At 47.9% G+C, this 71,140-nt stretch overlaps 1 protein-coding gene across 4 annotated transcripts; it reads left to right on the top strand.

Moving 5' to 3' along the window:
• The first annotated feature begins 36,054 nt into the window (after positions 1-36,054).
• MSI1 (musashi RNA binding protein 1) lies at positions 36,055-70,635 on the top strand. Of its 4 annotated transcripts, none has more exons than XM_065417756.1 (14): positions 36,055-36,113; positions 36,609-36,649; positions 37,018-37,099; positions 37,223-37,307; positions 42,357-42,398; positions 44,409-44,501; positions 58,685-58,733; positions 62,052-62,134; positions 62,734-62,851; positions 64,718-64,798; positions 66,141-66,197; positions 69,227-69,295; positions 69,418-69,572; positions 70,594-70,635. In XM_065417756.1, exons 1-14 carry the CDS (start codon positions 36,055-36,057, stop codon positions 70,633-70,635), a joined length of 1,056 nt encoding a protein of 351 aa, XP_065273828.1. The 4 variants fall into 4 exon arrangements, with proteins under 4 accessions (XP_065273828.1, XP_065273825.1, XP_065273830.1 ...); XM_065417753.1 differs by having other exon boundaries at positions 69,227-69,299; positions 69,389-69,572; XM_065417758.1 differs by lacking the exon at positions 66,141-66,197.
• Positions 70,636-71,140: the final 505 nt, after the last annotated feature.

Genomic DNA, 71,140 nt, shown 5'->3' with positions numbered 1-71,140 from the left:
AGAAGTATTACGTGTTAAAAATGGGTATATATGGAGTAAAAAAACATAAGTAAAGGTGACTGCAATGAAGCTCTATAGGAAAGATTAAGGAATGTATAGATGTAGTTTTATATAATAGAAATGTAGGACTGGAAGGGACCTCAAAGTCATCAAGTCCAGCATCTTCCATAGGGTTGCCAACTTTCTACTCACACAAACCTGAACACCCTTGCCCTGCCCTCTCTCCCGCCCCTCCTCTGAGGCCCCACCCCCTGCTCACTCCATCCCTCCCCCCCCTGTTGGTCGCTTTCCTCACCCTCACTCCCTTGCTCATTTTTACCGGGCTGGCTCAGGGGGCTGGGTACGGGAGGGGGTGAGGTGCAGACTCGGGCTGGAGGTGCAGACTCGGGCTGGGGATGAGGGGTTTGGAGTGCAGGAGAGTGCTCCAGGCTGGGACTGAGGGGTTCGGAGGGTGGGAGGGGGATCAGGGGTTGGAGCTCGGGGGGATGAGGGCTCTGGCTGGGGGTGTGGACTCTGGGGTGGGGCTGGAGTTGAGGGATTTGGGGTGCAGGAGGGTGCTCTGGGCTGGGATCGAGGGGTTCAGAGGGCAGGTGGGGGATCAGGGCTGAGGGAGGGGGTCAGGGGTGCAGGCTCCAGGCGATGCTTACCTGAAGCAGCTCCTGGAAACAACAGCATGTCCCCCCTCTGGCTCCTATGCGGAGGCACGGCCAGGCAGCTCTGCAGGTACTGCCCCCGCAGCTCCAATTGGCCGCAGTTCCCAGCCAATGGGAGCTGTGGGGGGAGCGTTTGGAGCCCCCTAGCTGCCCCTACATGTAGGACCCAGAGGGGGGGACATGTCGGCTGCTTCCTGGGAGCCGCACGGCACAGAGGCTAGCAGGGAGCTTGCCAGCCCCGCTGTGTGGCAGTGCCAACCGGACAGTCAACGGCCCAGTCAGTGGTGCCGACTGGAACGCCAGGATCCAACACCCAGTCGAAAAATTGACACCTGGTCACCCTAGCCTTGTGCTGTGGCAGGACCAAATAAACCTAGACCATTCCTGACAAGTGTTTGTCTAATCTATTTTTAAAAATCTCCAATGATGGAGATTCCACAACCTTTCTTGGGAGCCGAATTCCAGAGCTGAACTACCCTTGTAGTTAATGTTTTTCTTAATATCTATTCTAAATCTCCCTTGCTGCAGATTAAGCCCATTACTTCTTGTCCTACTTTCAGTGGACATGGGGAACAATTCATCTCCGTCCTTTATAACAGCCCTTAATATATTTGAAGACTTATCAGGTCCCCTTTTCTCAAGACTAAACATGACCCTTTTTTTAGCCTTTCCTCATAGGTCAGGTTAACCTCTGGAGACTCTCCAGTTTGTCCAAATCTTTCCTAAAATGTGTTGTCCAGAACTGGATGTAGTATTCCGTCTGAGGCCTCACCAGTGTAAAGTATAGTGGGACAATTACCTCCCATATCTTACATATGACACTCCTATTAATGCATCCCAGAATATTAGCCTTTTTCACAATTGCAGCACAGTGCTGACTCATTCAATTTGTGAGCCACTGTAACTCCCAGATCCTCTAGCAGTATTACCACCTCACCAGTTATTCCCCATTTTGTAGTTGTGCATTTGATTTTTTTTCCTTCTTAAGAGAAGTACTTTGCACTTATCTTTATTGAATTTCATCTTGTTGAATTCAGACCAATTCTCTAATGTGTCAAGGTTGTTTTGAATTTTAATCCTGTCCTCCAAAGTGCTTGCAACCCCTCCTAGCTTTGTGTCATCTGCAGATTTTGTAAACATACTCTCCACTCCATTATCCAAGTCAATGAAAATATTGAATAGTACCAGACCCAGGATTGACTCCTGTGGGACTATACTAAATACATCCTCCCAGTTTGACAGTGAACCACTGATAACTGCTTTTAGAGTATGGTCTTTAAACTAGTTGTGCACCCACCTTATAAGAATTTAATCTAGACCACATTTCTCTAATGTGCTTATGAGAATGTCACGTAGGACTGTGTCAAAAGCCTTACTAAAATTGATATATTACGTCTACATCTATTAAAATATTAAAGTTCACGTTCATGGTCTTCTGGTTTCTTCCCTCTGCTCTGTACTGTTAGAACCGCTTTCATGAATGGGACAGTGAAGTCCAAATGCTATCATGTCAGAACCTGCTTAGCAAGCAGAGGATGGTTGCAGCCGTGGTGAAGATCACATTTTACAATTCTGCCACCTAGTGTAACTATGCATTGAGTCCCAAACACTAGCAGTCACCAGGGCCCTGACTTGTGTGGAAAATATTTAATACACTTGGTTATGTTGCACCATTCCTTTTTTGTAAGCCCAAAGAAAGGGAGAGATGCATTGGGGAGGAGAAATAGTATTCAAACTGGAATCCATGGCCTTGATCATCAAAGAAGTTTTTATTTTAATGTTCATATGTGTGAAGGATCATGGGAAAATGCTATTGTAGAAGGCATTGGTAAGACCTCATATGGAATATTGTGTACAATTCTGGTCAACCAAGTTCAAGTGAGATGAATTCATGTTGGAACAGATGCAGAGAAGGGCTACTAGGATCAGTGGGGAATGCTAGCCTATCCTCTAACAGGAGACTAACAGAGCTTGGCTTATTTAGACTTGCTCTCAGAAGGCTGAGGGGGGTGGTATGATTGCTCCCTGTAATACATCTGAAGGGGCAAACACCAGAAAGGGAGAAGAGCAATTGAAGTCAGAGGATAATGCCGGCACAAGAACAAATGGCTACAAACTGGCCATGAGTAAACTTAAGCTGGAAATGAGAAGGCTTCCAACCATTAGAGGAGTATGGTTCTGGATCAATTTTCCAAACAGAGGCAGGAAACTTAACTAGTTTTAAGATGGAGCTTGGTAAATTTATGGAAGGGATGATGTGATGTAGTAATCTGTGAGAGCAGAGAATTGGACTTAATGATCCAGGTGGTCTCTTCTGAAACTGTGTCAGATCTTGCAAACACATGTAGAGTATTTAGACTTGTATTGCATGGACTTCATGAATGTTATTTGTAAGTTTGTGGTACTACTCTCCTTTAGATATGGTTTATCAATCTTGCTGGGCTAAGATAATATTGTGAAACTTAGTGGAGAAGAGTTACTGGATCTCCTTAGCGAAACAAAAATAAAAAGGGGCAAGTAATTGGTACAATTCCTAGAACTCCAATTACATGTTAGCAACTTTTCTTTCTCCTTCAAATACTGATGGTAAAGTTCCCTCCCCCCAGAAAAACAAAACCCCAAACCCTTGAGAGGTTGACAAACAGTAACAACTCTCAGCAGAGTTGGGTTTGAGAAAGACTAATTAAACAGTAATTGCAGGGCTGCTCTCCTGAACTGACCATGAGACCTTGAGGTCAAATCAACAGAGTGATGCTTCATAAAGATATGGACATATTTCCACAATAGAAGCATTATGGAGACATGCCCTAGAGGCTGCCTGAAACTTAGTTGAATGTGTTCTGATACCATCAGAGAACGAAGTACCTGCTAGTTCAAAGCAAGTTTGAATGCAGGTTTTAATCCGCTTTGACAGTTGTTGAGCGGAAACAGCCTTTCCTCTGACCTTGTCATTATAAGCCACAAATAGTCATCAGGTTTGTCCTGTTAATGGAATAACTAACAGTCTCCTGGATTCCTAAAGTATGTAACTTGACCTTCCCTGGTTATCAGCGTGGTTTGCTGAAAAAAGAGGCAAACTGACTCCAGTGGAAATCAGTGACCACTGTAGGGTGAACTGGTGAGAGGATGTAGTACTACCTTATGCTTCAGGAAAAGGACAAAGACAACATCCTGGAATTCCCTGACTCTTTTGGCTGAAGAGTTATTGCTACTAGAAAAGCAGGCTTCAAGAATTTGTAACAAAAGGAACAGTCTCCTACGGGCCCAAAGAAAGAGTCCATCTATTTGGTTAATACTAAACTGAGATTCCACAAAGGCACTGCCTCATGTACAGGTGGAAAAACATTAGACAATCCCTTTAAAAACCTCTTGACTGTAGAATGTACAAATACAGAGGCTACTTGTGCTAGAACGAGATACTGAGCTGTGGCAGGCAGAAGAACTGTTATGGGAGTGTAATAGATGTCCTGATTTCTTGAGTAACAAAGTCATGCCGAATGTCTGAGGCATGTGCTGACATGGGCAGTGTGTTTCTCTGTGCTGTCAGGACAAAAAAATCTCCCATTTTGCTGCATAGGACTTTAGACTCTAACAGTATCTCTTGGACTTCCTGTGAAAAGATTTGTTCTCCCAAGATCCTTTTAGCTGTATGATCCATACTGTTAGCTGTAGAGGCTTTGGTTCTGGATGAAGGATTTGAACTTGCTATTGAAAGTCTGGAAAAGAAAGAAGCACTTGCAGTTCTGCTGCCAGGTCTAGGAACTCCGAGTTCCAAAACTGTCTAGTCTAATTTGGACCCAGCAATAGTATTTGTGCTCTGTCTCATCTGATTTTTCTGGTCAGCCTGGGGATTGTTGGTACTGGAGAAAATACATACAGAGATCACACAAACCAGGATGAAGTATGTAAGAGCTGGGGACAAAGTATTCTTGATTGAGGGGATCTAGATATGGAACAAACTTCCAGAGGAAATTAGGTGAGTCCAGAGTGTGACCCCCTTTACAAAATGCTCTTTGAAAAGGCCTTTTCACCATAAGAATAACGTAACACTGACACCCCTTCTGCTCAAAAAAACGCAACCAACTACTCCCCCCCGCAAAACAATAAAATCTTGAAACAAATCAACCAAAATTAAAATAAAAGTTAATCAAAACTCAAAACCAAACAATCCTACCCTAAACAGAGATTTTTACTTCAAAAAGGAAGAGAAGCGCCAGGGACTCCTTAAGTCCACTAGGGACTTCACTATTGCTATTAATTTTACTTGGAATATACTTAGGTACTAGGTGATGGGCAGCAATATTAACCCAAAATATAGATTGAGAGATCACATGAAGCAGGGCTGCAGGATTGTGTCCTTAGTGTGGCAAAGAAATCTAATTTCAGAACTCCCGGTCAGTGGAGAAGTAAGTTTGATCATCAAGTCTTTATTGACCATTTATGTTGATTAAGTGCTGCTTTTCTTACTCCATTTGTATGCAAGTGCATTGTCCTTGTCTGAAAGATGTGCTGCCAGAGGTGTGATGAGATGGTGAATGCATCATATCTAAAGAGGGTCTACCTTGTAGCATGGGAGGCTAGACCAAGCTCCACAGTGGCAATCTAAATCACAAACTTCCATGGTGTTGTGTGGTCACACTTGAAACATGCTCCATTGAATGCCTGACAAATTGTTTGCAGTTTTATGTAACCTCCTCTCTGAAGGGGTCCATAAACTGTGTGTTGTCATCTGGTCCAGATGTGCTCCCCACCCTGTCTTGGAAGCACGCATTACTAAGACCACCTGGGGGGGCTTAGGGATTCCAAAACATTCTTAAACACTATGAGGGTTGGTCCACCACAGGAGGTTGTCTCTGACATTTTGAGAAATAGCCACAATCATTTCCAGATTTTGTCTCAAAAGAACATAAAGCTCCCTCAAACAGGATGGAGAAGGTCTCATTCTCAATCTGCATATGTTATGGTTAGGACACATGAGGACATCAACCCTAGTACATCTCAGAAACATGAACTGGAATCTTTGGTTGAGGCTGCATCCACTGTATAAATGAGAATCTCTTGGGAGGCAAATTGAATCCTTGACGTCACTGAATCTGCAGTTGCTCCAATAAAAGAAATCCTTTTGACTTGGGGGGGTGGGGTGTGAAGGTGGATTTCTTCTGGCTTATTCGTAGAAGCAAGAAGTAGAAGATAGAGCAAGATTTTTTGAGAGCAGAATGCACTGCTTGCGATGTCTGCACTTTTATTACACAATGGCTAGGGATGGAAGACTCCTGGTCATTTTTTGTGAGCTGCCACCCCAGGCTAGACATTTGGTAAACATTCTGGGGACAGTCAAAAAGTTATGGTAGAATTTTAGGCTGGAAATGATCCTTTATGATGCAGCAATCAAGACACTTCATGAGCTGGTTTGATGGCTATTTGGAGGTGAGTGATCTAGTGGTTGAGAGCCATGGGGAGAGTAGAATCCCCTTCTCCAGTTCTTATTAATTTATTTTATTTATAGGCTTTCTATGATGCCCATTACTATAGAAAATGAGCATTTCACAACATTAATTAATGTAACCTCACAACACTACTGCGAGGCAGGGAACCATTATTATCCCTATTTTATGGATTGGGGAAATGATCCAGTCCCATTCTGATTTTGTAGGCTGCTGACCCCATGACTGTCCTATTCAGAAATGCTAGGTGGCAGATGGAAGTCAGCTTCCATGTGATGAAGTGGAACAAGGGATCCTCTATGATTATGAAGTAGGCCAAGAAGTAGGTGCCTGAAATCTCGAAGGAGCGGGTTGGATTTAGAGGGAACGGAAGATCTCTCAGAACCACATTTCAGTTTGTCTTGGGAATGGAATTTCAAAGAAGGGCCTGGAGTGGCCCTGAATCTTTGTTTGATGCTCTAAGATCCTCTTAGGTTATCTCTGTTACAATACCCAGTCCATCTCCCTACAGCTATAGGATTTCTCCCTCCAGTATATTTCCTGGTGGTTTTTTAGTCTGGTTTTAAATGCCCCAGGTGGCAATAAGTCACAGAGCTGTTTGGTGCTTCAGTTTTCCAATCTGTAAAATGGTGATATATAGCTATTATCTCAGAGGGGTGAGGCTTAACATTGTGAACCACTCTGAGATCTATGGAGGAAAAGTGCTACAGAAGTACCAAGTTTTCCAGTGAAATAATAACTAACACTTGGCACTTCCATAACTTTTCTCATGCAGAGATCTCAAAGTGGGGGTAAATATTATCCCCATTTTACACACTGGAAAAGAAAAGTACAGAGAGGGTGACCTATCCCAGGTCACACCATGATTCAGTGCCAGAGCTGGGAGTAGAAACAAGGCCTGCTGAGACTCACTGCTGTGACCTAAGCCATAGATATTGCTGCCTCCTATTAATTATCGTTTTATTTGAGTGTGGGAGTTGGGAAAACCTGCACTTTTGAAAGTCAGGCCACACGTTTAGGTGCCTAAATGTGGATATAAAAGCCTAAACTTTAGGCACCTGGTTTTGAAAATCTTGACCCGAAATTTTCCTTCTCATTGTTAAAACAGTCTTATAGCAATGATTAGAATCAAGTTTCAGTCTTTCACTGGGGTCTTACTCTGTCACTTGTTGCCAGGTCTTCCCTTTCTCAGTATTTAGGTCACAGTCTTGAGTCTAATTGTGACTCAAAGGGGCTATTGAGACTCCAGATCTTCTGCTGTTTACAATTAAGTGTCGCCTCCTTACTCAAGGTGCAGGTAAGGTTACTAATCCTCTTCCTGGATGCATGATGTCAAGATGCTGGCGTCTGGGCTGTTGCAGCAATGGCCATCTGGAGAGGAAGCGGCTGCTGAGATGGATGCCTGCATGTTGTCCAGCAGACTGAAAAGGCTGAGGGGTTCTGCTTCCTGATCCCCAGCAGCCAGAAGTTCTTTGTACATCCAAGTGGTATAGAAATCAACAGTTCTTTCTTTCCTTTTGAGAGATTTAATTCAAAACACCCACTCTTTTGATCCCTCTTTCTATGACCACATCTACACCAGGGAAATTCACCCCCAAAATCCTGGGTCATTCAACTGAAGCTGACTTACAACCAGGAAGAAACTTTTAGTAAATTTCTTGTGTAGACGTGGCCTGTTGCTATCAGCTCTTGCAGTGAGAAGAAAAATATCAAACTCCCACCACTGGTTACAAAACACTGCTGGAACCAGCTCCTAGTTATTACTGTGCAGCCTAACAAACAGAGCTCTTGCATTCCTCCAGAGAGAAACCCCTCCTGGGGAGCAGCTTCCAGAGGCTGCAGGGGGCAGCACATAAGAGTTGCTGTCCTATACACTGCAGCCTGTCCTAGGTTAAGTCCTGACTGGGATGAGTAATGGAACATTATACCCATGAGAAACTGTCCAGTCTCTTTAGGTAACAACTACCTTGTAATTCTCTGCTGAAGGCTGCCAATTTCCCATAGGGAGTTGCCCTCTGAAGGCTGTTAAAAGCATGTTTCTAACGGCTGCTGTTGCCACTTCCCTCCCTCCCCCCCCCCCACTGTGAGTTCCTTATTCTTGGAAGCAAGTGGCCTGGAATGTCATGGTTTGTATTTGCTTGTTAGACACTACCTGCCCCTGGGTTGTAGCCATGTTAGGAGAGGGAGTTGCTGTGGAGCATGATTGCCATGTTTAGTTTAGAAGTTGCCTCAGCATACCCTTGCTTTGTTTGTGCAGGGAATTGCACTCAGGGAAAAGCTGCCTTTCCAGGAAGGCAGAACACTTCGGGGTTCACAGGAGCACACTAAGTTGGAGGCTTTAGCACAGATGGGGCTTTTACATTTTTGGTGAGCTGGAAGGTGACAAGTGAAGAAAAAGGACACAGCATTTTATTTAATTAGAAAAACCAAACTCCCTAAAACTAGCCTCCCAAGGGCCTCCGTTGTTATCAGCTTCACAAAGAGCTGTGATAAATGAAAGGAACTGAGCAGAGAAAAGGCTGCTTTCTCTTTGTGTCTCTTTCCCAGCTTCTGTTTGCTCTGCTGTCTCACTCGCTCCCATTGATCAGGCATGTGGAAACATTCCGCCTCCTGCACTCCCATTGTCACCGCCTGGTTGCCAGGCTGCGGTTGGCTTGAATAACTTCACTAAGCCAGGCCTCTCCAAAACCATGCCATCCGGTGCTCTGGATACAGAGCCAGACAGTGCCCTCCCACCCATCCCCCCACTTTCAGGCAATGGAGGGGCACTGTGAAAAAATGTGTGAAAGAACAAGGGAGGTAATGCAGAGATCCAGCTGGAGGAATGAGGGAAAGAAGCAATTTATCCCTTAGGAAGAGGCAATAGAGGAAGAAAAGAGGCCATTTCTGGCCTGATTCTCTGTGTTAAAAGGAGTGGATAGTAAAGGATGGAGGGCTGGACTCCTAGCCTAAATTTCCAGTAGTTAGAAGGGAGAGAGGCAGCGCATTTCCAGGCTGGCATGCCTGTGAGAAACCAATAAAGTGGTGGGGTGAACTTCTAGCCTTGCTCCTCTGTGGAATGAGGAGACAGTGAACAAAACAGGAAAGAGTAAACATCCAGTTTGTAGTTGGGAGCAATTTATAGCCAGCCCTTTCTCACTAATGCCACAAACACACCACTTCAGCAAATTAACAGCCACCCCGGCCAAATTCACCAGGGTTAGCTGATACAACTCCATCCTCTTCAATAGAATTGCACCAGTTTAGGATAGTGACAAATTTGGCCCTGAGTCATAGGGGCCTCTCCAAACATTCTCATGGGCTGCATCTGACAATGGGAACAGCAGCAGGACTAGTAACCACTACAGTAAGAGTTCAGACATGCCACAGGATTCTCAGTCACTCTCACACGCAGTTAGCATAGGGAATGCCTATCAAAAGAAACTTCCTGGAAATGGTGAGGGCAGCAGTAGTTACCACCAGCCGTCAGGTAACAAGTGATGCTCATACTGAGAGCCAGCCTTTGTCTGACTTTTGCACAGATGCATAAAGGTGAGAGGATGCGGATAGCCCTCTCCCACCTTCCCCAGCCTTCCTTTCCCCCCACCTTGGACCCCTTGTGCAGTAGCAAGGCAAAATTGCAGACCTCTACTCTCTTGACTTGAGTGCAGAGATTTGCAAATTCCAACTAGGTGTTAGCAATCCCAAAGGGGCAGGTATGAGGTGCGTCCATGCCCTTCTCCGAACCAGCTAGCAGAGCTGGCTAATTGTGGAGCACAATGTACGCCTCTTCTGGGGAGTTCTGGAGGGCACATTGTGTGCCCCACTGCAGGGCAGTGAAACTCCACACCACCCCCAGTGTGGATTGGTGCCTAGTAGGTATAAATTGGGTCTGAGCTGGCTACTACATTGAGACAGATTCCTCCCTGGTATAACTCCACTGACTTCAGTAGAGTTAATCCAGAGACGAATCTAGCCTATTGCTTTTAACAACATTTCATGTAAACAAAATAGAAGTTAACAAGCAATTCTTTGCATAATGCATACTGACTCACCATGTGCCATCTATGGGCAAGATCCTCACCTGGTGTAAATTGGCATAGATCCATTAGCTATAGTGTCATTCTATAACCTTCTGCTGTTCTTTCCCTTCTGTTAACTGTTTCCCAGTACCTTGGATCAAAGGAACTGTATAAATAAATGTAATGTGTGGCCTGAGGGGTTAGAGCAGGAGGCTGACATTGAGATTTCCTGAGTTCTATTTCTGTTTGACCTTGGGCAACTTCTTCGTGCTGCAGTTTCCCCATCTGTAGAATGGGACATACTCATCTTCCAGAAGTAATGAGAAGCTAAATGTTTGTCAAGTACTTTGATATCTTCAGGAGAAAGGTGCTATAGAAGTGCAGAAAAGTTACATTTTGCTTTGCATCCCTATGGTATCCTCCGCCTGTAACTACCTGGGAGTTTGAAGGACACTGGAACTGCTGATCTCAGATGATTAGCATAACAATCCTTGTAGATCCGGCTTCATTCTGGGGCTAAAGCCTGGCTTGTTCAATCCAATTTCCAGTCTCTGCTCTTTCTTTAGCAGGCTAATTATACCACCAGGACAGTGAAAATGACCTTCTTAAAGAGACACTGCACCTTTCCTACTTGCCAGTCAAAACACATGGGAATAAAGGGTACACCATAAACAGAGTGACATCATTCAAACAAATCATAACATGCACCTAGACAAAATGACAGAGACAAACCAATGGCAAAGCACTTCTCTGAAGTTCACAGTGGTAATTGGTGTACTGTTTGTCAACAATGAAATTCATCTATAAAGATCTTCCAAGGCAAAGTCCAGTGACGAGTAATTGGGGGCCCTGCATCAGACCAAGTTTAGGGAAGAAATACACCAACAGATCTATAGAGAACTGCCTCACATAGAAACCCATAACTGAGTGCACTGGGCTGGAAAGCTTCTGCAGCATTGGTTTCTGTCATTAGTCATCCTAGCCTTATTCTGTCTATGTAGGATGAAGCCCCCTCCCTCTTCCAGTACTGCTAAGTTGTCCTCATCCGGATGGGGCACTGTAGCTCAGGAGTGGACCAAAATGCAACTCCTAGAGTTCCCTGGTGTCATAGTTTAAGAGACAAGTAGCTGCATGGATTTTGACAGAACACTGTATGCTGGAATCTGCCATTGTTGTGGCCTGCAACTCTGTGTTAAAAGATAAAGGAATCTGTAAACAGTTTAATTTTCTGCTAATTGCCTGTAGCCCAAGGGCTCCACGGAAGTTGCTGTTGTGGTCCTAAGAACAAGTATGATTGCTCCTGAAGATCTTGCAGGGCCTTTATTCACTCTAGCACAAATAAAATTATTTCCAGCAAGGTTGGTTTGATTGTATTACAGTAGAATCTCAGAGTTACGAACACTTCGGGAATGGAGGTTGTTCGTAACCCTGAAATGTTCCTAACTCTGAACAAAACGTTACGATAGTTCTTTCAAACGTTTACAACTGAACATTGCCTTAGTATAGCTTTGAAATTTTACTATGCAGAAGAAAAATGCTGCTTTAACCATCTTAATTTAAATGAAACAAGCACAGAGACAGTTTCCTTACCTTGTCAAATCTTTTTTTATTTGTTCCTTTATTTTTTAGGTAGTTTAGGTACTGTACTGTATTTGCTTTTTTCATTTTTATTTTGTCTCTGCTGCTGCCTGATTGCGAACTTCCAGTTCCAAATGAGGTGTGTAGTTGACCAGTCAGTTCGTAACTCTGGTGTTTTGTAACTCTGAGATTCTACTGTACACAATGGTGTTCTGATTGGCTTTGAAAAGAACTGCACAATAGTTTGAATTGTTAGAACTATGGCAGCAGACATCATACATCTTTTGCTCCATAGAAGAAAACACAATATAGTAAGATTTTGTTGCTGACCAGCAGTTTGGCCAAGGTCATCCCTGGTGTGTAACCAATTAATTCAGCAGAGTTATATTATTAAGGATGAATTTGACCTGAGGCAGCTTTTCCTTATGTGAGCGTCTATTCCTTAGTAGTGGCAAGGAAAGTGCAATTTTGTTGCTTCAGGAGGATCTGGTAGGTGAAACCAGTTTAATTTGTTGGATTGTGTATGCTCTCCAAATCTCCTAGATCCTGGATTGAGAGAAAATAGCTCCCTGGAGGGAAAAGCTCTCCATGCAGATGGGAAAGAAGTGTGGCCGTTATGAGCTGTAATTTAAAAAGAGGTGTGTGTGTGTGTGTGGGGGGGGAATACCTACTGAAAGAAAAAGGGAAAACTGTCAATAGCTGACCGGGTGCAGCTGAGCAGAGCCAGAGAGCAAAAAGGGATTCTGACAGTGGGTAAGTGTTGCTGGGGCACCGCTGAAGACATTGCTTTGTATTTTTTTTTAAATCACCATAATGGGAGCTACAAAGGGTCACTTTGGCCATTTTGGTTATAATGAGGCGCTGTTTCCTATCCTGAACATGGGGAATATTTAGTAGCCAAAATTGCCCTATCTAATACCAGTTTGTACCCTCTCTCCAAAGGGTGATGGACGGTAAAACTGCTGCCTATTATATACTCTGGTGCAACCAGGCAGACCAGGAACAAAACTAAATGCACAGGTTGTGCAGATGCATCTGTCACACTTTGCTCCAAAGCTATTAATGATAATTCCTGTTCTCTAAGACACCATGAAAGAGGAGAATCAGTTTCCCAATTCATGCTAGCTCTAAAGAGGCCTTTTGAACACTGGTGAATCTGATGCTGTGATAAACGATATTCTTTGTGACCGGCAGGTCTGTGGTCTATGTAGCCAGGCAGTTCAGAAGTGCCAGTGGTAGGAGCCTGATCTCACGTACCAGAAGGCTGTGGAAATGGTGCTTTCTATGGAAACTGCTGTAAGAGGATCCCGTGTGGTGAGTGCCTCTACAAAGGCCATAAGATAACAGTAACATTTTCAAGCATAAGAGGAAGATTTTCAGAGGTACAAGTGGCAGTTAGGTGCCCATCTCCCATTGGATTTTACCAGATGCGTCAGGGACGGTTATTCATAAGCAGTGTGTGGGGGCAAAGGTTGATATTCCAGCATTGTGCTAATAAAAAAGGACACACTGAACATGCCTGAAAGAGAAAAAAAATGACTGCAGGAAAGACTAGTACTGGTAAATGAGGGGTGTAGGGTGGAGGTAGCAAGAAAAAGGGCTTGCACTCCCTGCAACAGGACTAGGAAAATGATGGAAAATAACTTGGTAGAAAAATTGACTACTTATCCTCACTGTGTTAGAGCCTCTTCGTGGACTCTGAGGAGTCTATTTTTGGAAAGATAATCATTTTAGGATGGAAGCTGCAGTATCTCTTGTCTCAGGTGCAGTGTATTGTAACAAAGAGTCTGATTTTCCCTGCTGTCTACCAAAGTTGCTGTGGATATTCACAGAGAAACCAGTGACCACAATAAGGATTATGGACAAGCAGGATGAACTTCAGGGACAAGCTCCTAGGTTGCCCTGTTCATGGTGAATGTGTCTGTCCATTCCCGATGAACCAGTTTGGTTTGAAAAGACCCAGCTGAATTAGCCTGAAACTCACATGACAAAAGGTGAACTAGATTTTTCTACAGCGTGGCAGATACAAGCTCCTGTTTTAAAGGGAGAACTGAATAGCACGAAAGATGACATTGTAAGAAATCCTCTCCCTTGCCTAACCTTGGCCGCTCAAGCTTTACACCACCTAGGAGTCCTATGTCAGTATCTAACATCCCTCATTCGTTCCTCCAAAATGTGTTGAAATAATGGAAATCATTATAAAGATGAAGGCTTTCCTTCTGCATGTACCAAGTGTGTGGTTGCCCAGGGCCCAATGCTTTTGACTCTATCAACAACCCCATCCACCTACAGTCTCCCCAACTTGCTAGTCCATGTTCTGCACCTCCATATTACATGTTGAACTTAAACTTGGAGCCCAGCCTTTGCTGGCCACCCTCTTTCTCCCTTGCCACCACTGGCAAGCACTTTGATCTAACCTTTCCTCTTCCATTGACAAGTACCCAATCCCCTTCCCTGATGGTAGAACTTTTCCATTGAAAATGTGCTATGCAACTACTGAAATCTTCCTGAAAAACCCATGCGTTGTTTCATACAGGGCCTGGCCAAACCTGGATTCAGCTCTTACTAGGTTATTCAGAACAGGAATTCTGGATTACATTCTGTTCTCCTCTTCCCATCACCTCTCTGGCATTATCCATCTTCCACCCTTGTCCCAGCAATTTCTTCCTCACACTGCTGCAGTGATTCATTGTTTTGCTCTGGAGCACAGAATCATAGATTGTGAGGAAGAGGATCTAGAAGTAAGGACATTTTAAAGCAGGAGTGGGCAAATACGGCCCACGGGCCACATCAGGCCTGTCAGGCCTTTTAATCCAGCCCTCGAGCTTCCGCCAGGGAGTGGGGTCGGGGCTTGCCCCGCTCCGGTGCTCCAGCGGGAGAGTGGGGTCGAGGGCTTGCCGGAAGTAGCGGCATGTCCCCCATCCAGCTCCTACGCGTAGGGGCAGCCAGGGGGCTCTCCGCACGCTGCCCCCACCTGAAGCGCCAATCCCACAGCTCCCATTGGCTGTGAACTGCAACCAATGGGAGCCACAGGGGCGGTACCTGTGGACGAGGCAGCACGCAGAGCCATCTGGCTGTGCCTCCGTGTAGGAGCTGGAGGAGGGACATGCTGTTGCTTCCAGGAGCTGCTTGAGGTAAGCACTGCCTGGAGCCTGCACCCCTGAGCCCCATGCCCCTGACCCAGCCCCGATCCCCTTTCCACCCTACAAATCCCTCGATCCCAGCCCGAAGCACCCTCCTGCACCCCAAACCCCTCATCCCCAGTTCCACCCCAGAGCCTGCACCCCCAGTTGGAGCCCTTACACCCCCTGTACCCCAGCCCCCTGCCCCAGCCCTGATCCCCCTCCTGCCCTCCAAACCCCTTGGTCCCAGCCCGGAGCACCCTCTTGCATCCCAAACCCCTCATCCCCAGCCCCACCTCAGAGCCCACACCCCCATCCGAAACCCTCACTCCCCCCTCCTCAGCCTGGAGCCTCCTCCCACACCCTGAACTCCTCATTTCTGGCCCCACCGCAGAGCCCGTACCCCCAGCTGGAGCCCTCACCCCCTCCCGTACTCCAACCCCCAATTTTGTGAGCATTCATGGCCCACCATACAATTTTTATAGCCAGATGTGGCCCTCGGGCCAAAAAGTTTGCCCACCCCTCTCTTAAAGCATTCAATAAAGGAGGAAATGTGACCAACAGGATCCTTCTGTGTCACAGTGGCAAGGAAGGGAAGCACTGCCCCAAACAGCATCATTCTCCTTTTCCCCCAATCCCTTTCACATTCTTCTGTGTTCCCTCTGTGTGTGACCTCCCTTCATTCTCCCTGGTCTCTCCCTTCCTCTCTCTCTTTTTAATCTTTCTTCTGCCCCTCACCCTCCTAATACTGCGATCTCTCTCCTCTCTCTCCATTACTGATCCTCCCCCACTCCCCATTCTCAATTTTTCTGATCCTCTCATTTAACATAAAAAAAAATGAATTGGTCCAGACTCCTAAATCTTAGGGGTGAAGTTTTAATGATATTGTCTCTTTAAGGAATCCCTAATTCCTAACACCCATCTCCTCCCCCACCTGAGAACCAATTAAAACTCAATGAATTCAAGGAGAGGCTTTTGTGCATCACATGTGCTTGACTAACAAAGCCTTCTCCAGGCTGGAATAAAAGCTTCTATTCAGCAGCCAGTTTGTTCTAATTCAAATCACTTCCACTCCAGCATCCCCTCCTTCCTTGTTCCTCGCTGAGTTCCCAGGCCAAGACTGCCTGCCTGAATGTAGCCCAGCCCTGAGCTTTACTCTCCCCCTTTCACTATGCAAACTTGGTCCTGTGGCAACAATCTGAGGAGCAGAGGACAGGAAGACAACTCCATGTGTCTAAGCCCCAGAGGCCGTGATAACTGATACCTGCAGGCAAAAAAAAGAGTCCTACTGCTACACGCTGCCATTCAGGAGAGCCAGCTTCAGCTTCCATAGGCAGTGGGGAGACTAAGACCGTGTCTACCTTAAGAATTAGCCCAGATTTCAACCAACTGCAGTTACATCTGTGCAAAATCCCTTATGTAGCCCACCAGGAGAAGTTCTACCCGTGTAAATTGGTTTTCCTTGTCTACACTAGGGGTTGCAGTGGTGCAGCGTGCAGCAGTGGCAGTGTAACTACACCAATGGCTGGAGTCAGGGAGAATTCCCAATGAAGACAAGGTATAAGGGAGTTAAATTTTATTCTGGTCTGCCCAGCATATAAATTACACTATCAGGGAAGCAGAGGATAACTCCTTTCCAATGCCACCCCGGAGGCTCTAATGAGGTGATTTGCTTGTGACATGAAGTATTTTTCATGTTATATTTAATTTATCTTATGTCACAGATTTTAAAATGTCACCACAAAATTTTGCAACCACAGATCTATCTTTGGCCCATCTTATATAGGAATATAATGCCCTGATCAGAGTTGGTAATCAGGCTGTTTTCCCCTGTGTGAAGCATTATCTATTCAATGTCGCTGTCTGTCCCTTACTGACCACTGTTATCTAAGCACCTTACAAAGTTCTACAAGTTAAGGTAACAAGGATCTCTGTCTCCCACCTTCCAGCTCCCAATTGTCGTTTCCCCCTCCCCCCATTTTTTGCTATTGTGGGAAAGCTAAGTTGAAGTGAGTTGTACATTTAATTATGAAGGTGTCAAAGTGCAGACGCATTCTTATTGCTTGTGGGAGTGAGTTCCAGTGCTGGGGCCAGCAGCCAAGAAAACCCTAATTCCAATGCTCATGAGTCTCATCCTTGTAGTGGACACATCTATAGTATCTGAAGGACATACCTCTCATCGCGCAAAATGACTGAGCAGTCTCTTTGGTAGCTTGAGCCATTCCCATGAAGAGCTTTGCAGATTAGGGTCCAAACTTTGAAGCGGTCTTGAGATTAATTGGGGAGCCAGTGTTCTGAGCAGAGCACTGGGGTGATGTGCTGTTAGGGACCTGGGTTGTATGGTAGCTGGGCTGTTGTATCCTAAACCAGTTAGAGCTTTTTCAGGGTTGGCATTTCCATTCCTAGGTACAATGCATTGCAGTTATCAAGCATGGAGGTGAACAACGGCTATATCCCTGTGACCAAATCTGAGTCAGACAGGATGGGGTGCAGTTTCCTAGCCCATCTTTCACAGAAAAATGTGTTTTAACAAACATCACTATTTGAGTGTCCACTAACAGTGAAGCATCCAGAAGGACTCCCAGATGTATTGCATGCCAGGGATACCTTAGTTCTGAACTCAAATTTTCATTGTACTTCAGTATGGGATGAAAGCAGCTGCTATTGAACTTCATTAGGTGAGTTTTGAGTCTCCATGTGGAGAGAAATCGATCAGGGTTAAACAAAATTTAGGGATGAGCTCAGGGTGTATAAAGATACAGACTGTGCTACCAGACAAATGCAATCTGTGTCCATGTATAGTTGGGTTACCATTTAGGTAGATACTAAGGAAATCAGTGTGTTTTTTAAGTTGTGTGTCCAACCTTGCTTCTCAGTGTACTAACTACTGGACATATCAGTGAAGCATAGGTGAAAGGTAGCAATATAAATCAGCTTTGTTACATTAGTAAAAACCGCAGCAGATTTGCATTTCACTTGTGAGTCACTCTGGATGTGAGAATGTATTTGGTAGGGCTAGATCATGGCCAGAAGCCAGTGGCCCTAGAATAAGTTAATTATGAATAAACTAAACTGATTTAAGCCCACTTTAATTCTGAATACTCACGGGTTTCATGGGGCTTAAATAATCCACTTTCAATTTACACCTTCAGTTAATTTGGATATACTTTTCTGAGTGCCCTTGGGTAGATAAGCCCTTAGGTGAAAAGGCAGAATTACTCATTCAGAAAGTCTAACCGGGGACTAAAATAATATATAATTTAATAACTGGGATGTACTGTAGATTGGCATCCTTCCCCAGGTTGGGCAAGGCAGTTATACTCCCAGTGTGGCATGGCTTTGGAGTTGATATTTCATGACTGAAAAGCTTACTCACCACATCCCACTGATGAGGTCCTACGCTTGTCAAATTCAGCATGAACATGATCTGTTCCTGGCATTTTAGTACTTTGCATGGCATAAAGGGCCAAATCACTGGCTATTGTCATACCTGCGCTTTGGCACTTGCCTTCACACAACTTCTGCTGCTTCAGATCCAGTGGTATACATTTAGACGGAGTTATGACCTGCTGTTCTATGAAACTGACTGGTGATTTGATTCATGGGGACATGGGGATGAACTTGGAAGGAGACCCACAGAAGGTGAATGGTGGACTAGTAACCAAAATACTAATGGTTGTTAGATATTAGGTTCTGGAAACTCTCAAAATGTATTAGCTACTTTCCAAACACAGAGGAAGATAGAATTCCTGTTCTGTGCTTGACGTGGTCAGGTTATTGAGTACTTGGGAATTTCCTGTCTCTTTATATTGTTCAGGTACTCTAGTGCTGTGCTAATCGAGGCAAGAGCTATACACTTATTTGCAGCTATGGAACTGATTTTTATTGCAGTCTTCCTGAGAGTATTATAGAAGCAATTATAAACACTACCTATCAGAACTCGCATTGATGGAATGCACACAATGCTGCATTCAGTAACTTCAATGGAGACTGGCCACTGTGTGTCTCAAAAATTTCACCTTGGTATCTAGAAGTTCTCTGGGCCTGATTCTTTATTTACTCTCTAGTGTAAATCAGGACTAACTCTGAAGTTAATGGAATTATTCTAGGGCAAAAGTGGTGTAAAGGATTATAGAATATGGCCCTCTGTTTCTGGGAACTACAATCCAATTTGCCTGAGTAAAGACCAATGTTGGCTTTGTGGGAGATCATTAAGAATTAGAGAAGACTCAGGCAGGGTCTGTTAATCTCTCCAGCATGGGGCCAGCAAATACATTGCCACAAGGCACATCAAAACTTATCATGCCATTTGGCATCTTGTAAGAGAAAAAGATCTTGATGTAAAGCCCATTCTAAAAGGATTTTCAGTGTCATGACACCCATGAGGTGTGGTGACTCTGGAAGCAGATAACCCAAGATCTTGAGCAGACAGTTTTGGTTTCCCACTACAGAGCCCTTATACTTTTATAAGGGACATGAGATGAACCAGCTGGCCCCAGGTTTTGTGGGTTCCTATGCAGCGTAAGATACGTGAAATACCAGCTAGTTCCCTCTCTACCTTTGACCAGAGCAACTTCCACCTCAGCAAACCTATGACAACCCTCGCTGCCTCCTGCTTCTCTGTGACATCTCCTCCAGCCTCTGGCAGCACTCCTCCAACTGTCTGTGAGATACCGTTACTGCCCATCCATAAACTTAAAAAATGTCTTTGAGGAAGAAGGCAGAGACAGAGGAAGAAATGTAAGAATTTGAACTTAGAGAATGTGATGAGAGAACAACTAGACAATGAGAGAGTGTTATTAGTTGCACTAAGATTGGTGGGTCCTATGTGTGCTTAGGTGAGCTGCAGGGCCGGCGCTTCCATTTAGGCGACCTAGGCGGTCGCCTAGGGCAGCAGGATTTGGGGGGCACCATTTTGCCACCCTTGGCGGCAATTCTGCGGCGGGGGGTCCTTCCGCGCTCTGGGTGTTTGGCGGCAATTCTGCGGCGGGTCCTTCACTCGCTCCGGGACCCGCCGCCGAAGTGCCCCGAAGACCGGGAGTGCGGAAGGACCCCCGCCTAGGGGGACGCAAAAACCCTGGCACCGCTCCTGCGCAGCCACCATGTGGGAAGCGACCACTCTGCTGCTGCTGCTGCTGCTGCTGCCCCTGGTGCTGCTGGCCAGGCTCCCGCAGCAGGCAGCGCTGCAGCCCGCCGGCCGGGCGGTGCTCATCACCGGCTGCGACAGCGGCTTCGGGCACCTGCTGGCGCTGCGCCTGCACCGCCTGAGCTTCACCGTCTTCGCCGGCTGCCTTTGCCTGGGCGGGGAAGGGGCGCAGCGGCTGCTGCGGGAAGCCGCCTCCAGCTCCGGCCGCCTGTGGGTGCTGCCGCTGGATGTCACTCGGGAGCGGGACGTGGCCACGGCCAAGGAGTTTGTGCTGAGCAACCTGCCGGAGACAAGTGAGAGCATCCTGCACCCACTCCTTACTCCGAAGGCAGCGCGTTCACATGGCACTGCCCTGCTCCGGGCTCCGGCTCCTGTCCTCTGCCCCTGGCTGCCACCTGCCAAAGACCCTTCCCAGAGACAGCAGCCACTCACCCTCTGCACCGGGGCCAAGCAATGGGTGGGGGAGCTCGGGACACTGGAGTAAATCTGGAGCAGCATTTGCTCCGGTGTAGGAGCAGGGTGTGGTCCTAGACTTAGGGCTGGGTGTTCAACCAGCGTAGATATGGGGGCAAAAATAGATTATCGTCAATAAACCTTCATATGTTGTAAACTCCTTGAGGCAGGGACTCTGCTGCCTTTGTCTCTTGTCCAGACCCAAATTTGCTCTGAGGCTTCATCAGTAAAATGTATTGATCTGGCCATCAAGTATCAATGGAAACAAAATTGTAAACAAAGTTCCCCTGATGTTCCAACCTGCTCTGCTAGTTCATACCCCTTTGTCTGGGGAATTTCATAACCCTGCTGTGTCCAACCATTTGACAGAGCTGAATACGCCATGTGCTGGGTTAGGTGCTGAATAGATGCTGCTGGGGACAGAGGTTCATGAAATCTTTCTTCTGAGGTTTGACTGCTTGGGATTTGTGCTCCTGGGGTTTGAGCGCTGAGATTTGGGTTGGGATGAACCCAAAAATCTGAACCAAAAATTCAGCTGGGACTACTATCACCTATTTTTTGAGACTTAGCCATAAACCAACCCAAACTGTTGTTAATTTGTCCTGTGGCAGCACCTAGGAGGCCCTTCATGGACTCAGGACCCCTTGTGCAAGGTGTTGTGCAAACACCGAATAAAAAGACAATCCCTTCCCCAAAGAGTTTAGAAGCATGAACCCGCCAATGAATCTTGACTAAACTCCAAGTTTTTAATGAAAAAGGAAACCCACCAAGTGTTGCTTTTCTGCGGGTTCTTTGTGAGTATTTTGCACAGATCTAATCACAGGTAATAATGGGTAGGAGAGCAAATTAAGATGTACAAGCAAGAGGAAAAAAAAGTAGTTTCGGAGTGATTTGAAAAGAGGCGAATAAATGCAGGAAAGCTGCAGAGAAGAAGGCTCTTGTACCAAGAATGACCAATTATTTATCATTCTAACATTTTGTTTTATAAAGCTAGTGCATAGGACTTGGTCAGATTTGGGATGGATATTGAAAAGCAAATGTAAAGTCTAAACCTTATACAGTGTGAATGGCTGACCAGACATCAAAGGGAGTCAGGGCCGGTGCTACCATTAAGGCAAACTAGGCGGTTGCATAGGGCGCCAAGATTTGGGGGCGCCAAAAAGCGGTGCCCCCAATTTTTTTTTACAGTGTTCCTGGGCCGCTCCACTTCTCCCGCCTCCCAGGCTTGCAGCGCCAATCAGCTGTTTGGCGCCGCAAGCCTGGGAGGGGAGGAGAATTAGAGCGGGGGCGGCTTGCTCGGGGAGGAGGCGGAGCAGAGGTGAGCTGGGGTGGGGAGCTGCTGCACAGCTCCCCGGGCCGGGGGGGTGGGGAGCTGCCACGGGGGGGGCGCCTCAGGGCAGGGGGGAGCTGCCGCGGGGGGGCGCCTCAGGGCGGGGGGGGGGGGCGGGGAGCTGCCGCAGGGCTGGGGTGGGGGGTTCAAGATGGAAGTTTCGCCTAGGGCGCGAAACTTCCTTGCACTGGCCCTGGTGAGCTGATGAGCCCTGTATCTGACCCCTCACATTTGAAAGGAGACTCTCTATTTTGGTCACAAATGTATCACAATAGATAATCCTCATGCTATAAATTCATGCTGTTTGCATCATCACATTCTGTTGGTATTGGAGAGATTATGACATTGCGACAGAAATGTGTCAATCCTCATAACATTCCTGCAACAATGGTGACCTGCAGGGACTGGCAAATTCTCTCCTTCTACCCATGTAAGAGTAGGGGGAAGATCTCACCTTCTTCTGAAGCAAGAGATAAATTGTAATAATCCCTTTATTCATATATACAACCATGGCATGGCATATGGCAATGCTAAGCCCAGCTGCTACCCCAGAGATCAAGATGTTTTTGCTGGTAGAGATGTTACCAAATAGTATGTTTGGTTCTGTGCCTGTGTTTCTTTCCCCCCACTCAAATGGAGTTGGGTACCCGTTACTCTCACTGTCAAAATACTTTTGCATCCTGACCTCTGTTTGGATAAGCACAGCTTTGCACGCCTTTCCGTACAATGGCTTATGTACCCAAAACCACTTAATTCCCTCATGTATGGATAGGCAAATTCAATCCCATGTTGGCATGCGAATGGAAAAGAGGGGACAATAGAAATGTGCATAACATACCTGATTTTCAGCAACTAACATATTTGGTGTACAGGATGATTTTTTAAGTGCTGGGTTAATTCTGGGCAACATTGTGACACTGAACATTTCTGTCGCAATGTCATAATCTCTCCAATACCAACAGAACATGATGATGCGAACAGTATGAATTAGGTTGAGTTTTGATACCCAGCCCCCCCAAATTCTGGCCAGAGGACACCAGGCAAGCTCAGCTATAGCCAGAGCATATTCTGCCAACTGATATGGACAGAAACCTGCAGGAGGATGGGAACTGGACTGATTGGATTAAAAAAAATCTTTCATTTGCTGTGAGGTAGTGAATGCTGGTGGTTCAGAGACAGTTACAGAAAGCACTTTTCTTTCATAATTATGTTACTCTTCTATAGCCCTTACTGTCTGAGGATCTCAAAGCACTTTACGCAGAACCTTGCTGTGAGGTTGGGAAGAATTTTATGCCACAGAGAGGTGAAGTAGCTTACCCAAAGTCACACAGCAATTCAGTGGCAGGGCTAAGAATAACAGGAGTACTTGTGGCACCTTAGAGACTAACAAATTTATTTGAGCATAAGCTTTCGTGGGCTACAGCCCACTTCTTCGGATGCATAGAATGGAACATATATTGAGGAGATATATATACACATACAGAGAGCATGAAAAGGTGGGAGTTGTCTTACCAACTCTGAGAGGCCAATTAAGTAAGGGCTAAGAATAGCGCTCAGATCTAAGGACTTGTGCTTTACCACGTGACCATTCCCTCCTTTTTAAGCTTCCCACTGTCTACTAGATTGTAAGCTCTTCGGGGCAGGGACTGACTACCACTCTATTTGTAGAATGCCTAGCACAGCAGGGCCCCTTTCTTGGTTGATCCCTAGACACTACTGTAGTAAACATGCAGAATAACTGATGGAAACAGGAAATGCTAACTCTGAGCTCATATAGCCTGATGAGCAGAACAATCACCTCCTGCGTGACACAGCTGACTACTCTTCACTCTGATGAACACACTGACCTTCACCTCTGGTTCTCTGCATTTGTGTCCTGTTTCTCATCAGTAAAATGAGTTTGATGGTCTCAATCCATTTTGAACCGGAAAATGGTTTCCACTTCAAAACAAAGTGCAGTCAGTCTGGAAGGAGAGTCTCAAGTCTGACCTAAGACTAAATTACATCTGACCCTGAGACAGGGAGGCCCCTCCAGGTCAGGGACAAGGGCATTGTCAGGACACTGGGATCTTGCACTGTAATTAGCCAGCAAAGATATCAAATACCTCTGTTTCCAGCATTCCTGTCCTTAAAGGGACATGAGCACAAAAATAACACTGTCCAAAAGACTGAACAAACTTACTGATTTCCCTCTGTTCTGCAGCAAACGACTTCTGCACTCCTAAATCCACTGCCACAGCCCTTTGCTACCCCCAGCATCCAGGAATGGATTTCCCTGGCAGACTGCACAGCTTTCAGGACTCCATAATGATCAACCATCCTGAATGCAGTTTGTACAACTAATTGGAGTGTGTAAGGGAGATCTCCCATTTCAAGAATTCTCCTGACTTAAAAGCTCCTTTCCCCATTAACCTCTTCCCCCCCCCCCCATACACACTCATTCTCTGCTTGCTTCAGGGACCAGAGGGGTTTTCTTGGATTCACACTGCATACATATTTAAATTAATGGTGAATATCTGTGTTGTAAAAATATTTCTATTGACTTTCTGGGGAGGGAAACTGAGCAGGGATGAAGAGGGATGCTTTTGCAGCTAAAGCACAAGGTGGGAGACAGAATAGCTGGGCTCTATTTCTGCCTTCACGTCAGACTTGCTGTGTGATCATGGGCAAATCACTGAAGCCAACATTTTAAAAAGTAACCACTGATTTTCCATGCCCAATGTAAGACACCTTAGGCCTGACTTTCAGAGATGCTGAGCACCTACAGCTCCCATTGGCTTCATGTGAAACTGTGGGTGTTCGGTGCATCTGAAAATCAGGCCTGTGGTATCTCAAGTTGGGACTCCCAAATCAGTAGCAACTTTTGAAAATTGGGCCTTTACTGCTTCAGGTTCCCCATCTGTTAAAAGTGAGTAATGATAAAAACTCAGAGGGTGTTTCTGAGGCTTGACTCATATTTGGAAAGGACTTTGTGATCCTCAGATGGAAGGTGCTAAAGAAAGGCATAAAACATTAAATAACACGTCAAAAAAAAAAGAAAGAAAGAAACCACCCTAAACTAGGGCGTTTCAACGATGTAGTCAGATTACAAGTCAAATGCGACAAGATGTTTCAAGCCCGAGCATGACTCCACTAACATCAGTATAATTCAGGAGCTACTCCCCTGAAGTCAGTGGAGCTGCTCCAGTGTTCAACTAGTGGGGATCAGAATCAAGCCCTTCCTTGTTTAATATATTAGATGACAGAGGTGTGACACCTTTGGGACTTTATTTTTCCCCAAAAGCTGAGGGATTTACCACAATCATCCCCTGTCTCTTACTATCTGTCTGAAAAACTTTTAATTGTGGATTTTATATTGATTTTTTTTTCTTTTTCATATTTTAAAGAGAAGTAGATCATTAGGATATTTTACAGCGCCCCTTCATTCTAAGAGTATCTCCCTTGGCTCACCTGCATTCCTGGGGTTTGGAGGGAGCATGTCCCCATATACCTACTTATTTTCATAACAGCTTCTCCCTGTGGGAAATGGCTTTGGACAGCTAATTTGGAAGATGGTGATGGTTGGCCTTGATAGTGCTGTGACTGCCAGCTAACTATTGGCTTTGGGAAATACTTTGTGCCATGAGGGAATTCTTTTTTATACCTGTTAGGAAAAGAAGCAGTGAATCTGCTAGTCCACTTCAGCAGCTATGGAAAGGATTGCATGGGAATGTCATAGGTGGGAAGGCCATATCCAGGACAAAAATGAAATAAGGACCCAAATGTAGCAAAACCAGCTTAGAGAAAAGTCCCCAGCAAGCAAGAGAGCAGAGAGATAAATATAAAAGGGTTGGGAAGAGTGAGCAGGTGGTACAAGGGCAAGAGTGGACAAATAGGAGAAGAAGCAAAATATTCCAAACTGGATCATAAGCAGTACAGAATCAGACCTCTTCTTCAATGAGAGATCAGATTGTTTGGCCTTGGGTCACAGGTGAGCCAACATGGCTCAGGGCCCAAGATGATTTATTGATGCCATGTTAGTTCCAAACTCAAAATATTATTATTTTTTAAATCAAGGTTTTCCTATTAGGAAAAGGATAGATAATAAAACAGAAAACATCAGAATGCCACTATATAAATTCATAGTATGCCCACATCTTGAATACTGCATGCGTTCTGGTCACCTCATCTCAAAAAGGATATATTAGAATTGAAAAAGGTTCAGAAAAGGGCAACAAAAATGATTAAGGGTATGGAACAGCTCCCATATGAGGAGAGATTAAAAAGACTGGGACTTTTCAGCTTGGAAAAGAGATGACTAATGGGGGATATGATAGATGTCTATAAAATCATGACTGGTATGGAGAAAGTAAATAAGGAAGTGTTATTTACTCCTCATAACACAAGAACTAGGGGTCACCAAATGAAATTAATAGGCAGCAGGTTTACAATAAACAGAAGAAGTACTTCTTCACAAAATGCACAGTCAGCCTGTGGAACTCATTGCCAGGGGATGTTGTGAAGGCCAAAACTATAACGGGGTTCAGAAAAGAATTAAATCAGTTCATGGAGGATAGGTACATCAATGGCTATTAGCCAAAATGGTCAAGGATGCAACTCCATGCTCTGGGTGTCCTTAGCCTCTGATTGCCAGAAGCTGGGATGGATGATAAGGGACGAATCCCTGTTCTGTTCATTCCGTCTGAAGCACCTGGCAATGGCCACTGTCAGAAGACAGAATACTGGGCTAGATGGACCATCAGTCTGACCCCGGTATGGCTGTTCTTATATTCTAAGGTTGTCCAAAGCTGTGTGAAGCATTTAAAGGGACAGCAACAACCTGCCTATTTCACATTCCCTAGCCTGAAAGCATGAGCAGGGGAATCGGGCCCTGCGCCGAAGAGGGCCCCACGCTTACGCACCCAGCGGTCCGCTCCGAGTCTTCGGCAGCATTTCGGCGGCGGGGGGGGGTCTTTCAGTGACGCGGAGTGGACCCCCCGCCACCGAAGTGCCGCCGAAGACCCGGACCGCCACCGGGTATTCGAATCGGGCCCTGCAGGTCCTAAAGCCGGCCCTGAGCATGAGGATCCACAAAAAGTATGAGTGAATGTTGTGTATAGTGTGTTGGACCCCTAGAAAAGGTCCTTCTGTAAGAGATGATATTCTTGGTCATAGACGCCTGTTCCAGTTGCACAGCTGGAGAAGGATGGCAGTTATTTTTTCAGTACAATGTCCATTAGATGAACTTGGTCACTGTGACTTGCTTGATAAAATTATTAGGAAAATACTCTTCAACTTCTGACAAAAGAATTACAATAAGTGGTGTGGCAGACATGGGCGGGAGGGAAATTATACTGTTGCCCCCATGCAGAGTGGAGAATACAGAATGGGTACTGTATGTCTATCTCCAGAACTTTCAGACTGCAGCTGCAGAAACCTAAATCAAGGCCATTTGAACCCAAAAATCACCTGGATCTTTGCACTCTGAATATTCTCATGGAACTTCTTTCTCCCTTCCCCCTACAAAGGGAAGGAAGCTCAGACAGTGAGTGATTGCACAGCCTGCAAAGCTGTTCCTACAGTCTGAAGATGGGGTTTTGCCTGGGAAGACACTGGTGTCTGTCCTGATTAGGATACGATACCTGATATAAGTCATGTAACAGATACAAACAAAATACCTTGGCAAAGCCCTGAGGAACCAGGACAGTCTGAGCTGCTTAAGAAGATTTGTGAGATGTATTTATGTCCTGGGCACTGGATTTGGTTTTAACCTGCCCTCTTACAGGAGTTTCAGCATACAAGAAGATGCTCTTTTTCTATTCACCCTTTCCTCAGATGGCCAACAGACTTTACAAAATCTTATTATTTAAAATCTCAATGCGGCCCGGGTTGCTTTAACGCCATCCTCAGCATGGGAACGCTATAAAGGTGGCTAGGGTGGGATTTGTGGAGCAAACGTCCATTTATTGATGATTAGAAGGTGAGTGGAAGTGTTAAATCATAGATTGTGTTAGAACACAGGTGGGGCATTGACTATATCATGAGCGAGAGGGAATGCTTTGGAGAGGGACAGAAAAACAACTTCTGCTCACTCAGAGTATGCTTGAGCGCTGCGCCAGATGTACTCTAGTCCTGCAAGTAAGAACATAAGAATGGCCATGCTGGGTCAGACCAATGGTCCATCTAAACTAGAATCCTGTTTTCCAACAGTGCTTGGTGCCAGATGCTTCAGAGGGAATGAACGAACAGGGCAATTATCGAGTGATCCATTCCCTGTTGTCCAGTCCCAGCTTTTTGGCAGTCGGAGATTTAGGGACACCTGGAGCATGGGGTTGCATCCCTGACCATCTTGGCTAATAGCCATTGATAGACCTATCCTCCATGAACTTCTCTAATTGTTCTTTTGGCCATCACAGCATCCCCTGGCAATGAGTTCCACAGGTTGCTGTGCATTGTTTGAAGAAGTACTTATGTTTGTTTTAAACCTGATGCCTATTAATTTCATTGGGTGACCCCTAGTTCTTGTGTTATGTGAAGTGGTAAATAACACTTCCCTATTCCCTTTCTCCATACAATTCATGGTTTTATAGGCCTCTGTTATATTCCTCCTTAATCATCCCTTTTCTAAGCAGAACAGTTCCAGTCTTTTTAATCTCTCTTCATATGGAAGCTGTTCTTTATCCCTCATCATTTTCATTGCCCTTCTCTGCACCTTTTCCAATTCTAATATATCGTTTTTGAGATGGGGTGACCAGAACTGCACGGAGTATTCAAGGTGTGGGTCTACCATGGATTTATACAGTGGATTATGACTGTTCTTGTTTTGTCTGTCCCTGTGCATGATCACTCGGTGCTGCTGGGGAGAGGGTAGGGAACAGCTCATATGAATCTGATCCCTCTGAACTGCTCTGCGAGGGATACATTCATGCTATTCCCAAGCCCTGTAATGGGACCCAGTTCCTGTGAGTGTCTGCTTCTGCTGAGCACTATGCAGAGACTATCCAAAGTACAGGAGAGTTATGGTCTTTGGGCCCAATTCTCCATTGCCCTTCACTTGGTATAGTCATGTACAACAGTGCAAAGTGAGTGTAAAACGCTGCCATTCTAATGTGGTGGCACAAGGCGCAGGGCAATAGAGAATCAAGCCCATATTGTATAGTCTACTAATTAGGAATAAGAGCCATGTCCCAAATGCAACCAACTTCCTGTCTGATTGCACATTACGAATCCCCCTTCTGTCTCCAAATCTCTCTGTTTACCCACCTCACCACATGCATTCTCTTTTTACCATTTTCTGCACACCCCTTCTCTATTCATATCTCCAGTTCTATAGGTTCTTGTATCTCAGACCCAAACTCCAGCTTCTCACTATTCCCTGCCCTGATGCGTTTCTCTTCCCCTTTTCTTTCTGTCCTTCTCTCTAGCCTTCCCATCTCTGTTACACACCCCAAACTCCCCTTTCTCCCCAACCAAGCCCTCACTTTGACTCCTCTACTCCTCCCAAATCCCCTTCTGTCTTACTCAAATCCTTACTCATACTTGTGCTCCTAAAAAGGTGTAGGCCCGTAGCTACAGAAAACAGTGCAGAGTGAAAATGTGAGCTGTGCCACTGCTTTGAGTGGTGATGGCAGGGGCATCAGCAAGGAACATGAAAATGAGGTTCCCTCCCCCCATTGTGGCACCTGTACTATCTATTCTGTAATGCCTGGCTGGATGCAGGCAACAGTAGAGAGATAGGGTGGCATCAGCTTTAAAAAGCCCCTCAGGCTATTGCAGAAGAGCTACAAAGTAGCATGAGCTGAAGGTGTCAGAGGCTGAGAGAGAGAGAGAGAGAGAGAGAGAGAGACTCTCCAGCATAGGGATTGGGCAATGAAACTGTCAGTCTCTGATGTAACAAGTAGTATTCAAATTGTCACTTTTTAGAACTCTGAAGCTGATCCTGGAACTGGGGTCTGCTTATTGGCAGCAACCTTTCACTGACTGCCAAATTCAGCTAATCAGGCTTCAAAGTAGAGGAGGGGAGGCCTGTAATGGGGGAAAATAGCTCTGATTTCACCCCCCCAGCATCAGCTCTGATCTCCCTAGTGAATGAGGGGGGAAGAGAGATAGGAAGCAGTGCCCCTACCCAAGGGCACTGAACAGTCTGGTGACGGGGAGAAGGACTGGAAGATGTTCCCCCCTATACTGGGTGCTGGGCTGAGGGACTGGGTGAGAGTTACTGGGGATAGCCAGCTAGGAATAAAGGTAGTACAAGAACCATCAACTATGATAAAGGTCTGTGCCAATGGCACTTAGAGGGGATAGAGTACAGGCCGTGAGGATGAGTTCAGGTAGCTTTTTGAGAGGAGGAGCAGAGACCTGTTTTAATTGTTTTAATTTGCTCTTACTGTAAACATTTTAGTGTTTATCTTGTTTTACTAAAAATCTGGTGTAATGGGAAGTGGAGAATATGGTGTCAGTGCAGAAAAATGTTCTTAGCTCGAAGATAAGTATCTCTATCCTTATCTATGGAAAAGAGAATCCTGTGCACACTGCATTTTGGAAAAGGGAGAAGAACAAAGCCAGTATGGGTCTATAGCAGATGTTAAAGCACAATAACAACTTGGTAGCAACTGACCATTCCTCAGACCTGTAAATACTCAGGTGTGTGAAACAAATCAGTTAGCCTAGGCTTTATATTTACTGTTTCCTCCATTTACATAATGTATCAGTCTGAGATACACTTGAATAGTTTTTCGTCATATAGACTGGGTGCCAGATAATAATTACATGAGTCTGTGAGAATGATGGAAAGGTTTTTCTGAACTATTCTCTGTCCATCTTCCATTTCACCTCCAGGACAGCAGCTGGCGCACTGCACTCCCCTTACACAAAACTTCCTTTGTGTCCTTCAGAATTCCCTTCCTCTTTGTTCTCTTACCTTGAACTCACTACTCTCTACTACCCTGCTCAGTACAAACTCCCCTTTTTGGTACCCAAATCGTAAAGCTCTTGCTTTCCCTCCCACATCAGACCTTGTTTCCTTGTGGTGCCAGGGCCCCAGTCCTGTTCACTCTTGCTTTCTTGCATCATTTGGTGTATTCTCCCCCTTTGTACCCCTTTTCCTGTTGCCATGATTCTTTCATCTGCACTTTACTTACTTGTCATGGCCCCTTTAAACTTTCATATCCCTTCTTTGTCCCATTCTTTCTTATTCATCATTGCATTTCTCCTCTCCCATTCTTTCAGTCTTCCATCCAAATCCCTATTCCATTTGTGTATTCTATTCCTCTTTCCTCAAATGCTCTGCAGCATACAACCTATTTTATAATACTCTAACCCTATTTAATGGGTTGTGTTGCAACAGAGTAAAGTTTTAAGCTTTTTCAGCTGTTCTGTTTTACTGTTATTGATGCCCAAACATGAACCAGGTCCAAATTCTATTTATCTAGGTGCTTATATGGCCCCCATAACTGTAGTGTTTAAGAGCCTAGGGCTCCTTTTCAGCCCTTCATTCTAGTTAATTAATCTTGCCTTTACATACCTAAACCACTTGCCTCAAGTCAGTTTCCACCATGTAGGAGAATGGCCAGGCAGTTTCCTTTGAAGCAGACACCAGTAAGCCTCATATACTGGCCAGCAGGGAGTGTTTACCATCATTCTCTCCGGAGAGCAAGCATAATTTCCAAAGCAGGCGTGAGCATAACTGGAAGCCACTGTCAGCAGACTGGCATTGCCCCCAGGCTGGCTAAAAAGCCGCAGTTAATATTTTCCAGGTTTACATGTTCACTATCTTAAAACAAATATTAAAACATTATTTGGATTCTCATTCAAGCTTTTTTATTAACTGGCCAAATTAAATTTAAAGCAAGGCTCTTCTCTTTATCCCTCTGCTAAAGCCTCCCACCTCCTGTGAAGAGATGGATCTCCAAAACGCTGTCTCTCTCAGCCTCCTGCAATGATGGAGGAGGAAAAATGTCTCTGCTACTCTATTCCTCCCTCATCCTTCATTTTTTGGCTCCTGCCTCCCTTTGTGAATAACTCGAATATCTATCTGCCTCTGCTTCAGAGTTCATAGAGGAAAGGTCCATAAATGGCTGTTAGCCAAGATGGGTAGGAATGCAACCCCCTACTCTGGGTGTCCCTAGCCCTTGCCAGAAGTTGGGAGTAGATCAAAGGGAATGGATCACTTGATGATTGCCTGTTCTAGTCATTTCCTCTGAAGCACCTGGCATTGGCCACTGTCAGAAGACAGGATACTGGGCTAGATGGACCATTGGTCAAACCCATTATGGCCATTATGTTCTCCTAAACACTCACTTCTTCTCTGAGGCCCACAGACATTAACCCACATTAATCAAATGCCCTCTTTCCCTTCTCCAACATTATTTTGATGGGGAAGAGGGAGTAAAACATGAGTAACACAACAACAACACAGTGTAATATTTTATCCTCTCTGGGTCTTCCAGTGTGGCATCCTTTATCAAGCTATCTCTTAAATACAAAGATTATAATGGATGGAAAGAATGGTAAATTGCAGACATACATTGATGACAAACCAGTAGATTTTGCTATTTGTGTGTGTGGAACACAGTATGGAATTATTGTGTTATTGTATAGAAGCAGCTCATCCTGTGAGGTAGTGTGCATACTCATCTCCCATTGACACCCATGGGAGTTGAGGATACTTAGCAGCTTGAGCTCATACTATGTAACTGATTTCCCAAGAAAATGGTTACAAAGTCTTTGCTTTTTAACATTACTGTACATAATTATAAGGGCCAATGTATAGCCAAAGAAACTGCTGGCAACTTCTGCTGAGATTTTTGCCCCAATTCTGCAAATGTTGCGGACATGTCACCAGATTTAAGAGGATGGGCATTGAAAAATATCCAAGGGTAATGGATAGGCCTGGTCACTCTGCAGCAACCTGTACCAGGCCTAGCAGCAATATTAGCAGTTACACTTTCGTATTTGTATTGTGGTTGTACCCACAGGCCCCACTCAGGATCTGAACCATATTGTGTAAGGTGCTGTACAAACATGCAGTAAGAAATAGCACCTGCCCCAGCAATCTTACAGTGTGAAAAAAAAGTGCTTGTCTATTCTGGTTGGAGCTGAGGTACAGTATTGAGATTACTGCAGGGAATGGGAGCCTGGGAAATAAAACTGATAAAAGGTCAAGAATGAATGGGAGTTTCTTGATATCTATCTTACCATTCCTAACCAGGCAGCATGGCATGATGGGGAATCAGAAAATAAAAGGGAAGCCCATGCTGGATAAATTGGAGAGAGGAATGAGTATAATAAATAATCTGTATATTGGGGTGGGGGACAGGGATAGCTCAGTGGTTTGTGCATTGGCCTGCTAAACCCAGGGTTCTGAGTTCAATTCTTGAGGGGGCCATTAAGGGATCTGGGGCAAAAATCTGTCTGGGGATTGGTCCTGCTTTGAGCAGGGGGTAGCAGATATATTGGGCATTTTGGCCCAATGTCTGTTATGTTGTGACATTCCATTAATCTGAGTGAATGTGCCAAGTGACATGCACAGTTGTAGTTGTGAAGAGGTAAGAAGTGTTCTTTGACTGTAGGTCCATGGTAGATAATCTAGCAGTTCAATTACTCCCAACTAAATTTTGACACTAGCACTTAGAATTATAGAATATCAGGGTTGGAAGGGACCTCAGGAGGTCATCTAGTCCAACCCCCTGCTCAAAGGGGGACCAATCCCCAGATTTTTGCCCCAATCCCTAAATGGCCCCCTCAAGAATTGAATTGAACTCACAACCCTGGGTTTAGCAGGCCAATGCTCAAACCACTGAGCTATCCCTTCCTCCCCTATTAGCACAGTTTGGGGTTGAACTAGAGGGTGCACTCACTCAGCTTCCCAAAGTATCTGTACATGGACACATGCAGGACAGACTAGTTTGTTGGTGAGGAAGATTTGGAACATGGCATAAGTGTCAGGCTGGTGGCCTATGGTCTGATCAGTTTATTAATCCATGCCAATGTAAAATTGCACCGTGATTTGGGCCACTATACAGCAGCTGAAACAAGGCTCCAGTGCCTCTGAGAAAGGCAGCTGCAAAAGGAAACTATGGTTGTATTCTACCCTCAGTTTTTATACAACGCTCACTGCCATCAATAGAAGTTGAACTGACAATCCATTGTAGTACATACCCCTGCTGTTGTAGTCCTGGCCCACAGTACCTCATAAAAAATATTATTCTGCTGTAATCACAGTCCCTTGGTAATGACAGGAGCTGGTAAAGGTGCTGTCTCTATTTTAAAGGGAGGTGATCACTCAGAGTCTGGTTGGATAGTGATAACAGTTGAGTAAAGTACCAGGATACAAGTACTACAGTGCTGGGCACAAGAACATGAATCTAGATAGAGAAAATATGTTGAGGGGGAAAAAGTTACACTAGTCTGTCTCCATTCTGGTGATTGAAAGGGGGGTAGCTCTCTACTCAATCGTACTAAGGAGACACTGTGGTCAAGGGACTGTGCAAAGACCTCCGTGAGGACTTCCAGGGTTCATGCTCCAGCTCTGCCCGAGACTGACTGTGTGGCCTTGGTAAAGTCACTTCACATCTGTGCCTCATTCCCTTATCTGTAAAATGGGGATAATGCTGCCCATGGATTGTGAGGAGTAAATGTAAGGTATCATTTAGTGCAGAGGTTCTCAATCAGGGGTCCTGTGTCCCCGGGGGGGGGGGGCAGGGGAGGGGCTACAAGCAGGTTTCAGAGGGTCCACCAAGCCAGGCCAGTATTACAGTTGCTGGGGCCCAGGGTAGAAAGCCAAATCCCCACCACATGGCACTGCAGCCCAGGGCCCTGAGCCTCCACACCTGAGGCTGAAGCCAAAGTCTAAACAAATTAGCTTTGCAGGCCCCCCCATCGTGTAGGGCCCTGGGCAATTGCCCTGCTTGCTCCCCCTTAATGCTTGCCCTGGCTTTTATATGCAGAAAAATAGTTGTTGTGGCAGAGGTGGGCCATGGAGTTTTTAATTGCATCTTAGGGGAGTGGGGGGGCTCAGAAAATAAAACATTGAGAACCCCTGGTTTAGTGAACACTTGTGGGATACTGTGGATATACAAGAGTCCCACAGAAGCATCAGCAGCAAGGAAGGGGGGTGTGTGTGTGTTGGGGGAGGGGGTCAGCAGTCTTGTTTAAATAAGGTACATGCCACAACATGCAGGTCCTGCTTCAGGCTTTGTTTGTGTCATGTGTTACTGTATGCAGTGTGTTGGCCCCATGATATTAAAGAGACAAGGTAGGTGAGGGAATATCTTTTATTGGATCAACTTCTGAGCTTACAGAGGGCTCTTCTTCAGGTCTGGGATCTCTCTTATTGTTGTCAGTTTGATTTAACCTTCTCAGACCAAGCTTCTCCTCTGTGCCCTGCTGGATCAGGCTGGAGGTGATGTCCCAGGTGTGCAAGGCAGCACTGGAGAAGAGTATGGCTCACATTCCTGCCACACTCAGGCTCACTGGGGCATTTGGCCTCCGTTCAGGGTAAGTGAAAGAAGCGCAAAGGCAAGTTTTAGGCTGAACCCACACACAGATCTGAGCCAGCCAGGCTCCAGCTGCAGGGCTCTCCACAGAAGCCTCTCGGGGGCTTTCACAGCCCGGTTTCCTTTTGTGCCGCCCGGTGCCATGTTTTCAAACGTGAGTGCCTAACGTTAGGCCGCTCCAGCCCCGTTTTAAGCCCCCACGTTTGAACAACCCCAACTGCAGCCAGCGCTTTGGATCTTGTTACGCGGCTTTCTTGGCAGAAATAGCTCCGCTCCCCCGCTCTAGGACGCGCTGCCGGGTCCCCCAGAGCAGCGGAGACCCGCACGGTAGCACGCCAGAGCCAGGAGCGATTCAGCACAAGCTTCCCCAGGGCCAGCTCCAGGCCCCCTTTGTCTCTAGCCGCACGCACCACGCTGCAGGAGCCCCTCCATGGCGAGCCAGGTGAGAATCCTCCGTGCGCCGGCTACAGGCTGGCTCCCTCCCCCCGGGCTGGAGAAGGGGGCCAGGTGGGGAGCGCACATGGGGTCCTGTACCAGCTGCAGACGGGTCGACTCCGCTATACTTGCCTGGCCTAGGCGCAGCTCTCCCCGAGCCCCGCTCGTTACCGTCCCCCCGGTGCAGGCGGCCAGGCAGGCAGCAGCCGGCCGGGTTTTATGCGCACGCCGGCTGCCCGCCCGCCGGGGGTGGGAGGAGCCGGGCAGGTTGTCCCCGCCGGGCCCTCCTCCCTCCCTCCCCGCCTGGCTGAGAGGGGTCGGGGGAGGGGGCAGCATGGCCTGTCCGTCCGGCCCCTTTTCCAGCGCTCATCTGCCCCGGGAGTGCGGCTCTGTTCCTCGCAGGGAGAAGAGGTCCGAATGGAGACAGAAGCCAGCCAGCCCGGCCTCGCCTCCCCGGACTCCCCGCACGATCCCTGGTACCGCTCCGCCCGGCGCGGCGGGGGGCGGGAGCCGGGGCCGGCAGCGCGCCTCTCCCACCACCCCCGGCTCCAGCCAGCCCCCCGCTCCCCACGAGCTCGTGGCCCGGACAGGCTTGGCGGCGGTGGCGGCGGCCGCTGCCAACATGGCCGATGCCTGCGAGCTCACCCTGCCGCCGCCGGCTGCCGCCGGAGTCCGGACCCGAGCCCCCCTTCCCTGAGCCGAGCATAAGGCCACGCGCTGACCCCGGGACCGGGCAGCCCGCACCGCCCCCCCCCCCGCCGGGGGGGCGCGCTGGGTCCTCCCCCGTGCCCGCTCCCGAGCCTGGGCAGCTCGTCCCGCATCCGCGGCGCGCTGGGTCCGATCACCCGCTGGAACCGGGCAGCCCGCCCTGCCTGCTGCCCCCGCGCTGCTCCCCTCTCGCCGCCGGCTAGCCTGGCCCGGACCCCCGGCCCACCCCGCTCCATTCACGGCTCTTTTTGTGTCTCCCACAGCAAAATGTTCATCGGGGGACTGAGCTGGCAAACCACACAAGGTGAGGCCCGCCGGGCAGGGGCCGCTCCCCGCGGGCCCCGGCCGAACTCCGGACCGGGCACCTGCCATCCAAACTTTCCCAACTCCCCGGGCGGAGCGGGGTCGGGGCTCTGCCCGGCTCGGCCCGAGGCTGTTATTCCCGGGGGGACCTCGCTCTGTAGGGCTCCCTCGATGCTTCTTCCCGGGGGGGCGGACAGCCGCGGCCGCCCCCGAACTCGTGTGTGTGTGTGTGTGGGCGCGTCGCTGTTCGCCACCAGGGGTCGGCTCCGGATCTGGGGTGCTTTCTCCGTGGGCCGGGCGGCAAGGTGGGGAGGGAGCCCCGGGGGCCGGCGCTGGGCAGGGGCCCATGGCCTTGTGTTCTGGTTGCAGAGGGCTTGCGGGAATACTTCAGCCAGTTCGGGGAGGTGAAGGAGTGTCTGGTGATGCGGGACCCGCTGACAAAGAGATCCAGGTGAGAAGACCGGCCCCTGCTCCTCCTTTGCTCCTCGCCAGAGCCGGGCCCGACTTTAACCAACTTTCTCTCTTTTTTTTCCCCTTCTTCCCCCCCATCTCCCGCCTGGGATTCGGGGTTCAGGGGGTTCGGGTTTGTCACATTCATGGACCAGGCCGGTGTGGACAAGGTTCTGGCCCAATCCAGACATGAACTGGACTCCAAGACGGTGAGGTTTCTTCTCCCATCTAAGGGGGTTCATTTGTCAACTGAGCCTCAGTGCTGAGAGCACTGATTGATTGTGGTGTTTGATTCCCAATGAGGGGTTATAAACTATTGATTACTGATAAAGAATTATCCCACCCTTCTGCATCCTGGTGATGGTTTGTTAACTGGCTGCTCTTCTGAGCTATGGATGACCAAGTATGGATTGGTTTGTGAATGTTGGAGTATTGATTATGAATCTCAGGTTATGATTTTTCCATTCTGCCTACTGATTGCAAGATCCCTTTTGAGAAACTGATTGTGGCACTTTGTGAGTTGAAAAGACTGAATACATTCAGGACTGCACAAGAAAAAGTGTGTCCATGTGAAACTAACAGTGTTTATGGGGGCAACTGCCCCCTAAGTGGAGAGGACATACAGAGCTTCACACTCTCACGTGATGCCCTCTCTTAGTCCCTTATGGAAATACAGCACCCCACAGCCTTTGGTAGGCTTTTCTTGTCTCTTGCGTGCACCAGCCACCTTCTATTTTGCCATAGGTGTAACCCCTCCAGGATGGGCGGTTGACCCTTACAAAGAGCTAGGCCTGTTCTCTCTGGTGATGCTATAGACCAGTGGTTCTCAAACTTTTGTATTGGTGACTCCTGAGTGCGACCCCCTTTATAAATCAAAAATGCATTTTTAAAAAATATTTAATACTATTATAAATGCTGTAGGTGAAGCAGGGTTTTGGGGTGGAGGCTGACAGCTTGCAACCTACCATGTAAAAACCTTGCAACTCCTTGAGGGGTCATGACCCCCAGTTTGAGAACCCCTGTTATAGACCCATATCCCTTTGTGTTGAGGAGTTGTTGCCTCATGCTCTCTTATGGCTTCCCCAGGATACAAATTTGCAATGGCCATGAATTCCTGAAGTTTATTGTCTCCTAGTGTGCTTAGAAGGTGCCTTTGTGGGCCATCGTCTGCTTTTTGAGATATCAGTGGTGCCTCCATCCCCCAGGGTGGTGCATCAGTTCTTTCAATTACAGGCTGTTCTAGCCACTTTGTGAACTTTTAGATAGTTTTTTGTAGAGTCATCGGGTCTCTTAACATAGACTGTCAGTTCCTGCATTGCAAGCCCTTGGCATCAGGGAGATATGTAGGATCTGTGTTTTGGGACTGGGTGTTAGAGATCTTTTGTCTGAGTAGTTTTAGTGACTTTTGTGCTGTCAAATTCCTCTTTCTTAATACTGCTCCAGGGGTGGGGATACAAGTGGTGGGGGCACATGGAGGAAAAAAAGAAGTTCCCGTTCCAGCCATGAACTAATGAAAAGTCCACATGTGTAACTTGAAGTCTAGTGAGGCAGTTCAGGCATCAAATTCTTTATCTGAGTTGAATAGAGAGAGCGGGAGAGAGAGACCCCTTTCTTGAGGCTTACAGCATGAGCTGCGGTGAGATTTATGTCTGTTCCTGTTTAACTGCATGGATCGTTCCCTTTGATGTATACAGGACCTTCCTCCCCATGGGAGCTCCTGGTTAAACCTATTCCAGCCGCCTTTGCAGCGTGCAGATTGCCAGGAGTCTTAAAAACCTCGTTGTCCTCTCGTGAGAGTGGTGCAAAGTTAGTTTTGCTTTGCGGGGAGAATTATGATGAAAAGTTTTGGGGTGGGGGCAGGCTTGTTTTATTTTATAGTCCATGTAAATGTGGGGTCTGATGGTGAATCTGTGGGACTGGCCTAGCTCACTCTTGAAAAGGTGAGTGATGGATGTTGATGGTGGCAGCAATCCCAAGAGTATTTCTGGGACAGAAGTGAGATGCAATCTATGGTCTCCATTCTTACCTGTCTAAACCAATGCTGCTTCTGGTCTTAAAGCAATTCTGCAATCCTCTGGCTGGGCCCAGGAAGGGGAGGGGATGGGGAATGGGTAAGTGTGCTAAAGGAGAAGAGAAGGGACTTGTGGTGTAAAGAACATGTGGGGCTGGCCAGCCATTGAAATTCTCTGATGCATCTGGCTTGCTGATTGTATGTTGAGGAAGCAAGAAGAATGGTGGCAGTTTCTCTAGAGTCCTTTCTTTGTCAGGAACTTTGATTTTTGTTTTTCTTTGATTTTTTTTTAATTATTATTATTATTATTATTATTATTATTATTTTTAAAGTTTAAATCTGGGCTGAATGTTTTGGGGTATGTTGCCTGGTAATTGCTGGATTAGGATCTAAGACTGATCTATATGTGCAGTTCAGTGGCTCTCAATTCCCCTAAAACATGCTGATTTTGTAGCCCTGTGTGGAGCCTTAGATGTGTGGGGTTTTTTGTTTTTGTCCTCCCCCCCCCCCCCCCCTTTAGTTGAAAGTCTCTGCTGTTAGTCATGGACTAAATGTCACCAACTCATCTGAATCCTAACTTAGGCTTTTATAAAACTTTGTGGGAAAAGGCCCAGTGTCCTGAAACTACACCCTGCTTGGTGTCTCCTGGTAAACAGCACTTGGTAGATAATGTCTGCCCAACTTGTTGCTTCATTGTTTTCTGATTCTTCCTATTGTAATTAATGTTGTTGGCCTGATTCTCTGGAGGAAACCTTGTGCCTTTCAGACTTCTCTTTGTTTGTAAGCTAGATAGCAGTCTACAGGGGTTATTTATGGAAATGCTTGATATGAGAGTTGGCTTTGCCGTCTCAAGGTAAAAGATTTGCGTGCCTTTGTAAAGCTGCAGCAGGCTGCTGCCTTCAGTTTCTGTATGTGCCCTAGAAACAGTGATGTGTTTGAGGTTTTCTTGCTTTTGCTGTTTTTATTTGTGTGTGTGAAAGGGGTGCTATAGGCATTTTCAGATTCACTATTACCAAATGTAACAAAACTGGCACTAGAGAGAAGACAAGTGTGCTTTTTTGAATCACTTCAGATCCCAGCTAATGGATAATGATGTCAGCAAGTTAAATGTAGTTATATGAGCTTCCATGGGAATTAAACAGTGTTATGTGGCCTGAAAAGTGGTAATGAAGGGCCCAGTTGTGCCCTCGTTTACACTTGTGAGGTCAGTGGGATTCCATGGATATAACCATGGGCACAATTTGTCCCTAAAGGTTAGTAACTTGAAATGAAATGACAAGTACTTAAATAACACCCCTAACCACTATCTGATACTAGTTACATTTTTTAGGACATTATCTGAGGAACTCTGAATTCCTTGTGTACAAATCTTTATCACATCCATAACTGACACTGAAGTAAAACTCTACCAGATTATTGGCTTTAATACCAGGGATACAGGAAGAGATTACCACCGCTTCTCCTTTAATTGTGAAAATTCCTGCACTTGAGGAATAGTCCCCTTTTAGTACCTTGAGTCTTGTATTGAACGCTCTCTCTTCTGTGCACCTTCAGTTGCGTGTCTGCAGTTGGTTGGTCAGGCCTCGGTTTACCAGCAACAATAGCTAGTTGTGCAGAAGAATTTGTGAAATTACTGCCTGCCCCCTCTAGCCAGGTGGATATGTTATCTCTACCCAGTTTATCACGCTCAGGGTAATGAAAAAATGAGGCCTCGGCTTAACTTTGCTGTGTATGAAAGCATCTTCTTGGCAGGAGCTGAATGACACTGGCTGAGAACTAAAAGACAGTAGATTATTGTTTTTGCTTATTATCTGCCATCAGCCTCTTGGTCTCCTGCTGTCCTCCGAATTCACTGAGGATTTCTGCACTAGCCAGGAAGCCAGAGGGTTGGAGGGGGAGGAAGGGGGAGGAGAAGGGAAAGGTGCTCAGATGTCCCTATGAGGCACCAAGAGGGTATGTTGCTCTCTGTGTTTGGCAGTCATAAGGGGAGGTTTATTTATGTTCTTCGCTTTTGCCTCTGTTTACTTACACGCTGAGTTTATTTATGTTCTCGGTTATGAATCAGGATGGAGGTGGGAAGGCAGAGGGGAGTGATCTGAAGAGGTACTGAGCTTTGGGTTCTGTATGACAAATGAAAGGATGAACGAAGGGAGAAAAGCCAGGCTGGAAAGTAGAACAATAGCAGTGAGAGGAGCTGGAGAGCTGCCGTTTCCTTGCGGGCTGTTTGAGCTGCTGGGCTAATGGGACAAACTTCTCAGCTCCTCTCCCAGCTACAGCCTTTCCAACTGTGGGCTGAAAGACCCTCCTTTAGCACAGGGCTCTCTAAGCTGATTTGTAGATTTGGATCATTTCTAATGTAAAGGTGACATCACAAGAGTTGCTCTGTGTGTGTGTGTGTGTGTGTGTGTGTGTGTGTGTGTGTATATTATAGTGGGTGTTTGGTTTTCAGTGCATTAGTATTTTCCTAGTTTAAGTTGTGGTGGTGTTAATAATAGTGCAGCCATGTGTTCATCCATTGCTGACCTCAGCAGAATGTGCACCACCTGGATATTGGTGCTGAGATACAGGCACTCCAGTGGACAGCAGGTTTATTAATAAACCAAACAAATAGGCGCATCTAGCACAGTGGGATGATTGGAACTGATTGTTTTTATTGTAAAGCACATAACCTGCAGAAGGGGCAGTACTATACTGTGTGATTTGATGACAAGAGTCTGTATCAGTCCGTATTGCAACTTTCTGTCCTTGGGACTCTTCTGTTTAATTCACATCTTCCCTTCTCATGTGAATCCATGCTTTTGGGGATGAAGTTCTTAGCTTTTTATGTGCTGACTGTTTCCTGATCCACTATTAACCAGGTGAGCTCTGCACACTTAGCCAGAGTGAAGGGGAGAATAAAGAGCACTTTAATATGACATTGCTGGTGCAGGGTGGCCAAGGTAGAGTGTGAATGCAGAGGACTGGCTAACAGAGACTGCTAATCCCAGCCTGTGGTGTTCCATCTTGTGCTGAACTGCTGCTGCTCACATTCAGATGGAACATTGCATGCTGGGAACTGTAGTCTCCAGGGATCACACTTCTATCAGAAGATAAAATTGTCTGCAGTCTACTTTATGCTCATTAGGTGTCTTTCTTGGGTCTGGCAAGCTATCAGTTGGGCAAAGTTTGTGGAGAGCTTATATTAATAAATGAAATGTAGGCAATTAAAGTGTGTTCACCTGCTTTCTCTCTCCCATGTCTCTTTCAGATCGACCCAAAAGTAGCATTCCCCCGCCGAGCACAGCCCAAGGTAGGTAGCATGTGCAGCTTTTACAAATTGAAAAGGTGCAACTCAATAAACTTAAATCCTCTTTGTGCTTTTGTCCAGAGGATGCTGGAAAGGCATCTTGGTGCACCTGCCAGCACTGGTCCTTAAGGCTTTGATGCTTGATACTCAGGCTTAGTTCCTACTTTAATGATGACCTTTGGTGCTCCACCTCTAGACTTGCATTCCGTTGTGCCTGATCTAGCTCACTATGGAGCTTTGTGATGCTCTTGTGATTGCCAGTGTGGGGTTGGAACAGCCCAAGCTCCACTTCACTGTGGTTAGAGCATGCTTCGTGAGTGGAGCTGATGAAATGCAGAACTCTGCTCAAGAACGTAGCACCTTCTGCTCTTTGGTTGGTAGCCTGTACTGGAACCTGAGGGCCTGCAAGAAACATGAAGTCGTTCCAATCCGTGGCAGGAGACGTGTAGGATGACTTGGGGAGAGGTGTGGGAGAAAGAACTTCATTTTGTGGAATGGCAAGGTGCACACCAGCACTAGTAAGGCCAGAGAGAGAAGGACGTTGGGCTTGACGTGCACCAGGAAGGTGGGCGCTTGGTGGAAGCGAGCAGCTGTGGGGGTTCTACCAGATGCTCAATGGGAAACTTTTAACTGCAGAGTGAAGAGCAAATTGGCAACTTGCCTTCAAAGTGCAATACAGATTTGGGGGTCTCACTTAATTGGGCTGGGGGACGAGAGCCTACAATCTCACCCCAAGTACTGCAGCGGGAGAAAGGGTTGCTGAGGAGAGGAGAGAATTGCAGAGTGGAAGAAGAGACTGATGTGGGGAGGAAAGCATAGGGGATCAGGAGCTGAGAACAATTAGTGAGCAGGTATCCTGAGTAGGAGCCAGGAAGCACATGGTAGGAATTGGGTTAATTCCATTAAGCAGTTTGGTGACAGAAGGTGCTTTAGTGTTAGAACAGGCTGCTCTCCAAGCCATGGAATTGCTGCGGATTAGCCCTGTGCTCCTTGGGGTTATTAGGACCATGTGTTCCTGCTAGAGCAGGGGTGTGGCCAAGGGGCTGAGGGGAGGATGCAGCTGGAGCGTCAGTTCAAAGGACACCAGTGTGCATCATCCTAGCAGCCATCGCCCCCCTCGGTTATTCCTCCTCAGTCTCCTGTGGCTGGGGGAAGAGAAAGGGCAGGGTTTCTTCCTTTGCCTCCTCCCAAATGCACAAGAAGGCTTAACTGGGAGTTTCCTCTGGCTCCTTAAACCTGGTGGCGCGGGAGTGGAGCGGCGCTTGTTCCCTGTAGGACTGGACACTGCACAATTTGCAGACCCGTGGGCCATGGAGATCTCCACCTCACATCACAGCCATGCTCTGCTTTCCCATTTCACTGCAGGGAGGGAGGGTGAGCTGGGGATTGGCCGGGTGACAGCAGTGCCCTGTGTGAGTGACGGGAGGGTGGGGAAGGAGATGGCAGCACTCTGTGTGTCTGCGAGGAGGTTTGTGAAAGTGGGTGACTGAACGATTAGTGGGGGAAAGACTTTAACATGCTGTACCCGTCCCCAGGGGGTTAGATGAGAGATTAGTGGCAGTGCCCTGGCAAGTCCCACAGGCAGGTGGTGAGCTTGTGCATGCTGGGGGTTCGGGAGGGAAGGAGACAGCAATATAGGGTGACTAGACCGCAAATGTGAAAAATCGGGATGGAGGTGGGGGGTAATAGGAGCCTATATAAGAAAAAGACCAAAAAATCGGGACTGTCCCTATAAAATCGGGACATCTGGTCACCCTACAGCAATATGGTGCATGTTTGAGCAGGTCTGAGATTGCACTGTGATGGAGTTTCACAGTATGACATTTCTGAGGCCTGAAACGTCCTCCATTAGATACAGTGTTTCGTTGGGGGACTCTCTGCTCCTTTGCTGCCGGCAATCTCCCAGTGGAATGCAGCATGTTCTTCAGCTTATAAAAGAGGAGGTTTTAGAGACAGATCTTGTTCTCTGCTAACTCTGTTTCTCCCATGAATCCCTGTCCTCCCCTTTCCCAGATGGTAACGCGGACGAAGAAGATATTTGTGGGGGGTCTCTCTGTGAACACTACCGTGGAGGATGTGAAACAGTATTTTGAGCAGTTTGGGAAGGTAAGTCTGATGGATGAAGTTGGATCAGGGCTCTCTCTCTGCTGGGCAGGAAGCGGTGCTTCCTGGTGATCAGGTAAACCACAGGTTAGCAAAAGGTTTGGGTGGCTGGAATTTTCATGCAGAGGGTTGTGGCCAGATGTGCCTGCCCTGTAATGATTTTGAACAGAAGCCCATTGCTTGCTCATGGAGTAGATGGAACCTGAGAGAGGGGAGGCTGCATGCTCTGCCCCCTCCCCTGAATCTCTCCGGAGATGCCTCTGAGGCTTTGGAGTCCCATAGACTCATAGTTAAGGTGTTTGAAAGCTGGCTTCCGTTTGAACCCTAGGTCTGAACTAAGAAGATCATCTGATCCAGAACCAAACTGTGTAGCTTTGGCCCATTTCTGATTCTCAGCCTTATGGTTGACCCCTTTGTAACTTTCTGTTAAAAAGAAATCCTTTGGGCTGAAACTTCTCTTGCTGAGTCTTGGGCCAGAAGTGACATTTTTAGGAAGCCGGAAGAAAATCTGGCAAGCAAGCTGCCCAAAGCTCCAGGTGGTTCTGCATTTTACTGTAGCTGTTTTATGTCAGCTGATCATTCAAAACCAGATGGGCTCCTCTAACTCCAATTCAGTCAGTCCTCAATGAGCACACGTGTCTGTCATATGCTGGAAAACAAGTGGGGTAGAATTTGAAGTGATAAAGATCTTCCATCTTAGCCTCTTATGCACTGGGAAGAGTGAGCATTTTGTGGTGTAAAAGGTGCTGTATAATGTTACCACTTTCACCTTGAAGGGTCCTTAAAGCACTTTATACACTTAAGAAATAATGCAAGTTATTACAGATAGGGATTGTTTTGCTCTACTGCTGATATGCCACCGCTTCTGGGGTGAAGCACAGTAACTGTTTAATTATCAGTGCACAAAATCATTGCACAATTGTTTAGGACAGGAAGTGAAGGATACCATAGCCAATTAGAACTTCTTGGGGATTTTAGGGAGGCAGAATGTAATTATCTATGTTGGAATCTTGCCAGGACACAGGGATTAGCACCCTAACTTTTGCAGAAAATGCCATGAAATGTTGAATGACCATGACCGATGAGGACTTCAGTATCTGTGTCTCTTCTGAAAGAGGGCACCAGCAGCAGCCCAGAGGAGGGCATAAGATGGTTTTATGGTGTGTGAATGCCTTAACGTTTGGAGAGAAGAAAATGGGTTGGAAGAGAGTATCCTCACCAATCGGCTGTGTCATATCAATGTAGCTTTCAGGAATTCTTTATCACTATAAAGTTAGATTCTTCTACTTGGAGTGATGCTGTCCAGTATCTTTGCTTTGTCTTGTAGAATGATTGATACGTGCATCCTGGGATGAACAAAATATACATCACAGTAACTTGCAGCAGCTTAATGCTTCCAGTCAGCCTTGGGAGAAAGGGGAAGTGTTCAGTGCTCTGGGAATCAATATACACGTTAGTCACTTCTTTACGTTTTTTCTGTATTCTAACACAGAAAGTAAATGTGCTGTATCCATATGTTCCGTGGTGATGTCTCCAGAGCACCATTGCAGGAGTCATGAGTCTGCTCAATGGTCACAGAACCATTTTGATCAGTAGTTGAAAGTCAGGGGCACACTCTTCTCTTAGCCTTAAGTTCCATAGAGCACAAATACCCTGCATCTGGTAACCGTCCCTCTGCCTTCCAAACAGTGTCACAGGACCAACCTCTCCCTTCAGTCATGTAAGACACACAGCATTTGTACATAGCTTTAATGTACTTTTCTAATTAGTTTTAGGAATGCACACTTCTCCTTTCTAATTTCTTGTTTTGTCAGGGTTTGCCCAAGAGAGAGAACGCTACCAAAAAGACTGGCTTTAAATAATGCTCCTCTTGTCCTATGTTTCCTACTCCATAAAAGCACGAAAAGTGCCTTTCATGCCTGGGGGAAATGCTGTGATGGCTTGTAAGGGCCCCTTCTAAAAGGGCCCAAAAAGAAAACAGCAGAACTTCTTGCTGCCATAGGCTTTGGAGGCGCAGTATTCTAGGAGACCTTCTGTGGAGGAGTGTCTAGGGCTGTGTAATGTGCCTTTGAAACCTCCCTTAGAGTGGAAGCCAAGAGAAAACACACGCAGAAAGGGAATGTCCAAAATTAAAAGATGCCCCACAAGGAACTGCTCAGATTGGTTCCCCCAGCTAAGGCTCCAGGTTCCTTGGACAGGGCTGGAGGGAGAGCTTCATGCAGTTCAGTAACCCTCATGGCAAAAAGGAGGAGTGCTCCAGAAAGCATCCTGCAGTTAGATCTAGACCTCTACCCCGATGTAATTGGCCTGCTCAGATCATAAGAGTTTCCCACAAGGAAGGGCCTCTTAGATCTGGGTCGATTGGATTGATCCTCTGCTTCAGAGCATCCTTCTGATTCATCTGGCCACTCCAACAGAAATACACACCCTCACAGCTCTGGTGCGAGGGATGTCACCATTCTCAGTGCCAAGCCCCAGCTTCTTCTCCCAGTGGGATCGTTTCCGGAGAGGCTCTCTCCAAAATGCTCTTCCTCTGGCCATGTGTGGATGACTCCTTGGTGTTGTGGTTCTGAGGCAAGCCTGTGCCACCCTTTGGTCTTGGGGGCTCTCAGCTCCCATGAGATCTGAGTTCAGGATGGTATGATATCCAGGTCTATGAAAAGAGTGTTCCGTACCAGTCAGCTATGGTTCCTCCTCATGGGGAGCCTTATTTTCATATGACATCTTTGGAACCTTGTCATCTTGGAGAGCCCTGTTAAAGTTTTACCCAGGATCTCCTCCTTAGGGGTACTCTACCCCTTGTTGTGTCTGGCCCTGTGGTGGTCCTGCATCTGTGATATCTTTAGTGTAAGGAATTGAGGAGACCTAGATCTCCTCCTCTGCCAGGAAGTCTCCTCCAAAGAAGGCAGTCTCCTTAGGGACTACCTGACCTCTGTCTGACCCCACATCCAGTAGCACCACTGATCCACAGGACATTGGTACTCTGAGAGGCAGGAACTGGTGAGGACTATCCTCTAAGGTGCCCCGGTACCTTAGCAACTGATGAGACTGCCGTGACTACTCCTTCCCCTCCTCTGTGTGACACCAGAGCCTCCCAGGATTTGGCAGGCACCATCTGGCCTTTGCGCCTTGATCTGTCAGACTCCTAGATCTTTCTGCCAGTTCCCAGGGGAAGATTTGGATTGTTCTTCCAGAATACTACCCCAAGCTCAATTGTGATCTCCGCTGCAATGAAATATTTAAAGCTGGGAAGTTGTCATCTACTTCTGGGGACAAGGTGCTCAAACAACTGAATGTGTTAAGGTAGAAGGTTAACTGCTAGGCAAGCCTGACACAAGAAGCCTAGGAATGTGGAAGATTCTCCGTCACTTTAAATCTTCAAATCAAGATTGGGTGTCTATCTAAAAGATATGCTGTAACTCAGCCAGAAGGCATGGGCATGATGCAGGAATTACTAGGTGAAATCCTGTGGCCTGTGTTATGCAGGAAGTCAGGCTAGATTATCACAGTGGTTTCCCTGGTGTTAAAAATGTATGAACTCTCCAGCTGTCAAGGCTGCCAAGGTAGCTATTGCCAGACATAAGTTTTCTGCCTAATCAAAGGCAGGATCTTGAGCCCAGCACATTCATGAGCAGAAAAATGGAAAAACAATTTAATGAGCAAATTTGAAATTTGTGTTGCTGGGTTTGAAATGGAACTACTTTCCATTTTGATCACAATTTTTTTTTTTTTTTTTAAATTTCAAATCTTGGGGAAAAAAATGTGTTGCCACTGAGAACAAGTATATGAATGATTTTTTTAAAACTTCTCTGACTTTTGGCAAAAGAAAAAGTGCATGTAGGGAAAATACTAGCCATTGCTCAATAATTAAAGGGGGAAATGGAGGGAGAGGGTAAAAACAACCCCCCAAAACTTCAAATGTTTGGGTTGTTTGTTTTGTTGTTGTTTTTTTACCAAAAACTGGAAAATTTAAAAATAAATCAATATAAAAAAGCTTTTCCTTTCAAAGAAAGGCCATTTTTGTTTTTTATTTTTAAAATGCTGTGAATGAAAAATGTTGACCAGCTCCCTTTATGAGGAGAAGATACCGGGATGTGTGGAATTGTTTGAGGAAGGCCAGGTGTCTAAGCATACTCCCAAAGCTTCCATTGATGTCTCAGACAGCACTATACTAGGACTTTGAACATGCTTGGGTCCCTTAAGAAACACTCTTGGCTCCAAAACTCTCATCTCCACCAAGCCAAGGTCATGGACCTGCCTTTTAAAGAAACCAACCTTTTCCACTCTGGGACAGAGGTTCTGGAAAGGATTAAGGTCACAAAGTCAATGGAGAGGTGTCTGGACTTGAGTCAGCTTTTATTTGCAGGAAATAGTTTAGATTTCACAAGGGACAATTTCAACAGTCCTTCCTGGAATCAGGCTACCAGCAATAGGACTAGACAGTCTTTTTTTTTTTTAAAGTGAAATTTAAAAAAAGAAACCATCAGAGGAGGAAAATACCTTCCACTTCAGCCAGAGCTGGTGCTGCATCTAGTTCAGCAAGGGAGAGTATGCCCCAGAGGACCTCAAAGCAATTTTGGAGGACCCAGATCCTCAACTTCTTCCTCTTTTACCTCACCCCTTGGGAACAACTCCCTTTTTTATTTTTAAAGGCATCTGAGTAATTTCTTTGGACTGCTAGGTCCTAGAGCTTACTGCATGGGGGTACTTCTTCCCATTCATGACAATGAGAAAGCTCAAGCCCCCTTCCCTTTTCAGGGAGCCTTCTCATGAGGAACTTCGTGAAGAGCTCTTGGCCCAGTTAAACTAGAATCGTAGAAGTGTTGTTTCCTTTTCTCAAGAAGGAATGGCGGTCTGCACCCAATTCTAGAAATTGGATCAACTGAGCAATTACATAAGGAAAATCCAATTCTGCAAGGTTTTCTCTGGAGAGATTAATCCTGACTCCTAACCCTCCAGGCTGGTTTGAGGCCCTTGACCTTCACGATGATTACATTCACATTTTGAAAAGGAAAAAGCACAGGAAGTACCTCAGAGGTTTGTGGTAGACAATTACCAATCAGTACAAGGTACTCAACCCTTCAGGCTGGTTACAGCCCCCAGAGTGTTCACCAGATCCATGGAGGTGGTTGTGACTTGTCTATGTTGCCTGGGCCTGCAAGGGTATCCATAGCTAGATGACGTGCTTATGAGAGCTCAGCCTTACGGTGAGGTGGCCCATATCCTGTGCTCCCTCTATATATCTCCCAGTCTGAGGGTAAACAAAGAAAAATCTACCTTTGTCCAGCCTCGGTTCTCACCTTTGTAGTGGCAACCTTAAATTCTACAAGGGTTCTAGCTTGCCCATCACAGGCCAGGTTTTGAGATCTCATCCAGGCAGTGAACCTAGCCAGGTCCAGGCTAGAAGGTCCTGTGAGATTTTATCTTTAGGTGTTGGGCCAGATAGCCGCCTGCACCTTTGTGTTACACGCACACACACATCCATTAGAAGGCCAGGGATGTGACCCTTGCAAGGGTAGTTGAATCATGTACAAACTAGTATTTCACAGCTGGGAAATGAGTGTTTCCCCACTCCCCTAATCAAAAACTCTTGTGGACGCTGCTGGAGAATGTCTTTAAAATAATGTCCTTCTCCCCTGCTCATGATAGGCATGATTTCCTCTGCTCTAAGGTTGGGAGAGCACAATTAGGATCCTTAATTGTCCACAGTCCACTTCAGGGATCAAAGCTCTACGTAAACTTGCTACAGCAGAGGCTCGTCAAACTTGCTTTCAAATCCTTTCTTCCACAGATCAAAGGGCAACTGATGCAAATTTTTATTCACAACATGGTCGCAATTTACATCCCGAACAGATGGGGGGAATTTGATCACCTCCATTGTGTCAGCAGGCAACTTGTCTTGTGGCAATTCTACATCTGGAACAAAGGGATTCCCTTTACTCTGCACCTGGCAGGCACGGAGCCAAAGATGCTGCAGCCAATGACCTGAGTCAGAGAAGCGCAGATCAGCATGAGTGGTCATTCAGACTCTTGATGGTTCATCTGATATTTGCCAGGTGTCCAAGGATCTGCTCAAGAGCAAGCAGGCACAGGCATGCCTATCAGGCCCCTTTCGTTTACACTGGGGGAAAGGGGCTCCTGTCCTCACTTTACTGTCATCCCCAGAGCAGTGAGAAAGTTTCAGCAGGACAGAGCCAGCGTGGTGGTCTTAGCACTGGCATGGGCACAGCACATCTACTTTTTGGAGTTTCTGTCCCTGTGCATGGATCAAGTAACCATTTACTCCTCCCCTAAATCAAGCTGGGTTGTCCCAGTAGTTTGGTTAGTACACCAGGACCTCATGTCATTTCACCTGGTAGCATGGCTGTTAGTTTTCCAGTTCATCATAATTTACTACGTCCTGTTCCAGCCAGGGCTTTGGAGCTGTGCTCCGGCTCCGCTCCAGCTCCAGGCAAAAACCTGCAGCTCCACTGCTCTGGAGCTGCTCCGCGCTCCAGCTCCGGGCTCCGCTCCAAAGCCCTGGTTCAGTCTCTTTCTGAAGGTCTCATTCTTTGCAGCCATCACTCCTTTTACAATTTTCTAAAACGATATGGTAGTATCTCTTCAAATGAACAGGGGTCAGCTGATCTGCTGTTCATGGGGAAGCCTTCTCCACTTCTGCCTTCAAAGTTCTTATTTGAATATTTGCAACTTTCACCAAGATGTCTACCTGCAGAATCTCACTCCAAAACTTTACTGGATTTTCATCTGAATCAGTCTCTGCCCATCCCTCCCCAAAGCCCCATGACTGTATTAGTAAGGTGAGTTAGCCGCTAGGACTAGGCCATTGAAAAGGTTAGACTGTTTGTCGCCTTTTGAGGAAAAACCCGGAGGCCAAGGGATGTCTGTTGAAAGGCTATCTACGTGGATAATTCTGTACGTTCAGTCTAGTGAACTGGTTAACATCCTTCTGCCTAAACATCTCAGGGTCTGCTCACCTGGGGGAGGGCAGCTTCAATGCCATGTGCCCATCTGTGAAATCTGTAGGGCTGCTCTCAGCACTGCAGCAAGATCTAAGGCTGACTTTGGGAGGGAAGAGCTTCAATTCCTGATCAGCTACCAGAGCTTCTTAGCCCATTTCCTCAGGGAGGACACTGCTAGCAAAGCTCCCTAAAGTAGGGCTCAGCAGAAGCAATGCCATGAAGGACTAAAAGGGGGCTCCTTACCAACAGATAACATTTTCTCTGAACAGGGCCATCCTTAGGATTATTAAACGGGTGCCCCTATGCCGGCGCAACTGGTGCCCCTACGCCAGCGCATTTGACTCTGTGAATATGGCCCCTGTCTTCTGCCTAATAAGGAGACTGCAGCGCGTGCTGGATGTGTGAGAGCCGACCTGCTCTTATCTGCTGTCGTGGTCATAGGCACGGACTCCGGGGCTGGAAAACTTAGTGGGTGCAGAGCACCTACCGGCGCCAAGCTCCTCCCCTCTGCCCCCCCTTCTCCTGCGCGCCAGTGGCCCCATGCTTACCAACTCCTCCCCCTCTCTCCCAGCGCTCCCGGAGCGCTGTGAACAGCTAATTCGTGGCGTTCAAGCTCGGGGGGGTGGGAAGGAGAGGAGATGGGGAACAGGTGGGGGGTGTGGAGTAGGGGTGGGGGCTTGGGAGAAGGGTTGGAGTTGGGGCGGGACCTGAAGTGGAGGGGGAGGGTCGAGCACCCCCCAGCAAGATGAGAAGTCACACCTGTGGTCCCGGTGGTGCCCCAGTTTTTTGGCTGCCCCATGCAGCTGCGTATGCTGCGTATCCCTAAGGACGACTCTGTCCCTGAATGTATTTCCTCCACAGAGCCACATTATTCCTCCCTCCTCCCCATCGATTTGATGCCCAACTCCAGAGAAGGTTTCTGAAGGAGCTGGGGGGATCATTATACCCTCTGTCTATAGAATGTGGGACTCGGGGGACATGCGTACGCCCCCTAACTACCAAATAGTGCTCCAAAAGTCCCATTGCCATGAGACTCCTGTGGCCGAGCTCTGTGGAGGCAGTACATTTGGAGTTGATATTTTAACCTTTTCCTTCCCCCGTCACGGCTGAGCCTAGTGGTTGAACAAGGAGAAAGACATTATCTAATAGCTATAGAAGAAACTTAAGCCTTGAACTTCTAATGTCAGACGTTGGATCACTACAGCCTTGACCATGAAGCTAAACACTCATCTGCTGTGTTTCAACAATTAAAACAAATATTTATTTAAGACGGAGAAACAAGACAATTCACCCAGCAAAACTTTTGTTAGTGCCCAGTTACGGTTGTATGGTATGTCCACACTCCATTGCAACTATATTGTTGGAACTGTAAATGCTATTTTAAAAAATCAGACAATTCTGAAGTTAATTTGAATCCTTTCCCAGTATCTCTGCCCACCTTCCCGACGTGGGCTGGAGATCACACCCTGCATTCCTGTTCCTACTGGGCAACCCCTCCCTTTCTCAGTACAAGCTCAAAATGTATCTCTGCCTTCACACCTCTCAGTGCACAGACCAAAGAATCCCCACACACCCATTGCAAACCACTTTTAACTCTGGCCCTTTCTTCGTGGCCAGAGTATTCGGTGCCATCCCCCAGCACCAGCCTGTCCCCAGACCTCTCTCCACATCCCTACCTATCCTCAGCATACAGATACACACAAACACCCCCCTCTCCATCCCTTTCTCATATCTCCTCAACAGGGAGTTGAGACCCCCTCCCAAGATGGGCCAGAATCTCCCCGCCCAGCCATGTGGTCCCTGGGCAGGATTACAGAATGAAATAACTTATCCTAATGCATATGCACGATAGGGCGGGCAGAGTTGATATGGCAATAGGATGGTGGGGGTGTGGTCTCTGGCCTGTGTATGGAGTGGGGGCAGGGACAGGCTTCAAGTTGGTGTTGGAGCCTTAACTGAGAATTTGCTGCCAGACTCTAAATTCTTAACTATAATATTTTTATAATGGGTAGTTTTTGTGAAGGGTGTGTGTGAGCAGAATATATTCCCAACCTCATGTGTGCACTGCAATGCCCTTTTGTTGGGGGTGTGGTTGAATTTCAACAGGATTTTGTTTTTCAGAGAATAAGGCAGTTTTAGTTTTGCTGGTTGTGTGCATGAGCGAGGGAAATCTGGGGTAACTCTGCTCCTGTTTAGCCCAACGCTCTGTCTGTGAAATTGGAAGAAATCAGGGGGTGGCTCTGTCCTCTAGATGACCCCCTTGGAGGGAGGGAGCTCTGGGGAGGTTGGGTGCTCCCCTTCCTCCTCCACTTATTTTTGTGAGATTGGGGGAGATTTGTGAATCCCTCCCCTTTGATGAGAAGAGTGGGGGGTGGCTCATTGCTCCTTCCCTCTTTGGGCAAGCTTATGTTGGAATATGGGTGGGTGGAATCTGGGAGGAGAGGGGGGATGTTTGGAGGCCGGGCGTGGGGTATGGGCATAGATCTGAGCTGCTGTGCTGGGTATGCCGTGGTATGAGGTGTAGCGTTGCTCCAGCGCGGTGTGCACAGGGGGAGCGAGGTGGCATTGAAAGGCCGTTTTGTGTGTGTCTGGGGCGGGGGGTGCAGGCGGCCCTCTCTCACACAGGCCTGTGAGGCCAGCTCCTGGTGAGACTGGCCGCAGCAGGGTGTCTTTGTGTCTGTGCTGAGCGCTTTGCAGAAGAGCATTAGAGCTCGCACTAATCTGATCCAGCAGCTGGGATTGGAGGGGCCAGGGTTACCATGGTAATCAGGCCCCAAGAGAAGCTGTCCCCAGCAGCCTCTTTTGTTCAGGCCTAACTCGGCATTGGCAAAGCTAGCGCGGCCCGGAGAAGAAAGGCTCAGGAGAATGGGCCTGGGAGTGGCAGGGATCCCAGCGGGGGCTCTGCCCAGAGAGGCACCCAACAGCCAGACACAACAATAGCCGCCCGCCAAGGACTGCCACTCACACTTAGCGCTTGGCCACATGAACTTGGCTGCTGGGGCCAGCCGGCCCCGCTAATCCCGCCTCCCCTGCCCTGGGTTTCCATGGACACAGAAGCCTATTAAGGACACACATTAGCAGTTTGCGAGTTGAATGCGCACCCGGTGCGGTGCTCGGAAAGGCCTGTGCCGCTGGGAATGTGCTGAGGGCTGAAGGGGAGCCTGGCCTTCTGCTCTCCAGGAGCTGCAAGCTCAGCATCCCCTGGCTTCCATTCCTGGCACGGATCTTGGACAAGTCACTGTGCTGCTCTGTGCCTCAGTTTCACCATCTGTGAAATGGGACAAATAATCTTGACCTACCTCACAGGGAGGCTGTGCGCTTTATTGGTTCATGTCTGTAAAGCACCCATGCTTGGCATTCCTAGGTGCATCTCCCTGGCAGAGTGTGAGCCTCCTGTCTGAACCCCCTGGCCTTGCCTACTGAGAGCAGGTGGCGGCAGCTGAGCACACAGTTAGGCACTTCCCAGGTTTCCAGGCACTTCTGCCATATTGTCTGGATTGCTTAGTTTTTTGTTCTGTGGTTGAATTATTGCTCTTTCTGCTCTTCAACTGGAAGTTTCTTTGTTCTTGCTTATCTTCCATAATCTACCTTGCTCTCCACAGGGTGGCGCTGTTTGAGTCCTGTGTTGTGTAGTTTGAGAAACCCTGTCAGGGTGCTGTTTGAGATGCAAAGTCCCTCCCTGCTCTGAGCTGCTGGAGTGAAGGGTATCCTGCAATGAGCTCCACTTGCGTTTTGTTGTGTGGGTTTTGGAGTGTTTTAGTGTACGTTGTCCCCAGGACAGCGTGAGGCTCTTAGGATGAACCAGGGCCAGCCCAGCTTGTTGAAGTGTCCTGGGAGTTACCGTGGCAATGCTAGCCTGATAACTCCTCGTGGTACTGTTATGTGACACAGCAGGGCGATTACAAGGGAGTTTGGCTGATGGGATGGGGAATTGCAAGTAGCCACCCCATGCTGGGACAGTCCTGGGCCACTCATGCTGCTCTGACAGTGCACCTCAATCCTGATGATTTGTAACCCTGCCTGAGTCAGCCCTGAGCCCCTCAGGCTGCTGATGCACCTTAATTCTAACCAGCTGGCGTTCTAGTTTGGGCCTCTCCTAAAAGAAATTCACCAGTTGTGCTGAACTATGGGTCAATTTCCAAACTAGTCTGAGCCCATCAAACTTATTTAGCCTGTTAGGTTGGAAAGACGTGACTCGGGGTCTCTTGAGGTGAAAGTCTGAGGAATCCACTTTGCTGTGTTTTGAACCGTTCTTTATCTGTGTACACTTCTATTGATACTCTAAAAGTGCATTTGTGCTGGTGTATAAAACGGTCCTGGCCCTAATGGGATTTTGTTTGATCCTAGAGCTCCTGGATGGGAGGCTCAAGATATTGAGAGGGTGCGGGAGTTGGCTGAGTTTTGTGGCACTGCTGTCGCATTCATGTAGGGGACAGTTGTTTTCAGACTGTAAATGTAAATAGGCTTTACATTTACAGTCTGGGTGGGGGCTTGTTTAGAGTGGACAATCTGACTTTGGAGGACTAGATTTCAGAGGGGATTGGCTGATTTTTAGGGGACTGCTGCTAGCTCCGTCAGGACATGAGGCTTAGTTTGGGATGGTAGCTGCTGTGATTGGGTTCAAGCACTGCAAAGGTGCAACTGCTGATTTGAGGGTGTTGCTGAGAGGGGCATGGTATTGTGCTCCATCCCACTCAGGCCCACATAACCTTAATTAACCCATGGGATCCACCAGTCATGAAAGCTCCCTCCCTTTCCAAGCTCTGCAAGTAACAAAGACCGTTGTAAAAAGTGGGTATGGCTGACAAGATAGCTTAAGCGAGCAGCTGGAGCATATTTCCACCCGTTGGGCAACTCCCCCTCCCACCTGCCTCAGCGGAGAGAAGCAGGTAGCACTGAGTGTCAGACAAAGCGTTGGTTGTCATATCTTCCATCTAAGCTGTTAGGACCCCTTCTGCTCAGCTTGGATCACTAGTGAGTTTCTCGGGTCTTGGCCTCACTGACCTGATGGATCTGGGGCCTAGCTGGGAAAGTTCAAGTCCCACTTCGCTGGCTGCAGTGTGGCGTGGGATGGTAGCCGAGTCCTCTGTATGTCACTCTGCTCTTTGGAGCTGGCAGATGTGGGTGGTGACCCCTGTTCTTGGGGGGACCCAAGTGGCCACACGACCCTTTTCCATGTGACATTGTGGAGGGTATTTAGTAATGGCCTCCTTCCATCCTCCCATCTCACCTATGGGAGAAAGGTGCCCCTTTATCTCACTGGCAGCTGAGGCTGATGGAGCCCCTCGTCGGGGGGGATGTTGGTAAGCCCCCTCCCCCATCTCATTCCAGCTGCAAGCTCTCTTTTGAATGAAGCCTGGGGCGTGGCCATCTGACAGTGCTGGTTGGTAGAGATGGGCTCAGCCCCTTGTGCTTCGGGCCATGGACTGCAGGGCCTTTCTGGCGAGGCAGCATCTCAGCCTCCTTCACTGACCAAGGCTGGGAAGGAGGAAAACGGGGAATTGTAAGTGGGGGTCGGAGAAATAGCTGATTCCAAGCAATGTAGGCTGCTTTGGTCCCTCCCGGCTGTCATTGATTGAGGCGGAGGAAGGCCCTGGCTAGCTGCTGGATGGATACTGTTGCCCCTCCCTTGAGCACTTGCACATCCAGTTTCATAATCAGATTAAGGCAGTGGTATTAGCGAGGAGCATGGGTCAGTGGGACATGGTGGTTTACGCAGAGGGGATTGGAGTGCATTTTTAACTCTGCTTGGCCTGACTTGTAGCTGCACAGATTTGCTTCTCTACAAGGAAATACCCAGCAGAGCACAGGCAGGGGAAAGAAAGTTGCACCAGGCACTGGTGGGGGCAGGGGGTGGAGAGGAAGAGTGGCCCCAGGGTGGGGGGAGGGGGATGGTTGGTGTCTGCTTCCACTCCCCCCATTCAGTAGGCAGCACTAGCTCAGTCCTTGCAGTAAATTTGCTCTAATTACACCCTCCAGCAGTGGGAAACTTCACTTAGAGGAAAGCTCCTCTGGGGTGGAGGTGGCTTCCAGGGCCGGTGCAAGGAAGTTTCGCGCCCTAGGCAAAACTTCCACCTTGCAGCCCCGCCCCATTAACACCCCCCCCCCCGCAGCAGCTAACCCAGCCCCCCACCCGGGGAGCCCGCCACCCCCCCTGTCCGGGGAGCCCCCCCCCCCCCCCGCAGCAGCTAGCCCCCCTCTGCGGCAACTAACCCCGCCTGGGGAGACACCCCCCCCCCCCCGCGGAAGCTAACTCCACCCGGGGAGCCCCCCCCCCCCTCTGCGGCAACTAACCCTGCCCAGGGAGAGACACACACACACACACACACACACACACACCCCCCGCGGAAGCTAACTCCACCCGGGGAGCCCGCCCCAGCTCACCTTGGCTCCGCCTCCTCCGCTGAGCACACCGGCGCCGCTCTAATTCTCCTCCCCTCGCAGGCTTGCAGTGCCAATTGGAGGAGACTTAGAGTGGGGGCTGTGAGCTCAGCGGAGGAGGCAGAGTGGAGGTGATCTGGGACGGAGAGCGGTTCCCCTGTGCGCCCCCCCCCCCTGCCCGTTACTGTGGGCGGACCTCCCCGTGTCCCCCCCCGCCCTAGCTCACCTCCACTCCACCTCCTCACCTGAGAGGGCTTTTAGGCACCCCCAACCACTAGGCGCCCTAGGCGGCCGCCTAGTTTGCCTAAATGGTTGCACCGGCCCTGGTGGCTTCCCAGAGTCCCCAAGCAGAGTCTCTGTTGTGTCTGAGGCCTCCATTTTCCGTCTCTATGAGGCCTCTTGTTCCTTCTCCCCTCTCAGGCTTTGGTTTGTGCACACGGACACCGAGACAGTCTGTGGGAAGGAAAGTGCCTGCCCTCCCTAGGAGCATGGCTAGGTGGGAATCTGTTCCAGCACCCTAAAGTTTGGATGGAGATGGACCCGTTGGTTCAGGCTGGGAGTCCCTGCCCTCAGTACAGTGGGGAAGCTTTAATGGAGTGGGGGGGGGGGGGGGGGGGGAAATCCTGTCCCGTTGTTGGGTCAGGGCCTTGGCACTTGGGGGCCTCCCAAGGGTAAGTGAATGGTTGATTTTTATTTTTTTTTAATGTCATGTTGCGCTTTGAGGGCAGGTGGGTGTCTTGTTTCTCTCTGGCATGGGGCCGGCCGGAAGGAGGGAGAGCGGGGGAGAGCTCTTTCTCAGTAATAACCTGATCTGAGCCTTTTCCTCCTTTGTGTCCCTTGCAGGTGGATGATGCTATGCTGATGTTTGACAAGACAACCAACCGACACCGAGGTGAGGGCAGCACCCTGGCTCTGTGTGTGTGTGTGTGTGTGTGTGTGTGTGTGGAGAGCTGGCAGGGGATTGCGTAATGACAGGAGCAGCGTGTGTTTGTGGTTATGGGGGTGGAGGGGAAGCTAGTGTCCCATGGCCAGCAGCAGGGCATGCAGGTCACAGCTGCTCTTTATCTCACCTCCCATCACCCCATCCCTTAGCATCCGCATCCTTTAGCAGAGTCCCTCGCAGCACAGAGAGCTTTTGTCCAGCCCGTTTCCTGTGCTGTAAACTTGCCGAGTGGCTGATATGTGAGAGGAGGCAGCCTCCTCCCCTCCCCAGCTACCTACGTGGCTCCAGTCGTCTGTGTGTGTCTTACCTTGTCCTGAGTAATCCGAACCCTGGGGAAGCTGACGCAAGACCCAGAAGAGTGCCTGCCTCTGACCCCTTCCTCAGCCCGGGGCTCCCAAGTCACCTTTTCGTCAAATCCCATTTGTGGAGTCTGGTTACAGACTGGGAGCCTGGCTTTGGTATTCAGGCTCTTCGGATCAGACAGGAGACCACTGAGTTTGAGCCTTAGTTTTGGAGATGCCTGATTCTCTTGTACATGTGCCCTCTAACTGACTACCACTCTTAGGAGGACACCACAATGGTGTGCACCATCCTGAGGACACAACTACACTGTGATGGTGGCAGCCCTTTGCTGGGCCACTGCCATGTTCACGTACATCACTAAACACTTACACAGTGTGTTTGTCTGCCTCAGACTCACACAGGAAGCACTTTCTGCTTGTGGCTCTCTCTCCCAGCTATACTTACGTATTCACTCTTGCTGTCCAGGGTGCCCTTCAGTGCATCCCATTTTCTTACTGTTTAGGTGATTCTGGTTGCCTGATTTTTATAGATGTACCCCTCCAGCCCCACCCTAATGGGGGGGGGGGGAAATGGCTAGCTCATAATAAATCATCAGATCCTGCACTTCTGCCCTCTACAGGAATTGTCTAGAGCAAAGTAAGCAGTCATGAGAAAAGAGGGAGGGTCCTCGCATGGACCAGTAACTGATTAAAAGACAGGAAACAAAGGGTAATAATAAATGGTCAGTTTTCACAATGGAGAGGGTTAAATAGCAGGGTCTCCCAAGGATCTGTACCAGGACCAGTGCTGTTCAACATATTCATAAATGATCTGGGAAAGAGGTAAACAGTGAAGTGCCAAAGTTTGCAGAGGATACAGAATTACTCAATGTAGAGACCTCCAAAACTGACTGCAAAGAGTTACAAAGGGTTCTCACAAAACTGGGTGACTGGGTAACAAAACAGCAGATGAAATTCAGTGTTGACAAATGCAAAGTAATGCACATTGGAAAGCATAATCCCAACTATACATACAAAATGCTGGGGTCTAAATTAGCTGTTACCACTCAAGAAAGAGATCCTGGAGTCATTGTGGTTAGTTATCTCAAAACATCTCTGTGTGCAGCAGCAGTCAAAAAAGCAAACCAAATGTTAGGAACTATTAGGAAAGGGATAAATAATAAGACGAAAAAGTATCATAATGCCACTATATAAATACATGGTATGCTCACACCTTGAGTACTGCGTGCCCTATCTTAAAAAGATGTATTAGAATTTAAAAAGATACAGTGAAGGGCAACAAAAACAGATAGGAGAGATTAAAAAGACAGGGGCTGTTCAGCCTAGAGAAGAGATAATAGGGGGGTGATAATAGAGGTCTATAAAATCATGAATGGTTTGGAGAAAGTGAATAAGGAAGTGTTATTTACCCCTTCACATAATGCAAGAAGCAGGGGTCACCCACTGAAATTAATAGGCAGCAGGTTTAAAATAAATGTAAGGAAATAATTCACAATATGCACAGTCAACCTGTGGAACTCATTACCAGGGGAAGTTGTGAAAGCCAAAAATATAACAGGGTTCAAAAAAGAATTAGATATGTTCATAAAGAATAGGTCCATCAATGGCTATTAGCCAATATGGTCAGGGACGCAACCCCATGTTCTGCATGTCCCTAAACCTCCAATTGCCAGAAGCTGGGATTTAATGACCGGGGACGGATCACTCGGTAATTGCCCTGTGCTGTTCATTCCCTATGAAGCACTTGCCACTGTTGGAAGACAGGATACTGGGCTAGGTGGACCACTGGTCTGACTTAGTATGGCCATTCTTATGTAGAGCATTACAGAAGGGCTAGGGTGGACTGCCTTCCTCTGAGACATCAGGTATTGGTCCCTGCCTGAGGCAGATACTAGACTAGATGGACCAATCATCTGGTCTGGTATTTGCAACTTCGTGGCTTCAGTGTAGGGTACTTTCTTTTGAGTTTCCAAGGCACCCAGATACCAGATCATGATTGGGGCAGTATAAATGCCTACCTGGAAAGAAAGGAGAAGCTCATAGAAAGAGTACAGTCCAGCTTGGAAAATACTGAAAAATAGAAAAGTGTGTGTGTGTTTAAATGATTTTTAGCACTGGTGAAGTTGACTCCGTTAGTAGCCCTGGAGGCTGAAAGCTCCATTTAGCCGCAGCTGCAATGCAAGCTCACTCAAAGTCCCTTGCAGCCATGCCTCCGCTCTTCCCCAAAAGGGCCACCCCTGGCTGTGAAAAGGAAGTTTGGACTCCGGAGCTTAGGGCTGGGAGGCAAGAACTCCCAAATTCTATTCCCACCTCAGATACTGTTGGACGGTGTGAACTTGAGCAAATCACTTAACCTTTCCATGCCTTGGTTTTGCTCCAGAAATAGTGATTCTGATACTTGCCTGTCACACACAGGGCTGTAAGGACCAATTAATGTACAGGTAGGGCTTTGAAGGTGAAATGTGCTGAGTATCACTATTTGGGATGGTGATGTTTGTGATGTGGGTGCCTGTTTATTGGGGACTGGACTGGGACCCACCACACTCATTTCACATTGTGAACAGGCATTGGTAGGACACCGTTTTGTTCGTATGGACCTCTGCTGGATTGGAACCCTCTATTGTGGTATCCGTCATTAAGCCATCTAGTTTGTCTTGGAAAAATAGCAAAGTTTAATAGACTAAATCCATCAGCAACGAGTGTCATGGGCTTTAATGAAGGTGGGAGTTGCGAGGAGAGAGGGAAGTCGGGGAGAGGACAGTGACTTCCCTGCTCCTCATATGAGTGCTGCATGCATGCAGGACTTACTGGAGACCAGAGCTGAGTGGAAGTATTGCCATGACCCAACTGGTCCACCCCAGGAACCTCTGGGTTGCCTTCTCTCCTGGGCATGTGGGACAGGCAAGTGGCAGGTACTGATCACACAGACTTCTGCCCTGACCAGGAAGTGTTGCCCTTTCTTCAGGGTTTGGATTTGTCACATTTGAGAGTGAAGATATTGTGGAGAAGGTGTGTGAGATCCACTTCCATGAGATCAATAACAAAATGGTGAGTGTGAAGAGCAAAGCTGGCGGTGGAGGGATGGGGTAAAGCACTGGGGCTCTGGGACTGCAGGTCGGAAGCAGATGGGACCCCTGAAATCACTGCCCCAGATCTCGGGAGGAGATCCTCAACAAGGAGGGGAGCCACTGCTGGTATTTGGAGCCCAAAAGGCAATGCAGTCTAACAATAACTGGGAATTGTAACTGTGACCCCTGAGTGCTGTACAAGCGTTAGCTGAACTTCTCCCCACCCCTGTGAGGCAGGTATCCTCATGTAACAAACGAGGACACTGAGGCTCCAAGGTTGTCTTGCCGAAAGTCACAGAGGAAGTCAAGGACAGAACCACGGGTAGAACTTTTAGTCACCTGTTTTAACTACTCAACAATGCTGCTTCTCTAGCAGAGTAACAGGGCGGGGGAGGCTGCAGGCCGTGGTAGTGGCTGCAGGATGGGAGGCAGGCTTGGGGAGTGGTGAATGGGACGGAGAAAGCGCAGTGGTTCCAGTGTACTAAGGCAGCCCTCGGTACTGTACGTGCTCTGAGCAAACGTGCTGTGCAAGTCAAGGCTGAGGTCCGACACTTTTTTTTTTTCTCTCTCTCGTGGCAGGTGGAATGTAAAAAAGCTCAGCCAAAGGAAGTGATGTCCCCCACTGGCTCTGCGAGAGGGCGGTCCCGAGTGATGCCTTATGGGATGGATGCCTTCATGCTTGGGATTGGCATGCTGGGTAAGCGCTGCAAAAGAGAACCCTTCTCTCTAGCCCCCACGTCATGCTTGGCAGCAGCAGTAGGGCGCTCTGCTCAGGGGGCAGAAGGCTTTATTCTGGGACTACGTTTCTAGGTATAATACAATGGGGGAGGTGGCTCAGGCTGTTCAGGAAGAGATTGGATCTATGACATCAGACCCCATTTTGAAAAGCAGCAGTGAAGCTGGGAGGAGGAGGGCTGGGATCAATTTATGATCACAAATCGCCCTCTGGTGGCAGCATGGAAGAACTGTAGATGTACCGCGTATGCACGGTTCTAGAGGTGGAGTCACAAAAAGAACAGGAATGCAGTTGGGTTGGGAGAAATGTTAACGTGTCATTGGAATTCCTGTCCAATATAATACCTATAGAACAGGATACACACTGTGACTCAACACAAATAAAAGGCCGTATATGCCCTGGCAACACAATTGGGCCAAAAGCAGAGTTTTCCACGTCCAAGTATATTACTGCTGTACTAGGCCAGACTTTACAATGAATGTTTGCTTCAAGAGCCCCAAATAGTATTAGTCACCCTTCTTCAGTTGGGTGAAGGGGAGAGTATAATCACTTCAAATACACAGGCAGAACGTGTTCTCTGTGTATCATCCTAATAAACACTCATTGTTTTCAAGGGGGATAAAAATGTCCTTGAGAATCCAGTGGAGCCTGTATCCCACTGACTTCCCTCCTTTAGGGAACGTATTCTGGGTCACAAATCAAACCGGCCACTCTGACAAGGAAGTGTCTATGTGTGGCATTGTGGGGACCTTTTTTCTGTGTCTTCAGAGCAAATGTGTTCAGGTTACAAAGGAAAAGGTGTGGGTCCCCTCTTCCTCCCCCCCCCCCCCGACTTCCAGCCCAATTAGCTCCTTTTAGGGTCTGTGAGTCAAACTTGGGTCTTTCTTGCTTGATCATCACCAGCAACCTGAGCCCATCCAACCTGTACTATAGGTGTGGTTAAGGTGAACAAACACACGTGTCCTTTGGGTCAGGGCCCCCGGGGGTGGGGCTGGAGGAGGAACACTCCAACCTGGCACTTGGATCCCAGCTAGGGCTGGCAGGCAGAGGAAAAACACCTCTTCTTTGCATTTGCACTCAGCACATTCTCACTGGAGTTGCTGAGATAAAATAGATCTGGAACCCCACAAAGCCACTTCAGATTTTAGTTTGGGGTTTTTTTGAGTAGACCTGTATTTTAAACCAGCAGACTCAAATGAGTCACTGGGAAATCCATGTACGCTTGTCATGGGAGATCTCAAATCAAACATTCAGCTCTTAGTCAGCCGCTGTTTTTCTCATGGGACTGTTTAAAGTAGGTGATTAGCCATGACAGCGTCTCAGGAAATGGGAAGACTTGTAATAGTGATCTGTGCCAGGAACAGGCTATGTGTCAGGAACAGGCTATCTGCCTGCATGTTTTCAGCCACCTGCTCTTTCTGTAACTACTTCAGAATGTTAGCCAGCAGCTCTATTACTAAAGTAGATGATGGGTGATTTAGTACCGGTCAGTCATCCATATGCTCCCACTGGCTCTCAGAGCCCCTTTTCACAAAACCTGCTAGTGCTAGTTTGTGGGACCTTGAGCTTTCTGACAGGGAAATCTACATGTCTTTGCAGGGTAACAATGTCTGGAACCACGAAGGGGCAATGTATTAAAATTCCATTAAAATTCTTCCCCAAATTCCGGCACGGTACTACTGTGCGCGCACGCGTGTGTTTGTTCAACTGCTTTGTTACTTGGTCCTTTCACAGTGTGTGTTCAGGCTATGGGGAGGCAGGCAGAGCTGGAACTGGAAAGTGGAATTGTGTGCGTTCGTGTAACAATCCCCTCTTCTCTGCTGGCAGGTTATCCAGGTTTCCAAGCTGCCACTTATGCCAGTCGGAGTTACACGGGCCTTGCGCCTGGCTACACTTATCAGTTTCCTGGTAAGTGCCTCTTCCTGCTCATTCATCCAGTTTGTCCTCACACTAAGGGAAGCCCATGGCATGTGACCCAATCTCTGCCTGTTTTACTCTTGCCCTAGTTTGGACTTTCTTTAAATCTGTGAAGGTGGGAGGGGACGGAGGCCTGGAATAGGTGGGAACAGCCTACTGGCTAGTTAGGAAGGAGGCTGTAGCCATGTGAGCGTCTGCTGTTGCTATCCTCTCACTCCAGTGACAGGAAAAGTCCTAGGTTCATGCGCCCCCCTCTCTGCTAGGTTCCTCCTTGGGGGCTGCTATTACACAGAAGGGCCCTTGCAGCTCCGCCTGTCTTGCTGCCTCTGTGTGTGTCTGTCTCTCCACCAGAGTCGCCACCTTTCTGAAAACAGAGTGCAGGACTTGAACCCTGCTAGCTTTAAATGGGCCTGAAGTTCCCTAGGCTTCCTAAATGTGAGAGTCTAAGATGCAGTGAGTTGTATCCTGGATCTCTTAAAGGCCCGGTAAACCCCTCTTCACAACACTGCATATTTGTACATTCCCTAACCTGCCCCATTCCTTGTCTTGAAGCCCATATGTGACCATCACTGCCTGGTCCCTGATGAATGCACTGCAGCCGCTCTGAGCTTTCTGTTGGCCTCCTCTCCCTCCCCTTCCAGCACAAGCAAAGAGCAGGCTGCAAGGCCATCCTATAAAAGACTGCCCTGCTGTTCTCAGGACGAGTGGCAACTCTGAGTGTCCCCTGCCCGCCTCTGCCCCCCACCCCCAATGGATTGTGTAGAAAGGCCTGACATTAGGCGATTGGCAACAGGCTCTGGCAGCTTTCACCTCTAAGCTGCTAGTCAGAACCCAGCCTATGTTGGCGGCGACTGAAAGTTGCTGTCTGGTAGTCTGTGTGAATCCAGTTGCTGGGTCTCAGTCCTAGCGAACCAGGTGTTCATGTCACAAAGCCACCTCCAGCTCAACTGGTACTTGTTGGCAGTCCTAGCTGCGAGGCCAAGGATTGGCTGGGCCAAAGAGACTCAACTCCCCTTTCAACCCTAGAGATGGTCCCCCCAGGGCAGAGTTGAGGCACATGGTCTGGGCGGGGCAGTGTAAGGCAAGCTTCCACTGCCCTTGCCTGTGCTGTACCTGTTTTGGGGGTAAGCAGAGGCTTTCAGTCTCCAGTGCTGTCAATCCAACTTGAAATTCATTTAAAATAAAGAGTCGAAGGCCGGGTGCTGCAGTGACTTCATCCATCTCTGTCTGGCCTTGTGTTCTAGCCAGAAAGGCCCAATGCTGCTGTCTCTCTGCCAGATCCCCCTCGGGGGCGTTTTACAAGTTCCTAAGTTGTCTTAAATTTCGTTTTTAGAATTCCGTGTAGAGCGGACCCCTCTCCCGAGTGCCCCCGTCCTCCCCGAGCTCACAGGTCAGTCCCACTGATTTCCTAAAACTCACAAGCTGGAAGGGGAGAAGGGGCTTTGGGTTATTCCAGTGATGTTGCTGCCCCATAGCTTGGCACAGTGAGACTGGAAACGTTCCTCATTTCCTCTTCCATCTGCACTAGCTACATCAAGAACAGGGGCTGGGGGCGAGGGGTGGAGAGGGGAACAGAACCATGCATATCACATTGGAGGAGATGAGAGATGCAGCTCATACAGGATGAGGGCAAGTGGGCTTGAATCCCCAGATTCTCTAGCTTCTGAACTGCTGCTGTTTCCTGCCCTGTTTTCGCTTCTTATCCAGGGGTTAGCCTCTAAATCATTGATGAAAACTTGTTGCTAGCGATGTGAATTCTAAGAAATCCACTACTGTAGTCCCAGCCTGAGCTGGTGTAGTGCAGGGCACTGGCCCTGGGGGAGCTTACAGCTACTTTGATCCTGGCTGGGAGTTAGAGTAGGGAATGATATTTCAGCACTGGGTATGGTGAAGCTCACAGCTACCTAAGCCCCAGGCTCTCTAGGCAGGGAATGGTAGAAGAACATTGAGTGTGGTGGAGCTCCCAGCTATACTCATCAGTAATGGTGGTTGAGCCTGGTGTAATGACGTTTTGCAAGGACTAGTCAGGAGTCTGAGTATTTCCCCAAATACCTGCTTCTTCCCCCAGCTCCTCAGGCCTCTGAGTTTGTGTAGCATGTATTCTTGGTGCTGCTCTTTCCGTAGGATCTTCCTTCCATGGCCACATTTTCCCAAGCTCTATAGCATGCCTGGTATTTGTCTTAGAAAAGCAGCTATGTCTAGCAGTGGGCTGGTCTCCTCCTCCCTATCCACCGTCCCATCTTCCATAACATCCTTTCACTCTGACACTTCCTTGACACCATCTGTTTCTTCAAGGACTGGATTTGTCTGTAGTGAGGATGCAGACTTCTGCAGGGAGCTTATTATTTGGAAGCTTTGCTAGCTGCAGGGGGTTTGGGGAGGATTGGAAGGGGAGTTTTCCAATGGCGCAGAATAGTGCTGATCCTCATAGAGTGTGCACATCGAAGAACGCTGAGGTTGGTAAAACAAATTACTCAAAGGGAAGTGGGGTGTGTTAAGTTAATAAAGCCCTCTCCTGGAGCCACATATATAGTTGAATAAGCCTCTGAAATTCCACCTGTGGCTGTGATTCTGCCAGTTCTCAAACGGAGTAGGGTTGGACTGGGTCTGTATTTGAATAGGGGGCTTCCCAGAAAAAAACGGGTGTTGCAAGAGTAGTGTTGATAACTCAGTAAAAGGTGCTCTTCCCTCTAAGTCCACATGGGACTAGTGCCCCTGCAGCGTGCGAAGAGGCACACCTCGCTGCTGGAGGAGCATAAAACAGAAGTCCTGCTCACTGGAGCTCATTAGAGAGACACTGGTACTTTTGCCAGCAGTGAACTATTAATGCTGGTATCCTGGCTAGCTGCCATGTTGAGTAATTACAACCTCTGTCCCTAGATTCCCCCCAGAATTTCAGCTGGAGATGGTGGCATTCCTCACTTCTCTGCTGGGGGCTGTTAAACAGTCACCAGGCAACTTGTTGTCAGTGGTGGGTGCTCGATTCATGTGCACGCCTTGGGCTTGCTCCCACAACGTATGTGCTCCCGCAGCTCCTGCTGGGACATCCCTGGGAACTGAGGGCATTCAGCACCTTGCAGGACCAGGCCAGTAGGTTGTGAAGTGCTTCAGGAACCTTCTGACTGAACGTGCTTTATAAATGTAAACCATCAGCAGGAGGTGTATTGAGTAGCATTGAAACAGGAAGGGTGGTACTCTGAGAGTATCCGGTGCTGCTCCTGTGTGAAGCAGCTAATGAGATGGGAGCTTCTTAGGCAAGGCAGAAGTCTGGTTTCTAACAAGATAAACTACGAGGCAAAAATCTTTTTCCTACAGAGGAAATTGGATTCTTTCTCAGAAAAACGGCCCTTTACTCACCACAACAGCATCTTTGGGAGAAAAATACTGGCAGCTCTGTGCTTATGATAAGCCACTAACCCAGATCTAAGCCCCCAATGTGATGTATGCCTGAAACCAGACAAAGCCTGCAATGAAACATTCCCTCCCGAGCTAGTCTGGATTTCAGGCCTTTAACTTAATCGATTGTTCTGACCTCTTTTTACATTGCTCTAAACCGAATCACAGTGGATTTTGCAGTAGAGCATGAAATGCTGACCCAGGCATGTTAGGGGCAATGAGAACAGTACTGGGAAGGTGCCTTGTGGCCTCAGGGCTGGGTGCCCATGGCAGTAGAAATATGGACGACATTTGCTACATATAAGTTAAGGCTTCCAGTGTTAATTGTGCCTCTTCTGGCTTCTGCACCCCCAGGCGCACGCTCCACACTCTTCTAGCGTGGACAGCCGGGGGGTGGCAATTGGCAGGAGAGCTGGAAAAATAGGGAGGATTGCGTGTCTGCAGCAGTGGGAGAGCTGGGGTGGAGGAGGTTGTGTGAGTATTGAACCATTGCTGTTGAAAGGTGCTAGAGAAGGGTGCTGTGCCCCAGCATGGCCAGAGGATGCTGAGCATTGAAGCTGTCTTCTGAATGAGATGTCAAACCAAGCTACTGACCCTCTGTGCCCACCAAAAATCCCCAGAGTTGGGGTGTTAGCCTTTAGGGTTGGAGCCAAATGCCAATAGCCATCCTAAGTTCCCCATGCCAGTTCACCTGCCTATGGGATTCTGTCACTTCCTGCCCTGAGCTGGCATGTGGTATTGCGGTTTAACAGTGTCATCCCAGATGTCGCTGTGTTTCAGTTCTGAACGGAACATTTCCTATGTCTGGAATTGGTCAGCTCAGTTGCTTGAGGGCTTTTCTAAATGAAAACTGTCCTGTAAATGCAGGTCTGTGTGTTCCTCCTGCTTATCCATCCTGAGTGTAGTAGGTAACATGCCAAGCTAATGCACCTTTTTGGCAGCTGTTTCCTAGAGGGAAGTGAAGATGCCTGCTCGGGAGCTTCCTCTGGTGCCACTATGAGATGCCTGTTCCTTCTCTTTCAGCAATTCCCCTTACTGCATATGGACCGATGGCGGCAGCAGCGGCGGCAGCAGCTGTAGTGCGAGGGACAGGTAACTGCCACTTTCCTACCCGGTGAAGCAACCTGGCTGAGGTTTGCACTGGGCTATGAGAGGGGGGTGGGACGGGGTTGCATTTTGGGATCTTCACCATGTAGTTTTGCTTCCTCCCTTAGGTTCTACTCCGAGCCGCACTGGTGGGTTTCTGGGCACTACCAGTCCTGGGCCAATGGCAGAGCTTTACGGAGCAGCCAATCAGGATTCAGGGGTCAGCAGTTACATCAGTGCTGCGAGTCCAGCTCCAAGTACTGGCTTTGGTCACAGCCTAGGGGTGAGTGTTTCACACCCAGCTGTTGAGGTTGGGAGGTAGAAGGAGGTGGGGTGTGTATAAATCATGAAATCTTTTGGGAGGGTGATTTCTACAACTATGAATACCCAAATGATGACAGCTGCAGGCAACCTCAAGGCTTGGTTACTGCAATATACAGTTCCTAGGCATAAAAACACTCCGCTTAAGGCCCCAATTGGTTCCTAATGCAGCAACCTACGTAGCTTACAGAACAGGTTGCTGAGTGCATATCACCCCAGAGCTCTGCTCTCTACACTGGTTCCCCATTGAATACCAAGTCAAGTGCTAGGGCTTGGTCCTACTCTTCAAAGCCCTCCATGGAACTGGCCCAAGCTACCCAAGGGCCTATTACCTCACTCTGATCATAGCCTGCCATGACAGCTACGTTCCTCTGGGCCGATGGAACTGGCACCTCAAGGGTGAGACTCATGAGCAGTGGAAACCGCTTTCCCAGCAGCTGGGCCATGACTGAACTCACCGCTGTAAGTGTTCAGAAAGACCACAACCATTCTTCACCGTCAGAATGAAACACAGAACTCCCTTCCAAGGGTGGAACGCACAGGGGTCTCCGGGAATAACACAAGGCTGGACAGGGACTGGGAGAGTGCAGAGCAAATATCTGCTAGCTGCATGTTTCCCTGTGGAATGTGGGGCTACAGCTGGGCGAGGACTGGGGATTCCATAGGACTCTGCTGGGGGATATTAGGTGGCTCTGAAGAGACAGTCTAGTGATGGCATGTTTCCTGAGTGGGACTGTATCACTCCATGTAAATCTCAGGGTGCCGAGAGGCCTCCTCATAGTGGATTGGGGGGCTAAATGATTCCAGTCAGATCTCTAAAGGGGGGAGGGCTGTCCTTAAGAATAGTACATTTAGGGAGCTGTGTCATTGACATCCCAGTAAATTCCTACGAGGGGGAGGGACGGATGGACAAATCACACTCATGGACTCAACCTCTTTCCTGTGGTTTGTCTAATCAGGGGATTTGAATTCTTCCTCTGTAGGGTCCCTTGATTGCAACGGCTTTTACCAATGGGTACCACTGAAGCTAGCGACCAAGGAGGCAGGAGGTAAGATGTTTGAACAGGAGGGGCGGGAAGAGTGTGAGAGGAGTGAAGCTAGGCTCAGGAGGGGATTTTATTATTAAGTTACACTGAGAGTTTCCTATTGGTTGGGCCAACGTTCAGGGGCTTCATCTGAAGATGAGAGCAAGGAGGCCAGGCAAGGGGCTGCATTTTTGTCCTGTCCACCCAGTAACCCAGGTTCTAATTCCTTGTCCCAGTCTCTGGTCCCCAAGCTTGAAGTGCTGCAGAGGCATTCCATTGAGTGTGGGCAGGAAGGGAAAGGAAATGGTGTTTTGCTTGAGTAACCTCTTTGGCCAGTTAGAGTGTCGCTGTTGGGCTCTAAAGGGAAGCTCCTCCAGGACTCTGAGGCCAGAAGAATAATTGGCTGTGCCCCAGTGGTGGCAGGGAGAAGGGGGAGCACTCAGTTGGAAGGGTGTGGAGTGAGGGAAATGGAGACCTGGTAGAAATAGGGGAGTTGATGGAGACG

This window comes from Emys orbicularis, chromosome 16 (genome assembly GCF_028017835.1).
Source record: "Emys orbicularis isolate rEmyOrb1 chromosome 16, rEmyOrb1.hap1, whole genome shotgun sequence".
Classification (NCBI taxonomy): domain Eukaryota; kingdom Metazoa; phylum Chordata; order Testudines; family Emydidae; genus Emys; species Emys orbicularis.
This window is presented reverse-complemented; position numbering and strand designations above follow the sequence as displayed.

What these genes read in the sequence shown, in the direction of transcription:
- MSI1 (XM_065417753.1), top strand. Translation starts at nt 36,055, where the DNA reads ATGGAGACAGAAGCCAGCCAGCCCGGCCTCGCCTCCCCGGACTCCCCG. An exon ending in GACTCCCCGCACGATCCCTG is followed by an intron (nt 36,114 to 36,608) that starts GTACCGCTCCGC and finishes TGTCTCCCACAG; the next exon opens with CAAAATGTTCATCGGGGGAC. An exon ending in CCCGCCGAGCACAGCCCAAG is followed by an intron (nt 42,399 to 44,408) that starts GTAGGTAGCATG and finishes CCCCTTTCCCAG; the next exon opens with ATGGTAACGCGGACGAAGAA.